We start from the raw sequence: 70,783 nt of genomic DNA on the forward strand, positions 1-70,783 counted from the left end.
TTTGCTGCTTTGCTAAGACTTGAAAAGAACTTTGGTTGAACTTTGAGAAGAGAAGTATTTAAAAAAAAAAAACGAAACGCAAAACTTTATCCAAAAATCTGATGATATTTCCTACTTATAGTATCTCCTATGTGAGGGGGGGAGGATTGGATTTGATTTGTGATTACTGTAGACAATAATAATTATGTATCTTGTGAAGTGGCAAATAAATTGATCTTTCTTTCTGTTTGTTCTGCTACGATTTTGGTTGTGATTAATTATGATCTGATCTTCTTCTTCGTTGAATGGAAACTTATATTTAATTAGCGCTCGACAAACTACAGTTTAGTATCACAGAACAGCGCGCGAATGCCGAACAGATAGATGAATGTCCATCGGCATTCCCGATCATCATTTCATCATTTTTTTTAATTCGCTTGAAATTATTTCAAAAACGTTTCCATCTATGGGATATCCTTTCCTTATTTTTTTGGTATGCATTTAAAAACCTTTTCATATTTCCGTCTTTACTCCTTACTGATGTGCCGCTCCCATCCTCTGGCCGTACATGGCATACGGAGAGTAGTACGGTCCCAGAGCTGCTGCTGCGGCTGCTGCTGCCGGATTGAAGGCTCCGCCAGCGCCAAAGGGCGATGGGGCGCCGCCCATGGATCCGGGTGGTGGCTTGGCGTAGGGATGATAGCGGGCGGCTGCCGCTGCTGCGGACATGGGGCTGAGCGGAGGCGTGGGATATCCACCCCTGAGGGCCGATGGCGGGAACAGGGTGCCGAGCAGGGACTGCGCCTGCGACTGGGCGAGAGCGGCGGCCGCGGCAGCCGGATCCGAGAGGTTGCCCGTGTGGGTGCGTAGGTGGGTGAAGAGTTCGTCGGAGGTCTGGAAACGCTTGCCGCAATAGGCATCGCCCACAACCCAACTGCAGACGTAGGGGGCGGAGCGTGCCGCCGCCGCATTGGCAGCTGCTGCGGCTGCTGCCTGTGAGTACGGATGGCCTGGCGGCAGACCGGCGCTGGCCATGGCCATGCCGTACTTCTGGTGCTCGCACTGGGTGCAACCGGCCGGGCAGGGAGCGCCCATCAGCATCTGTTGGGTGTGCGCCGAGTAGGGACAGCCGGGACAGTAGGGATCCTTGCACACTGGCACGATGGCCTCTCCCCCAGCCGGGGTCTTGATGCGCTGGTAGCTGATGTACGGATTGGGCTGTCCGGCGGGATTGCCACCTCCGGCGCCCGGATAGCCGCCATTGGCAGCCGCCGCCAGCATGGCGGCATGATGGTGCGAGAAGCCGCCGGCAAAGGGCGGACGGAAAGCAGGATTGGCGTGCTGCTCCATGCCGGGCGGACAGCAGAGGGCCGACAGTGGGTTGAGGCCATAGGGACCGGCTGCCTTGTAGGCCGCCGCTGCTGCAGCCGCTGCCGCCGCCATGCTGCTCATCTCCTTGGGATGCTGTGCTGTGCCGTTGGCATTGCTCAGGACTTCCATGCCCGAGCGTACGATGGGGCTGGCGCCACGCTGTGAGGAGCCCGAGGGCGACACTGTCTTCCGGCTGCCATTGTCATGCGGTGTGGTGGGTGTCGCATCATGTGTCCGGCTGTGTCCATCTGTGGGCGTGGCATTCGACTTGCTGCGCGAGGGCACACGCTCCTGGGCGGACGACGAGTTCTTGGAGCTGGGGCGCATCGGTTCCTCCACGGAGGAGCTGCTCTTGAAGGAGTTCTGGTTCTGGTGGCTCAACACATTCGTCTCGTACGGCTTGAAGGCCAGCTTAATCTCTCCGGTGGTTGTGAGGCTGGTATTGCCGGTGGCCGTGGCCGTAATGGGCGTTGTGGATTTTGGCGATTTGGCCTGGCTGCCAGGGGACTTGGCCGCCGACATATCGCCGTTGCTCGACGAGTTCGAGGATGTGGAGGACGAGGAGCAGGTGCCCGGCTTTGTCTTGTTCTTGTCCATAGCCAGCAGAGGCTTCACCGCCGACGAATCGGCGCCAATCTGTGAGCATGTCTGGGCGAGCAGAGCGAGCGGACTCTTTTTGGCATCCATCTATAAGGAATGGAAAGAAGGAAGGATGTTGGGATTTAGTTTATTGGTTTTTGCTGCTTCGGGAATTTTCTTTTATTTATTGAGCTCTATTTTTTTTTGTATTCCACTTTTAGATTTCTTTTAACAATTATTTTTGAAGTCACATTCAGATATTTCATGTTTTTCCATCAATTTGTTAAAGTTTTCATTTAAAATTATTTATATATTCTTTTATTTAATTTTTATTGCTTGAGTGTATTTTTCTTCATTGAAAATGAATTTGTTCCGAATTTCTGGTGTATTTATTTTAGAAAATACTTTGGAAAATGTTTCAAGTTCTTGAATACGAATTTCCTTTCAGCTGAATTTAATTTTGTAATTGAATTTAAATGTTTCATTGCTTAATTCTTTTTAACTTAATGAAGTTAAAATGTTCAATTTAATTAGTATCACTTGGAAGGAACTTTATATGAATTTTTTCATCATTCTTTTAATTTGAGTTTAATTTTTTTGTGTATTTCAGTTTTTAAAATATTTTTTGTTCTGCTTGGTTTTGGCTTGCTTTTTGCTTTTGCTTTTTTCTTTTTAAATAGTTTTCATTATTTCTTTTCAGTTTCATTCTGGTCATTGATTATATTTTTATAGAGCTCATTTTCTTGACTTTTTTTTAAAGTCTTTCATTTATTTATTTGTTTGGTTATAAAATACTAACCGTTGTTGGGAGTGGAGCCAAATAATCCGGTTGAAGGTATTGGTTATTGCCGATGGTAACGACACCACCGCCTCCTTCCAAGACAACCATTTTTGTTGCTTAGTGTAGTTTTGTTATTGAAGTGTAATCCACAAGGAAATGTTGAGGTCGCTACAGAAATGTGTAGCTTTTTCCTTTCTTTTTGTCGTCGATGAAGAGTAATCCACAGAAAATGCGACGGCAAAAATTTATGTGTGTTTTTGATAATAATCCAAATATTTCACTTTGTTATTTGTCGGTTCAGCGAAATATTATTCCTGAATTCCGTTTAAGATCACTTTGTGGTGTAAATTTCTTTCACCTTTATTATTATTTTTTTTTTTTGTATGTTGTCGTTCACTTTTTGACACTTGGGCTGATGCTGATGGGACAGCTGTTCTTGAACAGAATATTTCTATGGGTGTACAAAGGGGGAGTTTGTTTTCCGCTTTTTTTTTCCGAACAACGTCTGAACGATTCGAAGGCTGAACTCGAACTGTTTTCTCCGTCAGACGATGGGAACGTACCTAGCCGCAAAGTGAAGAACGGACACGGTCGTGCACGCTCATTCATGTACGCTCGCTACTCGCTCTCCTCTCTCTACTCGCTCGCGCTCTCCTCGCTCACTATCTGCTCGCTCAAAACTGGTTTCGCCGCTCTCTTTGTGCGTTAGAGCAGTTCGGACTGCTGTGTGCGAGCGAGTCGCAATGAGCGTAATTTTCAAATATGGCGTATTTTTTGTCCAATCACAATCGCATGCGCCATGCGATGGATGCCTTGCGGAACAGGTTTCTCGCTCTCTCTGTCGCATTTGCACCACGGCAACACTCGTTTCGAGAGCAACAGTTGTGGCACGGCGAGAGAGCGGCGCTCTCAATCGCGCTAGCTGTTGTTGCATTGCGCTCACACACATTAATTTTATCTTCACACATATGTCACGCGTTCGCTCTGCCGCTCTCCTTTTTTGTGGGGCTTTGATGGGGCTGTCAACAGCAGGAGTAATAGGAGGGGTGGGTGTAGATACGGATAAGTGGCAGGGCAGTGTGAGAGCAAGGAGCAGCAATGTGATTGTGGGAGAGGAAGTATCAGCCAGTGGCAGAGAGGCCATTGTCTTCCGCTCCTGAGATTTGTTCTCTGCTCACACTCCGGTTTTTTTTTTGTTCCAGACCATTTCCATCGCCTCGGTTCCGCTCGTTTTAATGTCATATAAAAATTAATTTGTTTGTCGCTCGCTCGCTCGCTCTCTCTCTCACACTCTTTCCACTCTCCCCTGCTCCATCTCCTGATCCACGACTCTCCACAATCTTTTGTTTAGCGTTTTTCGATTAACTTCTGCGGTGGGTTTTTATTTTGTGTTTTACTGTACCACTCTCTCCCCCACCCCACTGCACAAAACGATGCGGCTCCTGTTTTTCCGTTTAAGTGGAAATCGTTGTTTTGTTTGTCGCCTCACAAAAGTTTTTCCAAGCCATTTTCCACACTCTTTTTTTTCTGTTTCATGTTTTCTTGATTTACATGTAAAAGTGTGCGAGTGTATGTGAGGGGGGGTGGGTTAATTAATGGCGGTATGGGTATGGTGGCCGGAACATACCACAAAATTAGTGGCTAACCAGCATTTTAAATAGTTTAATGGTTTTTTCTCTTGCTTAATATTTAATCACACAAAAATTGGAATTGCATTTTCCATTCAACACTTTTTAAAAACTATTTTTATTTCCTACGGTAATGGAAGAAGCTTGTTACGTGACAGGCATAGGCAGAAAAGCAGTCTGCTGCCACCCGAGGGGCGCTGCTGCATAACCGAACTGAAATGATTAACAGCGAACGGATGGGATTAATCCTGGGAGCCTTCCTTTGATCTTCCACTCCCTTGTGCAGTCTCACAAAATAATTAAAGATGCATTTAAATGCCATAACAAAATTTCATCCGTAGCTTAATAAATCTAAGCACGTTTTCTTCCCTAATCATCTGGATCTCTTCTTTGATTCTCTGCACGTAAATCATGATCTATATTAAATGATTTATAAAATTCCTCAGAAATCTATACAGAATCTATTTAATCTAAGCCTAAACCAATTCTTAAGATTTGGCAGCATTTTTTGAGAATCTTTTGGTGGAGATCTCAATCTCTTTGCAATTTGAAAAATATTACCTAATCGCCAGACATTTTTAAATCCTCCGTCAAAGCCTCTGGCAAGCAAATTAAAATCTGTGTAAATATAAGCGTTAAGACTGCGAACAGCTAGGCGGCTTATGTCAGGATTAAGAGTATTTAGACATATTTGGGCAATGGGGATTTCGCTTTGTTTCTCTCGCCTTACGTGTCACAGGTAGAGTTCCCTCCTTCAGTACAAGATGGATTTATTAGGTAAGAGCGTGCTGTTGTACTTTACGATCCAGCTTAAACATAATTTGCGGTTACTGCGTGAAAAAAAAAAAAAACCAGCTCAAAGTGTTGCCAAAATAAATATTCACCTCGAGAGAGAGAGAGAAAGGTACAGGTACAGTCGTCAGAGGTCGCAGTGGTTAGTGGGTTTTCCCCGCTCGAGTGCGGGGAGAGAGTATTTTCCCTTATTATTTGTTATTTTTTATGGCCACTTTGTCAGCGTCATAAATTTGCTGCTCCTCTCCTGTATGTGAATTATTTACTAGCGAGAATGCGAGCGAGAGCGAGAGTGGGGGCGCTTCGCATAAATAATACAAAAATATTATAAATTACAACGAAAGCCAAAGCGATTGTGCCAGGGGGGGGCGGAAGTGTGGAACACCTTGATACCGTGACTAAAGCGATTTTCCTTTCCTTCTTAATGCTCATGCCCTGCAGCGGTTTGAAGGCGTTTGATATGTTAATTTTGTTATTTAGTGGAAAATATTTTCAGGTAGAATGTTCAGATTAAGGAGATATTTTGTTGAAGTTAGAAAGAATTTTTGGCGTATCTAAAATTCAAGATTCCTTAAGAAATTCCTTTAAAATCCTCAAAAGAATCCAAACTAAAGAAATCGTTTAAAAATATTCTCCATTTTGATCAGAGTTTTAACCTAAAATATGTTTTACTTAATTTAATTTTTAATCTTAAAAAATAAATTACCCTAAAACCAATATACCCCCCGGTACTCGTTTGGCCAGGCAGGCGGACAGGAAGGAAACAACATAAAACAAGAGACAGTAAGAGAAATTTGTAGCCGCGAAAACATTTATATGAGGAATATAAAAAGGAGGAAAAACTGATGCGGCAGCACCAAATGGCATGGTGGGGGATGGGGGGGTTGGGTAGCACATAAAATTAACCACATATTTCTTCATTTTTATGGCATTTATTATCACAGAAATGTTTGTGTGATAAAAGCGAAGCGACGCAAAAGGCGAACGACGATGAACGACGACTCCAACGACGACGATGGCGGCGCAGTCATAAAAATGCAGCCATTTACCTTTTGATTTATGCACCACAACAGCAGCAGCAACAGCAGTGGCAGTAGCAGAGGCAGTGGCAGCCGTAGAAGTGGGCTATCGAGGTGGTTGGGGTGGAGTTGTGGCTTGGCACAGGGAGGGGCACAGGGCGCACACGCATGAAACAACGCACTCCACAAATGAAGGAATGAGAGCAAAAGGAAAAGGAGCGAAAAATAATGCAATAAATTTGACATTATCTCCGGCAATATGAACGTATATATATCCGTAAAGTGGGTGCTGTGTGGCTGTGGCAAAAGGGAAAGTCGTTTAACTGTCTGCGGATTTTCAGTTGACTTACGCATGGGGCAAACGCAAAGAAGTCTCCGCTGCGCCACTGCTCCTGTACGATAATTGCTTTATTTTTGGCGTCTGAAGAACCTTTTCCTGCCAACTCGATGGCTATCTGGGCGGAAATTTGTTACTTCAGGGGTGGAATATTCTCGCTTTTATACAAGATGTTGGTACATCTACCAAGGGAAGATTTTATATTTATTACACACGGTTGTAAGGTTGTAAGAAATTTATCAATAATTTATGATGTTTTATAACATCTGAATGTTTCAATTAAATCTTAAGCGAAATTCATAGGTTATTTTCGCGTAATATTTACACTTAGAAATCTGTAAATAGACTTTACTAGACGACTAAATATTCTCTGCTATTACTTTAATCCATGCGCCATTGAAAACTCCACAGAATCGAATCGCTTATGCACCACCATAATTACTTCCGATTTGAATGTGTCTACGTGCCATGGCAGCCAAACAATAATTCACTTCCGAAGGTTCGGGGCGCTCCCCCCAATCTACGAATGACATTTAAAAAATTGAAAAACAAACTGCAATAAATTCAATATAGAAACCCAAAAACTAAGCAGACACCCGAGCAAACATATCCCTAAAAAAAAAAAAATACACAACACAACACAAAAAGGGGGATGCAGGAGAGTCCCCTGCTGTGACTGTGTTCCGGGTGCCAGGAGCAGCGCAGCTCCTCCCCGCCTGCCGCCTGTCGATAATTTATTGACAACAATTTATCTCGTAATAGTTGCCCAAACGAACGAAACAGCAAAAAAAAAAAAAAAAAAAAAAAAAGAATAATGGTGACATTGAAATTTTACGGTAATGCAACCCAAAAAAAAAAAAAAAAGGGATCTTTGCCATTTTTTGCGGGCCACCCCCCGCGTGTGTGTGCGTGTGTGGCTTCACTTTTGGGCGGATTAATAAAGCAAATTAATCGTTGTCTACCCCCCATCCTCTAACAAAAATATATAAAACATAAATGGTAGAAATACCTACACCGCTGACACGTGGAGGATTCTAAAATGATAAATGGATGGCATCAATTTTTATTGCCATTTCTGGTATTAAGTATTAATTGCCTACAATATTCTCTCTGATCTGTCTGGGGCGGCGGCTTTTGGAATGATATATGTCTGCCGGTTATTGCTGGGTGAAAAGGGTGTAAAAGGGATATGCATTAGAGAAAAATGTTTCTTTAAGCGATAAAACATGTTGGCGGGATTTATAGGGAATATAAATAAAAAATATATAAAAATAAAAAATGTATAGAAAATATGCAAGAAAAATAAAATATAAAAAATTTAAAAAAAAAAAAATTTAAATTAGCCCTTTAAAATTATATTCTATATATCATATATTTCCCTAGTTTAAAGCTTGTTAAAAATTTCCTCAACTGTTGAAGAAGATTGAATTTAATTTCTCAAGTCAAACCTCTAACCCCACAAATATTTCCCTAATTTGTGTTCAGGGGAAATTGCAATCAAGAGTGTGTGTGGAACTGTCACCGGCCAAAAACGAGGCAAATAAATGACGCGTGACTGTCAGAGACGGCGTATAGGGAAAGGGACGGGGCTCCGGATCAGGATCTCTCTCTCCCTATACAGCGAGGATTGTTCGCTGTCAGATGCACACAGCATGATGCAAAATGGGACAAAGGACAATGCCAAGGACGAGACCTCGAAATACTTTTGATAAATGCGTCATAAAATGAGCAATTATCACGTGCGGAGCGAACTCTGAGCACAATTAAAAGCCAAACAGAGACGCAGAGAGCATCAATAAAATTATTTGTCAAAATGTCACAGGATGCACACACACACACACACACACACACACACACACACAAACACACACACACAAACACACAGGACATCAGAGCCGCCCCTGCCAGGGGAGTGACCGACGACTGAGACTGACAGGGGACGGGACTCTGTGACTGCGGGATATACGCAGAAGTGTCAACTTTGGTGGCTGGCAATGAATGACGTACCATAAATCAAGGACAATGGGCCCAGCCTGCCTGCCTGTCTTTCAGTCTGCCTGCTGCTGCTGCTGCTGCTGCTGCTGTCCTTGATTGACCGCACTACCAGCCTTGAGCGATAGAGAGCGATAGAGAGAGAGAGAGAGTTGTCCTGCTGCTGTTCTTGGATCTGAGCTGAAAAATTAGCAAGTAAATCAATAAACATCGCCAGAGCCTCTCGACTCTCGAAGAAGGCTCGTTAAATTCGTTCTCCTGCTCCGGCGGCATGGCCATAAAAATGCAGCCCTGTCGATAGATTTTCCAATGATATATAGGGCCCATAATTTATGTTCTCTTTATCGAGGCGAGCGCGCACAGCGCACACCACACAACACACAGCACACAGCACACATGGGGGGCCAGAAGCACAGGGAAACACCTTATGGATGGCTATATCCTGTTGTATTCCTCGTACGCCAGGAAGCGCCATCGCAGTCGTTTGGGGGTACCCGACCCGACCCAACCCGACAGTTGCTCTGCTCTGCTCTGTTCTCTGTTTTCTCGTTCTGATTGAATCGGGAAGGTCGTAAAGATTTTTATGTTTGGCCATAAATATTTTGTGTTGTTTTGTGGTGCGAGCGGAGCGGAGCGAGTGAACCTTTGGGCAATGTGTTTTTTTTTTCTCTTCTGCTCGATTTGATTATGATATATGAAGAGGTGAACGTTTTGCACATTTTAACATGTGGCGGAAAATGTCTATGTAGAACACAAAGGGAAACCAAACAAAATATAAATTCAAGGCAATAATTCAAAGACAAATGCTGGCCAAATCAAGGAGAATTAAAAAAAAAAAAATAAGGGAACTACGTTGGAAATTCTATAAATGGAAATTAAAGAAGTAAGAAGAGTTAGACTTTCGGTCGCTTATTTATAGAAATTAAGCACCAAAGAATATTAACCACAGAGAATGCAAAAAACAAAAATATACCACAAAAATAGACAATAACTTTGGGGCCTACTGTAGACTGTGGCTTTATTTATCATATATATTTCGAATATCATAATCTGGGACCTCACGTAAACCTATCCTCATCCCATAAAAACCTTCTTTCATAGCTCTATCCATAAAATAGGCGAAACGCTGTAAGAAAAACCTTTATAAATTCTTATATAGACATCTACTAAATGCTCGAAAAACTCCAGCTGTGATTTATGTAGCACATCAAAGGCAAGGCGGCGACCAAAAGAATGGAGAGACAACACGTGACGTATAAGCGGGCAGGCAGGCAGGGCACATCAATAAATTAACACTAAAACGCAATGCGACTGAGTAGTTAACGTTAACCCAAAAGCAGTGCGAGACAGTCGGACTGTATTACGAGTACGTACGAATATGTACCACGCATTCGAGATGGCAACAAAAAGCGCCCGGAGAAGTCGTAAAGGACCCTTGTGAAAACAAACATCATGCCATGCATAGCTGATGAACAAGAACAAAATAAAATACGTGGCAGACACAGAGATGAGGCAAAACCGTGTGCAATAAAAACTAAATTATATCCTTTGTGGCTCAAGTGGCATGAAGCAACAAAAAAAAAACAAGAAGGAAGGAAAAAACAATAAGGGCGAAGAGCAACATGTTGCACAGACGGCGACGCAAAAGCGACAGATCCATCAGAGACGCCGCCGCCGATCCCTCTCGCTCGACCCACGCACTATTTAATTTAGTACAAAATTATTATGCGCAACATTAGCACTCGTCTTGGGTTTTTACTCCTCGGTTCGGTTGTGTTGCGGCATGGGTCAGGGCACTAACCATACAGTAGATGTGCCAGTTCATACATCGAAAGGGGCGCAAGCTGAGTGTCTGTCCCGCCCAGCGCTCGGCTGTGAGGCTGAACACCGGGTCGGGAGCCAGGCCATCGGGTGGGACTGGGCCGTGGCATGTATGACTCATGTCGAGAAGCGAAAGCAGGCTAGAATTGCAAATGTATGTGTGTAAACAGACACGACAAAATGTATCAATTCTTACCGAAACCGTTTTGAGTTTCGTTTCCAGGTTACGTAAATGTGGTGTGCCATGTATTCACACATCGGCGTTGTGGGCCTACATGTTGGCCGCTGAATTGGTTTGTCGTTTTGTTTTGAGGGCTGATGTGATGTAGCGACCATTAGGGCCGGATAACCCTGAACCGGGCTGGGCAACCATTATATTACTATTATATTATTATATTATATATAATATATATATATATATATATATATTATATTATATTATATATTATATTATATTGTATCAATATTGGAGTTTTGTCTTTCAACAAAATTTTTTTTTATTTCTAGGAGGGCCCCAGGCAACTGCTAATCCGGCCTGGACCTATTCCCGTCGTAAGACTTCATATTTTCTTGGTGTGTTCTGTCGCTCGACTCGACGCGGGTCGGGTCGAGGCATTGACGAAGCCGAAAGCAGAGGCAAGCCGAAAGGAGAATGGAAGAAATACCCTGCGCGCCCGTCGCAACAACAGCTTTTCAAAACAAAACGAAAAAATATTTTATGAACGGCTTCGTCAATGCCTCGACCCGACCCGCGTCGAGTCGAGCGACAGAACACACCGAGATGAAGTCTTACGACGGGAATAGGTCCAGGGCCGGATTAGCAGTTGCCTAGGGCCCTCCTAGAAAAAAAAAAATTTTGTTGAAAAGACAAAACTCCAAATATTGAATACAAAATATAATAATATAATATAATATATAATATAATATATATATATTATATATATATTATATATATAATATAATAATATAATAGTAATATAATGGTTGCCCAGGGCCCGGTTCAGGGTTGATCCGGCCCTAATAGGTCGCTACATCACATCAGCCCTCAAAACAAAACGACAAACCAATTCAAGCGGCCAACAATGTAGAGCCCACACACAAGCACAGATGTGTGAATACATGGCACACACACATTTACGTAACCTGGAAACGAAACTCAAAACGGTTTCGGAAATAAGAATTGATACAAAATTTTGTCGTGTCTGTTTACACACATACATTTGCAATTCTAGCTTGCTTTCGCTTCTCGACATGAGTCATACATGCCGAACGGCCCAGCTCCCGACCCGAATGGCCTGGCTCCCGACCCAGTGTCCAGCCTCACGAGCCGAAGCGCTGGGAGCCGCAGACCTCAGCTTGCGCCCCTTTCGTTGTATGAACTGGCACATCTATATACTGTATGGTTAGTGGTCAGGGGTACCCGGTTCTGCGGGAAGCGTGAGGTGCCTCAAATGAAGTGTGAATTTCGCTGTCAGGCCACGCCGTCATTCTCAGCGAAGCAAACAAAAAACAGAACCAGAACCAGCACCAGCACCAGAACACATAAAAAATGCCGACTCGGCTTTATTTGGGATTGTTCGTTTGATTGTGGAAACTCGTGTATGCCGAGGGCAGGATTTTATAGACTTTTCTTGAAGGTAAGAATATAATTCCTACCCACTAAAAATTAATCCTGCATTGCTCAGCTACTCTGTTAGAGAGACCAGAGTGTCAGACCACGGGAAATGGTTTTCTTCAGTTAAATTAATTGTGCTTATATTTATATTCCAGCTATAACCTTCCAATAAAATATTGGTACCTGGTTGAGACCATTGAAATATATTTTAATATTTTTCTCTCTTTTTTATACCCGTACTCAAAAAAGAGTTAAGGGGTATATTAGATTTGTGGTAAAAGTGGATGTGTGTAACGCAGAGAAGGAAAATTTTCCGACCCCATAAGGTATATATTCTTGATCAGCATCGATAGCCGAGTCGATATAGCCATGTCTGTCTGTCCGTCCGTCCGTCCGTCCGTCCGTCCGTCCGTCCGTCTGTCCGTCTGTCCGTCTCGATGAGCGCCTGGATCTCAGAGACTATAAGAGCTAGCGAAACCAAATTTGGTTTCCAGACTTATGTGATATCACACTGCTACAAGTGTATTTCAGAATTTCGCCCCGCCCCCTTCCGCCCCCACAAAGAACGAAAATCTGTGGCAGGCACAATTTTAAAGATACGATAAAACTAAAAACGCAGTATCGTAGAGAATGCCCATATCTACCAGATTGCCAAATCTGAACTAGATCGAATCATAATTATAGCCAGAATGAAGAAATTAATTTTCTGTTCCTTCCCCTGCCCCCTCCTGAACACAATAACACAACTCATTTTCCTTCTCGCTCGCACACTCTGCCGCGTTCAGTGCGCGAGCAACCCCTAGTGGAGGAGATGTAGATCTAAATGGTACATGTAGAATATACATGTTAGATGTATAATATAAATAGTATATGTAGATGTAGATAACAGATGTAGCAAAAAAATGTAAAATTTTTTTTTTTTTTAAGTTCTAAATAATTATATGCTTAAAAATGTATATGCTGACTGAGTACGGGTATAAGTAGAGTCGCGTCCCCAGAAGCGACTCACACGTTCCTTCTCGTTTAAGTTTAATTTTTTTAAATTTTTATATTTTATTTTAGGAATTTAGATAACAGAAATCTATTTTAATGTAATTTTACTTATATAAAATCCTTTCTTAGCGCGCCCATATATATAATATTAGTCTTATTTATATTGACGTAGTCACATAATCAGTTTTCTAACTATATCCAATTAAAATCAATTGAAATTCCAAGAAAATTTGCTATGCTAATGTTCAAGAAATTTAAATGAATGGCTGGCATTATAGGGGTATTATCGTATCATCGCATCATTCCAGTTGATCGATTTGAATCAACATCTAATGTTGATGTAAACCGCTACACCCCCCACCCACTCCTCCTAATCGCCTTTTAAGCCAGCCATCACATTAAACCCTTTTTACACACTCCTCCACAAGGGAGACAGGGGGGAGACATGGAGACCCTTCCCCAGAAGTTCATGTAGGTCGCTGACATTACTTCTGCTTACTTTGGCAATCTGGCAGTCGAGAGACACAATGTTGGGATGTGGTGTATGGGTGGGGGGGAGTGGCAGTGGCACTGGCAGTGGGAGCAGCAGAAGTCAACCAAGTGAGACATTTACCCGCCGCCAGAAGCGGTGTGCAAGGGCAGGGCAGGGCAGGGCAGGGCAAAGTGAAAGCATCTCGTTTTCATTTCATTTAAAATGCTGTCAGCACCTAACCCCAGACATGACTTCTCCTTCTCGCCTTTGCACCCTGTCTCTCTGTGTCCCCCACTTTTCTGTGTCCTGCTCCACCTCCTCCTAAAACGTTGTCTTGTCTTCTGTCTCTCTAGTGGCATCTCCTTCTCGTTGGCGCGCTCTGCTCTGAATGTCTTCATGTCCTTTTCTTTTTATATGGCACTTTCAACGCGTCATTGAGTAAGCCGCGGCGCGTACTCATCAGCATCAGTGGCATGGAATGAGGTGGAATGGAATGGACTGGGAAGTCCAAAAGTGCGGCAGGCATTCAAGCTGAAAATGAAGACGTTTTAGAAACAGCAAAACCGAAATAGAGTGTGGCAGAAAGAGAGTGGAGTGGAGAGTGGCGTGGAGTGGAGTGGAGTAGAGTGTGTGCCCGCAGAGGTGGAGAATGTGAGCGAGTGCGTTTATAATCAAATTAGAAACGAAGCGTAAGATCAAAGACGGGGCAAAAGGCGGAAAAAGTAGGCGCGACATAATGCCCGAAATGTCCAAAACACACACACACTGCCACAGAGAGTTGATAAGGGGAGCCGCCAACAGGCATGAAAGTCCATGGAGTTTCTCTTTGACAACTTCAAGTGGAAATGACTCGACGGCAAATGGGGCAAACAGAACAGAAGACGGAAGACAGAGAACAGACGACAGAAAACTGAAAGCAGAAAACAGAAAACCAAAACCGTAAACGAAGGACCCGCTGAACCCTGAAGAAGACGTCTCATTAATGACAACAAGGAGCCCGCGTAAAAAGGAAAAGGTGGTATTATCCACTCAACTTGAAACCTGGGCTGCCTTGGCTGTGCTTGTGCCTTGCCTCTCTGTCAATTTCCATTCAAGTATTCTTTTCTTTTAGCTGTGTGCACCGTGCTCCGTTCCGTTGCTCGAAAGGATCATAGCGAGAGACAGATACAGATACACACGGAATATAATTGAAAAAGTGCGATAACATAGACAGAAGGGATGGCTGATGGGTGCTCCGAGAGGACAGAGAGAATGATTTTCATGTTGTTCGAATCACTGAGCTGAGCTGAGCTGACGACGACAGGTTAAATGTTTTCATTATGAGCCGCCAACTGACGTCAGAGAGTTTCGTTCCATAATTGGAGCCTGCATTCAAGTGCTCTCCACCGCATCCACCATCCCAACCAACCATCCAATCCATTCCCAACCTCTTCATCGCCATCGCCAACGTCTTTCGCTTTAATGAAAAAAAATAAATTGAGTTCTCGGTAGTCGGGCCGGTCGGGCTGCTGCCGGTTCGGTTGCCGCTTCTTCTTTTTTTTTTTCAAGTGCTGAAATCTCATGAGACACGCTCAATTAGTTCTTCGAATTTCTAACAAAAAAAACACACACACACACAAACCACACATAAGAAGATTTAAATTATTCTCACAACTTCCGTCAACACTTGGCCGACAGACGGCATCGTAAATTATGCACTTGAGCCAATTGTCAATAGAAATATGAAGAGAAAGTTCTGTTCAAGTATTTTAAATATTAAAATTCGAACTAAAATATATTCTTAAATTTATTTTGCAATTTTCTTAGTATTTTTAGTGGAGTTTGACTGTTTGTTTGACTGTACTTGACACAAAAAAAGGACTCTAAAATTTTAAAAATAATAATTTTTGGTAGAGAAATTAGCTAAACTCGAAAAGTGCTAGAAATATTTGTTAAAAATCCCTTAACATATTTTTTTAACCGAATTCCAAGCCCTAATTAACATTTGTTACCAAGATATACTCCATTTAAACATTTAGACAGCTCTGAAATATTTTATATAATAATTTTTGGTAGAGAAATTAACTAAAAATCAAAAGAAATAGCACAATTCCAAGAAAATGTGCTAGAAATATTTGTTAAAAACTCTTAACATATTTAACATAGCCCTAATTAACACTTGTTACTAAGATATACTCCATTTAAACATTTATTTTGAATGTCTTGTCACATTCTCTGTCTGAGACGATAAATCTTCAGCCATTCAGGCAACCTTTTTGAATCCCACGGACTACTAGTATTTCCATTTCAAACTCAAAACGCCTGTGAAACGGCCATAAAACCAAATTAACATCATCCGAACACATCAGCCAAGCCAACGTCTCTCGTTTTCGTCGTCTCTGGGGCTAATTAGCTGATGTCATTTGAGTGTGTAACAAATGTTACAAATTTTGAAATATTAGAGGGCAAAACTGTCAGAGAAACTGCCAGCCATGAAAAGGGGTTACTTCCGGGGAAACTACAGCGTACAGCGAGCCAAGCGAGCCAACCACCACGCCCCGCAACTGAGAAAAGGAAAAAACGTTTTATTAATGTCTCAAATTACGTACAAATAAATGTTGGTAATTTTGTGGGTAATCAGTCAATTTCAGTCTGGCAAACAAAAGAATATCTACCCTTTTTTTTTTTTTTTGTGAGGTTTTACTTTCTATCCATAACCATAGTTTGTTGCGAGATATCAGAGATGGTGGCGCACCCCCCGCTGTAGTAGGTTGACAAGATTCATGGGTCTATGGGATTATGCAGGAAGTTTGTTTAACGCACGATTGCCCTTCAAAGAAAAGCCTTTTCCAGTGCATAGTTTAACCCCTTTTCCCAAACTTCCTTTCAGTTTTCATTTTTTTTTGGTGTTGCTTTGGGGGTTAGTTAGGCGTAAATGTTGTCAATAAATTACAATAATATTCATGAATATTCCTTCATCCAACATGTTGCTTGGGAAACCAGAAAAAAATAAAAACATATTTGTGTTTTAAGTCCTGAACTCTGACATATCCGACAAGTGCCCTACTTTAGGATTGCTCCCGCTTTTTGAATGAAACAATCTGTCAGGAAACAAGCGTTCAAGTTTCTAATTGATGGCACTGCTCTCGGGTCAAGTGGTTTTCGGTTTTCAGTCAAAGATCTTTAATCGCTTGCTGTCGTCAGCATCTTGATATATATTGAAAAACCATTTCCTGTGCCATCAAGTGGCATTTAGAATTCTGTTGAGATGGAGATCTATGAGGGGGGATTTGGTGTGTCGAAAAATATATAATTTTTTTCATTTTGTAATTTGATGACAATTGGAATTGAGTGGGAAAACAGGGAAACCGAAAATTTTCGTTTTACGTGTGGAATTTGAAACCTTATTATTTTAATAATTATATTTATTTTTATTTATATATTTTTTATGATTTTTTTGTTGGAATTAAGTATTATATATTTTATTTATTTATTTAATTAACTCAACTAATTTTATTTATTAAAAATTTTGTATAGCTGTCACATAAGCACTTTGATTTGTATTTAAACATCTCTCTCTCTCCCAGTTTGGCTTAGCAGACACGTCTTCAGTTGAACTCAAAAGGCACATCTGTTGTAAAAACTTAACAACTATTACTCTTGCAGTGAAAAGCCAACCAACCCTTGGATACATTACATTATAATTACCCCTAGATTCTTCCGTTTCAGCAAAAACCCTTTCCCCCGTACCCACCCCGCCACAAAAATGCATTATTTGTTTACTGTTCCTTATGGGCCCCGTTTTTGTGTTTTTGCAACATCATAAAGTTCATTTGTGCATCTTCCATTTCCCTTTCTGAAAGCGCCGAAAGGATCCCATAAATTTCGCTTTTAATAGCATCCGCCTGTCATGGCAATCTAAATAAATTGTTAAATTTATTTACGACAAAATGTCCACACAGATGGGCAGAGGGGCAGTGGCCAGAGGGGATGGGGTTTTTTTTGGGGGGGGGGGGTGTGGCGTTGGCGGTACGTGAGTGCGGCTAGAAAATATGAAAATTAACTGCCGACTAAAGCCAAAATCCAGCAGCAGCAGCAGCAGCCACAACAAACCTCCCAAACAGCCCATCCTCCGAATTCGGGGAAAAACAATTGCCATATGTGTGTGTGTGTGTGTGCATTTTCCCTTCTCTCTATGTGTGTGTGTGTGTGTAATTTTCACTTCATGTTTGGCCACAAAAACGCAGAAACTGCCATAAAATGCACACACATAGACACACACACACACACACTCCCATGGAATCATGGGAACCCTCTGGGGGGCACGAACAGAATCCTGCCTTCGACGACCCATGGACGACAATAAGGTGAAAGGGGCCACTAAATGCCACTAAATGAATTTATTTGCCAGAAAGAGACAGCACATGCAGGTTAGAAAGAGATAGAGATAGCAGGTTTAGAGTGAAAGAACCATCTGGAAAACGTGCAGCATTTTGTGAGAGAGTAAATAAAGCCCAAAATGAGATTTATGCAACATGACCGACAACAACAGCACCCTCCCCACCCCACCTTTCCCACAAAAGCGAATCGAGAGACCAAGTGCTGAAGTGCTGCTGCCACTGCCACTGCCACAAAACCCCCATATGCACCCTTCCATGGGATTTTCCATGCAGTGGGTTAGTTTTTAGTGGGCACCCACTTTGTGGGCTTTGCGGAATGGCAATCGCCGGAGCCAAATGCTGTCCGGCACCAGCATCCCATTTCTCCTTACCCATATCCATGGGTATCTTTTTGGTGTGCATGTGTGCCTTTTAACCCAACTAATTTCTATACGCTTTATAGAGGGCATAACAAATTGGCAAACCTGAAAAAAAAAATATTAAGAAACCCTTATAAATTTCTGTGGGTAAGATATAATAAGCGCGTCATGCAGCAGCGCTATCGGTCGGTTCGGCTGTGTAATAAGCTTCTGCTTATAGCTCGTGCTTCTGGTAGTGCAACAAATCTAAACACTCAAGAGGCACAGTATTGCCTCTTCAATTGTTTTACCCTCACAGAGTGTATCAAGTAAGGTAATATACCCCAAAAAGATACACTCACCATAAACCTGAATGTGCCACCGTTCACGCACACACACATATGGGGCATCCTCTTGGTCCTGCAGCAGTCATTTATTCTGAACAAAATTGTCACATAAATTCTAGAGTGTCCGAGTCATGTCGGGCGTACTTCATTTTGTATTTTATGATATTTTTTTGCTTGCCCCCCTGCTCCTCCTCGCTGTGTCCACAGACAGACTAAACTGGTTAAAAGGAAATTTATGATCAGAGAGCCAGCGGAAACAAACAATGCCAAAATCCTAGGTAAGTGAGAAACTGATGCACATATCGTAGATTGAACCAGAGATATACCCAAAGAGTGGGGGAGAGAGAGAAAGAGATTTAGCACATTAGTGAAGCTTCCAACAAAATACGAGTACGAGTACGAGTACGACAACTGCGAGAGTATATAAAAAATATGACAAAAATCTTGGGTAACAGTAACAGCGACAGACAGAGCACAACGAAGGGAATATGAAAAATATGGCAAAGAAATATGAAATAAAGGAAGCAAACAACACAACAGCAGTTGACAACTGTCAGTGTCAGAGTGGCAGAGTGGGAGTAGCAGCAGAGTGGAAGTGGCAGACTGAGGCAGAGTAGAAGGAAGGGCCCTGGGACCTGGAACCTGGAACCTGCCTGTCTGCCAGTGCCACTGTCAGTGCCACTGTTGCTTCTTGCTCGGCTTTTGTTTTACTCTGTCTTGTTGCTCGACCCTCCTTCAGCAGCACTCCCACAAAACAATTTTATATTCAAAAATGCTCTACACAAAACGAGGTATAATGAACGGTTTCTTACAGCTAAAATCTATACTACTTGGAATGTTTCCATTCAAGCACAGACTATAAAATTATAAATAAAAAAATCCATACAGGCATAGGGAATTTCTTTCTCTGATAAAACATATTTTATAGAGCACTAACCTGGTCGCTTTATTTTCCACACATTTCAATCCCACATTTATCTTTTTGTTTGTCTTTTGGTTGTTGTTTTTGCACAATTTTGAACTGTTTGCTGTTGACATTAGCAGAAGCTTAGTCCTCGCTGTCTCTGGGCTGTCAAAAGTGTCCTGTCAGTGTTGCCACGTCACAGCCAGGCAGGCGAACAAGAACTGACAACAGCAATGATTTCTAGATTTCCAGAGACAAAAAAAAAAAGGAAACAAAAGAAGAAAAGAAAAAGAAAAGAGAAAAAAATGAGTAGGAAAAATGTGAAATATTATTCTGTAATTGTATTCCGTGTGAACGGTTTTTCAGTCGTAAATGACGCAAGGAGCTTGGCCCATAAATAAAATTAACCCAAATTAAACACAGACAATTAATTACAGGCAATGGCCGCATCAACTGGTAAACTGGTCCACACGGTGTACACACGGTCCTGGTCCGATCCGGTCCACCGGTCAGTCAACATTTCACAGCAAATTAACACCACAAATCTGTGCTGTGATGATGTCCAATGCCATTCATCCACCGAAAAATTGTTAGATGACCGACCGACCGACCGACCCCACAGAGGCCAGAGTACGATCTAGAGTCCGAATGGAAGAGAACCCGAGACTGACAGCTTAACCGACCATTAATTTACATTTAAATGTAGAAAATGTGGAAAATGGGAAATGGTCAAGGAATCGCAGTAGTAGCCAGCGACAAATTTTCATCCACAAAACACACACGCACACACACACACACACAGATTTTTCATCTCGAAAAACTTTTCTCACTCACACACACAAGAGCCGTAAAATATTCTTTGGACTAAAGGAAATTTGCATATTTCCAACATATTTTCGTACAGATTGTGTAACAAATTTTAACTTTATGACCAGATGTGGTGGGGGGTGGGGCCTTAGGAAAAAATGTTCACAGTTGATTTATTTTGTGTGTCTGTTCGTCCGTAGTCGAATATAAAAATTGAGTTTAAATTTCCCACAAATATCATCATTGGAGGAGGCATTGTATGGGCTCACAAAAAATATTCCCTTTCAAGTTTTTATCGTTTATGGCACAATTCTGTTCATTCAAATTTACTTCGATGCTCATAAAATTCCATACAGCACATGAGTTTTGTACTGAGTGGCATCGTAATGGTAAAATGCATAATGAATCAGATTCTCGTCGGATTTCTCGATATGAGAAAATCGAAACACACAAAATCATAAAGACATTCTTCAACTAAAGGAACACGTTGCGGTCGGATCAATATTATTATTAACAAGGAACAACAACAAAATGTTGCACACTATATATATATTTTTTTTTTAATATTTATTATATTTTATTTATATATATATATATATTTTTTTTATTTTTAATATTTATTATATTTTATTTATATTTGTTATTTATAATAAGAGATTTATTTCAGCTTTCATTTAAGACAACCAATTTAATAGATTAGCTTGTTTAATGAACTCACAATCATGTGAATGAATTTATATATATTTAAAGCTGATACGAATTTAAATATTTCCTAGTATTTATGTACACAAATAAATCGTAGGTCTCATTAAGCCTCAGTGTTGAAAACCAATGGGATTTTATATGGCATGCTCATCCCACAGATAACAAAATATACATTTATTTGCATTACACTAACCGACACCATTTTTCCGCTATCACCACGAATGAAAAAACTTGTAAAAACTGGTGTAATTTCTTGTCAACCTATTATTCTTTTTTATATCTGCGCTGCAGGTTCTGAGTAAAAAGGGCCCAAAATATTGGGCCAGCAACGTTTCAAGTGGTAAAATGTGATTTTCGGAGTTTTGGTCAACCAATTTTAGCTCAGACGTTTCTTCATAGATTTTAATGAACACAAAAAATATAAGAACACAGGATATAATTTTTGTTCGATTTTTCCTTAATTCTTAAAGTGAAAATTAAAAAAAAGCATAAATTTGGCATTTGAATGATTAATATTTTCCAGACGGTATGCTGAAGCTACAAAGTGTTTAGGTTCACTATATAGCTGCATTTATCAGCTATATAGAATGACAAAGATCATTAAAATCAGCTGAACGATACCTAAGCTGCAAACATATGTAAAAAACAAAATTCTGAAAAAAAAAATTTTCTACAAAAAATTAAAAGGCTCGAAGCGGTTCGAAGTTCAATTTTGTCGAGCAGTGTTATCAGAGAAAGTAAGACCTCAGTATAATTTTCGTTATAAATACAATTCCTGAGCAAAGACAAAATCAGTTGTGTTTCAGTTGTTGACGTGGAGGAGTATCAAGGATTATAATGAGAATGAATTACTCGAATCATTTGTTCAACATTATGCTTGGCCTTATCTATTTGGCTGCCGTTGATTCCCTGGCGGATACTGAGCAACAGGTTATAGCATTCAATGATTAAAGATTAATGTTTGTTAAATCTCTGAAATACAATTTGTAGTCGTGTGTCACTTCAAGCGATCTGGAAGATCAGTGCGGTTTCGTTTGCTATCCCATTGTTAAGCCCCTGCTTCAGTACTTGGAAAGGTGTCAGGAAAACGATTTGAAAATTTACAAACTTGAGGAAAAGGTACGAAAGCAAAGCGATGAGACCATAGAGTGTAAAAGTGAAGCAAAGAGGCTTAGTCAGCAGTTTGAAAACAACTTTTGTGACCTGAATAGTGTACTTGATGGTGTCCAAAATGTGCAATCTAAACTTAATTCCGAGCTAAAATATTTCCACGAAGATGTGCACGAAGAAATCGAGAAATTGAAGAAACAACTGGCGAGCAAGGATGAACTATTAAAACAACAGGAAATAAACATTAACGAAAAGTATAGGAAACTAAAATAGCAGGAGGAAAATATTGCGCAGATTCTGGAGCATAGAGGGTCAAAACCCCCTGCCAGGCATTAGTTTTAACTATTTTTAAAACTATAAACATAAACAAAACTAGTATAAATACACCGGAAAAAAATAAAAGATCTAAGATCTAAATCTATTAAAATATAGTGAAATTCTAGAAATACTATTATAATATTATTATTAAACAATTAAATAAAAATAAATGGTCTTGTATCTGGTAGTTTGTATCAACATTTTTTTTTAATTATACCATTGGTATTCTATGGTAACTGTTAATTATTCCGTTCTTTTTTATATTTATTTTCACTTTTCACTTCCAAGGCGATGGAACCCTCACTGACTGCTCATCCCATAACCTGATAACCTTTAGCTGCTATGAGCCAGTGAAAAACCCATAGTATATAATCCAGCTCTGAGCAATCCAGATAAGAGCTCCATTCTGAGAGGTCCAGACTTCATCGAGCTTTTAATCGAAATCATAAATCAGTTGGTATTCCGTTGTACTCGTGACACATCACGCCATAGTCTTAGAATATGTTGAATATTTTCATTATCGTGTTGGTTTTTATTAATTTTTCGGAGAATTTGACGGCAGTTTCCGCTTACTATGAAGACCAGGAGGTGAGAGCAAATATTCTTAAATTTCAAAAAGGAAAACTTCTCAAATGTGAAAGTTAAATCGAAAAAAATATTAAGACATCGCAACATATCTCAAAGCTTTTTTCTATAATTTATTCGCAGTCGTGTTTTGTGTCAAGGGAGCTGGAAGAAGAATGCGCTGCCGTTTGCTATCCCACTGTCAAGCCATTGCTTAAATACATGGGAATATGCCAGCAGAAGGATCTGAAAATGCAAGACATGCAGAACCAACTTCAAGGCAAAAATTACGAGGTTGCCAAATGGAAGAGTCAAGTAGAAACACTGCATAAACAGTTGGGAGATGAGCGAAGTTCTACTGGACTAAGGCTAGACATAAAAGAAACCCTCGATAGGGTGCAGAACCTCAGGGTGGAACTGAGTGGGGAATTGGAAAAGCTATGCAGACAGAAAGACAATACCATCAATGACCTGCACGATGATATTGAGAAAATGAAGAAGCAACTGGAGAGCAAAAATGAATTATTGGAACAAAAGGAGAAAAACAGGAAGGACAATGATGATATCCTAAGCCAGAAGAAGAAATATATTACGCAGAATCTGGATAATGTCGGGCCAAAATGCTGTCCGATCCAAGTACCTGGAAAAGAGCCATCTGGTTGGACAGTCATTTTGCAAGAAAATGAGGGATTGGCGAGGCTAAACCAAAAGCTTGAGCAATATACAGAACAAGGTTTCAACGACACAAATGGTTCCTTTTTTATCGGCCGGAAGAATATGTATCTGATGACAAATGCAACGCCACACGAAATTCTTATCAAAGTGAAACTTGCGAACGATTCAATCGCATCTGTTCAAGGCATTAGCTTCAACATGGTAGAAGAATCCTACGAAATCAAGTCGATTAATAATTATTTAGAAAACAGAAAATACTCAATGTTGGAACTGGAGGCGATTCTGTCGACGAAGCTATTAATGAAACGTAATTTGTATACGTATTTTGTGTATGTATTTTTTTACTTAAAAAAACTCGATCTTCCTAAATGGAAGGAACTGACCATTATGCTCAGACGTTGCAACTAATGATTTAATATTGAATGATTCTGCTATACTCTACCTTCAATCTAAGTCTAATAGGAGTTCATTTACCCTGGGAATTCTGTCACAAATTATGATTAGTGAGACGCCCCGAAAAAACTAAAAATAATATAACATTTTATTTGAATAAATAGTGAATTAATAAAAAGGCTCTTCGATGATGGGAAATGTGGATGTTTTTTTTCCGCACACTATATTTTTTATACTTATTACATTTAATTCATATTTTTTATTTATATTCATAGATTTCTTTCAGCTTTCATTTAAACCAGCCAATTAGATAGATTAGCTTGGTTAATTAACTCACAATCTCGTGAGTGTATACACCAGTACTTATACATTTTCACAAATACATATTCCAAGGTCCCATCAAGCCTCACTGTTGATAACATGAAAGTCAATGGGATTTCATACACCATACTCATCCCACACATAACAATATATAATTCTATTTGCATTATCAGAGAAAGAAAGACCTCTGCATAATTTTCGTTATAAATACAATTCCTGAGCAAATACAAAATCAGTTGCGTTTTAGTTGTTGACGGTGTAAGGTGGAAAGGTGTCTGGAAAACGATTGGAAAATTTACAAACTTTCACTTTTCACTTCCAAGGCGATGGAACCCTCACTGACTGCTCATCCCAAAATCTGATAACCTTCAGCTGCTATGGACCAGTGAAAAACCCATGGTATATAATCCAGCTCTGAGCAATCCAGATAAGAGCTCCATTCTGAGAGGTCCAGACTTCATCGAGCTTTTAATCGAAATCATAAATCAGTTGGTATTCCGTTGTACTCGTGACACATCACGCCATAGTCTTAGAATATGTTGAATATTTTCATTATCGTGTTGGTTTTTATTAATTTTTCGGAGAATTTGACGGCAGTTTCCGATTACTACGAAGACCAGGAGGTGAGAACAAATATTCTTTCATTTGAAAAACATTTCAACTTCCTCAAATGTGAAACTTAAATCAAAGAAAATATTAAGATATCGCAACATATCTGAAAGCTTTTTCTATAATTTATTCGCAGTCGTGTTTTGTGTCAAGGGAGCTGGAAGAAGAATGCGCTGCCGTTTGCTATCCCACTGTCAAGCCATTGCTTAAATACGTGGGAATATGCCAGCAGAAGGATCTGAAAATGCAAGACATGCAGAACCAACTTCAAGCCAAAAATTTCGATGTTACCAAATGCAAAAGTCAAGTAGAAATACTGCATAAACAGTTGGGAGATGAGCGAAGTTCTACTGGACTAAGGCTAGACATAAAAGAAACCCTCGATAGGGTGCAGAACCTCAGGGTGGAACTGAGTGGGGAATTGGAAAAGCTATGCAGACAGAAAGACAATACCATCAATGACCTGCACGATGATATTGAGAAAATGAAGAAGCAACTGGAGAGCAAAAATGAATTACTGGAACAAAAGGAGAAAACCATTAAGGAAAAGGATGAGATCCTAAAACAGAAGGTGGAATACTATATTAGGCAGAAGCTGGATAATGTCGGGCCAAAAGGCTGTCGGACATCCAGCCGCGAGACTCATGCGATACATTTACCTGGGGAAGAGGCATCTGGTTGGACAGTCATTTTGCAAGAAAATGAGGGATTGGCGAGGCTAAACCAAAAGCTTGAGCAATATAAAGAGCAAGGTTTCAACGACACAAATGGTTCCTTTTTTATCGGCCGGAAGAATATGTATCTGATGACAAATGCAACGCCACACGAAATTCTTATCAAAGTGAAACTTGCGAACGGTTCAATCGCACCTGTTCAAGGCATTAGCTTCAACATGGAAGAAGAATCCTACAAAATCAAGTCGATTAATAATTATTTAGGATACAGAAAATACTCAATCGTAGAAATGGTAGCGATTATGTCGATGAATACTTTTATGAAGCGCCAAATGTAAATATATATGTATTTTACAAAATTTGTAATTTATTATATGAATTTTTAGTTACGTATTTATTTTGTATCTTCAGAAAGTTCTATTCCCCTAACTGGGAGCAACTGACCATTATGATTAGATGTCGCACAGAGGGGCCGCCTTCGACCTTCTCAGCTTGCAAAATTAATAAATATTAAACGAATCAAGATATTTTAATAAAATAAAAAGCATATAAAAAATCCTTTTAAATTTTGTCTGCATGAGTTTAGAAAATTGGCGCAACAATGTGTGGAAGCTTTACAATAAATAGTCAAAGTTTAACTTTGATTGCGGTGCATATTTTTCTGTTTGCGGTGCATAAATGCAAAACTTTGGATTCTGGATCGATTAAAAAAAGTTTAATGGTCATTTTCACTCCAAAACTTAGTGAACATTTTTATTTTAAATCTAATATAATTTTAAAAAATAACCAACATAAAATATTATTTTTTATTATAAAACATATTTAACATTTTACAACTCAGGTAAAGGAATTTTCAAAGAGAATGTAAAAAAAAATCTCGCCAAAATTCAGATGTATGGTTTGGAAAATAGGTATTTTTTTTCAGAACTGTCTAAGCGACGGACCAGTTTTTCATCAAGTCCGAGTATTGATAAAAACAGAAGCATACGTGACACAGTTTACTTGATTTTTATAGTACACAAATTTCGCCTGAGCGAAAGGACTTTTGGGCTAAATTTTGATCTTCCACCAAACAGTAAAATATTCGTGGCATTGTTAATGGTACGAGTATTCCCTGCATTTCTTTCCCCTCATTCCTGTCGCTCTTGAATACATTTTCTGACAATGGGCAGCATGAAATATGTCTTCCTTTTGGGACAGCCGTGGAGTATGCAAATTTCGAGCGCTACAAATGGCAATAATTGTTATTTCAAAATTTATGACAGCAAAATAAATTCCAAAATCGAAATCCTTGTGACACACGAGAAAAAAAAAAGGGTTACAATCGCGAGGCGAAGCTACAAAAATTTCATAGTTCATTATCGAAATTTGTTATGCACACTTTTTCAAGTACTTGCAACCCCCGGTTGTGTGGAGGGTTTTTCTGTGTATGTATGTATTTCCATTCGGTTCCCATGATGTTGATAAGTAGGTTTTCCCCTCATTTGTTGCCTTTTGTTTGCTGTCTTCGGGCCGAGTTCTGGGGGTTCTACTTCTCTCCTCTTCTCTCGTCTCCGGGCCCTTTTGTTTGCCACAAGACCACATTTAACTCTTCTTTTTTTTTTTTTTGTTTCTTATGTTCTTCTGTGGCGCATAATTTATGCTGTCATCTTGTGCATATTTAACTCAATTACTTCCGCGCGTTCGAGAGACTACCACGTTGATAGGGGCAGCAGCACTTCCACTGCTCTACCACCATCATCACCATCACCATCATCATCATCATAATCATCATCATCATCATGTCGGGGCCTAATTCATTTTGTTACTTTATGCGATACTTAATGTCTCTCCTCGTTCTCCCATATCTTCTTTGCTTCTTTGGCCTCTCTCTGGTTCTGTGGCGATGCCCGCGGCTCATTAAAAGAAATTACTTTATTGGCAAAATTTACATACAAAGTATTATGGTGGCCATGTCTGCAGATGTCAAGTCGTTAAGTTGCTTCTCGGCTCTTCGGCTCTTTCACTCCTTCATTCATTATGCAAAAGAGTCACTTAGGTGTACACCCATATCCATATAAAACCAAAAAAAAAAAAAAAATACTTATCGTTATCGGAAGCACACTTAAGTGATGATGGAAACACTGTTATAGTTCTGCTTTGCGTTGAACTTTAAATTGGATGCAACTATAAATTATATTTTAGTGGTAGCCAAAATCCATTTCAAATATTCTTCAATTCAACTAATTCCAGTTCTTGTTTTAAAATATTTTACCATTCCACTAATTCCATCACCCTTGTAAATCCCAAGTTGTGTGAATCAGGAAACTTGCCCCCCTTCGCTATACAAAAACTCAATTTATCAACATAAACGCGGCCATTTATTTGATTTAAGCAATTTGTAAAATTTTAATGTGCTTCAGAATGAAATAAATCTTCCAACTGTGGGATTCGTTCTGGGTTTTCTCGTTCGGTTCGTTTCGGTTCGGGTTCGTTTGATTCGAGTCGATGGGCTGGCCAAAACGGGGGCACGTCCAATGAAATAAATTAGGCACAGCTGCTAGCTGCTAGCTGCTGGCTGCTGGCTGCTGCCTTGCTGTTGCTGCTGCTGCTGCTGCTGCTAAGAGAAGAAGTTCGTGTGGGTAGGCCCCACATCCGCAGTCCCCACCATTCTCCATCCAATCCTCCATCCCCGGAACGGACGTGCGCCTAATTTAGCAAACGCCCCAGAGCAGCGTGTGGATGAAACGCACATAAACATAAATAAGTAAGACAAATAAAGTCTCCTGACACGAGCATTTAGCAGCAGTCGAATTGGAGGGGGGCAAGGCGTCGCCCGCCCAATGCAAGTTCAATTGCCGGGTGTGCCCGCGGTGGGCGCCGCCACCGTTTACGGTACAGTGAAACGTCTACGTTTAAGTACAGAGAATAATCACCAAACTAAATACGCTTTCGGTGTCTCTCCACTGTTGCTCTACCACCACCCAACGCGACTGTCTGCTTATTCACATTTCACTTGTGGGCTGTCAATTGTCGTCTATTTGTTGTGATTTCTCTGAGGTTGGGGTCTCTCTATACAACCCCCCAAGTGACAGCATATCAAATACAAATTGACAGTTGACACGTCACACGTCCCCCCATACAACCTCCATTTACCAGTGGGAATGACGGTTCAGTTGCTTTTCCACTAGGGTTTACTCCGCCGTTTCTTCGACTGATGGAGTGAGTGAGTTGGAGTGACGTTTGGCCCTTCAAGTTTTGTGAATCGAGCAGGTGTTGAGGTTGTTTCCTGATTTGCATTGGCCTCCCCTCCCCTTAATGATTTTTAGCCCATTTTATACAACTTTTATGTAGTCGTCGTCGCATCAACATTCCCTGTCCGCAAGTAGTTCCTTCCGCAACACGGACACTGCCACTGCCACCGCCGTCATGGAAACCAATTAATTTCTATGAATTGTAAGAGTTCAAACTTCTGACAGCCTTCGGAGGCATGTGGCATGAACCTATTCTTTTGAAATCCTTGCGTGCCGTTACGTGTTGAAAGGGAAACGCCAAAATGGATATACGAGTAAGAAGCAGAAAAAGGAAGGTTTACGAGGCTTTAAGAGAAACAACATGAACATAAATTAAAAAAATTCAATAAATACATATATGGTAAATACTCGGAAATACACTTAAAGAACTTTTTTTTTGTATTTATGTAACATTTTTGAAAATGTAGAAAATAAATTTGAATTACATAAAAATATTTCTCACTGTGATACAGCTACCTTTGCGTTCTTTGGAGGCTCATGCTAAGCCACACTGGAAGAGAGCGCGTGCAACCCTTTTTTTTTACCCGGCCTAAGGCCAACTGCAAAGCATTCTATATGTTTAATCCGCCATCTATTATTTTCTGGAACTTTGCAACATTAATAACCACTTCGCTATGCCTTCCACTTTGTTCGTTTTTTTTTTTTTTTGTAAGGGCAAAAAACTGACAACCGCATGAAAAATTATGACTGACCATTTTTGCATATGTCTGCGTATAATTTCACAATTAATTATGAAATATGCCATAGATGGCAACACAACAACAACAACAACAACAAAAAGAGTCCAAAGCGAGGAAAAACCATAGAAAAAAAAACACACAGAAAAGTAAACCAGTTAACTGAAGCGAGGAAACAAGAGTACAAGAGTACAGGAGGAGAAGACGGGGCGGCACACACATACACAGTGACTATGACTAAACAAAACGATATGAAAATGACACGCTGTCAACGTGGCAGGCAGGCAGGCAGGCATTCAGAGACCTGGGGGCATGCCCATGGGGCCCCCTCTTGTGGCCGGAGCTGGCAAATTACAATAATACGAGTGTAGTAACAAAACAGTAGCCGTCATGTGGGCAGGCGGACAAACGACGACAATGCGACAAAAGAGTGCCGTGCCCGGGTAGTGCTCGCATACCCCCCGCACCGTACCGAGCATACCATTGAGAACGGAACCCGACCCGCTCTCTATCACTCTGTCTCTGTGGTGGACTGGACTTGTTTTCAAAGTTATGCCCATTGTTGGTTGGGCCTACGAAAAACGAAACGAAACGAAAAAACGAGTCAAACGACGATTAACGCTTGGCTGAATTGACTCGAAAAGTGCTGGCTCATAAATTATCCAACAACAAAATGAAAAGGCTTCTAATTTGGTTTAGTTTCGGCTCGTATTTAGGGTGGCTCTCGCCGTAACACCACCTCCCTACCTACCTCCCTCCCTACCCACAATGCATGCATGTCATGCAATGCGTCACGTCATACAGGTTGCCACTCTTTTTGTTGTTATTGTTGTTGTTGTTGTCCAAAGGCATTATTATTAACTAGTTAGCGACATGCAACTTGTTGGCAGCGAGACGCCCAATTTTCAAATACCTGGCGACTGAGCTTTCAACTAACGAGAGAGATAGAGAGAGAGAGAGACAAAAAAGAGACCTAAGCTTTAGTTACCCTTTAATGACATTTAATTGGACATGGAAGCTATGTATTTAGGTCTCTCTCACAGAGTAGCTAAGCAGCAAAAAGTTCATTTTCAATAATTTTAATTTTAAATGGTATTCCAAAAAAATAATAATACCAAAAATAAAATAAAAAAAATAATAGTAATTAAAAAGAGAGATCACAATTAAAAATTAAAATATGACTTAATAGAAAATATATAAAATTGGTTATAATATTGTTCCTATTATTGTTATTATTTTTCCTATTATAACCAATTTTATATATTTTCCGTTACGTAATATTTTCAATTTTAAGTTTGATCTCTATTTTTTCAGTTATTTTTTTTCTTATTGCAAAAACCATAATACTCCCATGGAAAGGGTATGCAAAACGGGTTGGCAGTACGCTCCATACATCAATTGTGGCACAGGATGAAGCGGGGGGGATGGGGAGGGCCTTTGCATGTCGCCAGGCATTTATGATTAAGTGAGGTACATATTAATATTATCGTGCGACTCACCTGGTTCGAGTCGGTTCCCTCTCTCAATGGGTGGATTTTCTGCCCAGACAGTTTGTATGCTAATTTCCAGGCCTAGTGAGGAGGCACTGAGAGACCCTCACAATGGCCACACACCACAGCCCGCACAGCACTCCTGGCAATCCACACAATGGGTTTATTATACCCTTCGTAAAGGGCATTATTATTTGGCGAGGAAAGCGTGTTGAAAACACATACAGTGTCCTGGAATGCGCAGCATGACCTGTTCTTCGATCCTTTGCAGCAGCTGAAAGAGTAAAGATCGGATTACAATATGTCATAGGAACTATCTGTCGAAAAGCCAAGGGATTTACAATATTTTGTTTACCAAATAAGAACAAAATCATCTGATTATATGATAAATTAACCATAGAAGCGACCCGCTTGTCTAGGGTATCCCTTGCTTCGGTTCAACTGTACCTTTCTTGTTTTACAGTTATTTTAATTTATGAGCATTTTATGCGAGTGCACAGCACAGCACACAGTGGGGTAGAAGGAGGTTGCAAACGAACACATAATGCGAGAGTAACAAAAGCGGAAACTATTGTATTAAGTGTTTGATTTATGTTTTCACTCAATTGTTTTATTTATGAGCCATTTCATGGCGTACGGGTATCGGGTTGGGTTGGGTTGGGTTCGTGTTCACTTCATTTCAGTTATTTCGCATTGTTCGGTTAACTCTCTTTGGCGCCTCTAATAAAGTTCTCCTATGGCCCCCAGGGTCAATAGTTTCCGACTTAGAGTTGATTTTATTCTGTTTTTGTTTGAGTAACACTCTTATACATAAAATCACTCAATTAATGCGCAGCTCAAACGGTTTGGCTAGAAACACACACACACATACACGTGAACATTTACCATTGGAATGCTGTGAAAAATGTTGCTGTTCGCAATTAAAACACACATTTTATGCATATTTAACGCCGACTTTGCACAAAACTAATAACACTATGCGGCCAGACAGACATTTGGCCACATTTTCACACAAATTGCATTGCAATTGGTTTGGTTTTAAGTACTTTAATCAATTTATTAATTGCAGCAGCAGGAGCAGCAGCAGAGACCGCGCGTGGTCAACGCCGCAAGTAGTGAGAGGGAGAGCGCGAGATGAGCAGTGACAGTGCGTGGGTGTGGGTGTGGGTGTGAGTGTGTGATCTGATAAAGAGTGCGCTTAGACAAGGGAGAGCGATATGAGGATGGTTCTCTCGCCATAGTCTTACTCTTTGTGTCACGGCATGCAGATTTGAAGGCGAAGAGAGAACTGCACAATACAAGAAAAAAAAAATGAAAGTGAGAGTGAGAGTGAGCGAGCTTTCGAGTGCTTGTCAAACTACAACACACAGAGACAAAGCTTCTCAAACAGCAAGAATGAAAGTAAAAGTGAGCAAGTTTGCAAGTGCTTGTCAAAGTAGGAAACCGACTCTGTGCTTCTCAAACCAAACTGTGCATTTAAATTTAAAAACATAAGAAACAGGAATATATGCATATATTTTATGGGCTGATATCCATTCAATTATGGCGCAAATTTTTGTTATTAAACTTTTAAAGGCCTCTGTTCCTGCCTATAACTCAATTATTTGTATATTTTGGAAATATTTCCGTGAAAAATGATGAATGCACACATCATTGAACCGCACTAATTACTTTTTCTTCTTTTCATTATCATCATCCATCCATCCATCCATCCAACCATCCAACCATCCATCCATCCACGCATCCATCATCCCCAGCAATTTTCTCACACTTTAAATTGACACATCGCCACTGATAGATTAGATCCTGATGACTTTGCACATATCACATGGATTCTGTCTTAACTTTTTCTTGTGTTGGTTGGGTTGGTCTTTTCTCTTCTAGGCATATATTCTGTAAATGGATGGAACATACCCGGCCAAGGGGGCAGCGGAGCAGCGTGCTGACGCGTTTAGTTATTGGCCAAATGGAAAGCAATTATTCAATGTCAGGACGACACACGCACCAAAAACATTTCATCAATTAATTAATCAACATTATTTGGCCAAGCTCAACATATAATCGAAAATAATATATATTAATTTTTGTTGGTAAAGAAATAATTTATTTATACGCTGCTAAATAAATTACGCATACAAATCAGAAAAAATTATCCCATTTTGCATCGATATTTTATCATATTTCACGCCCAGTAATTTATATTCTAAATACACAGATGCCTCTCTAACTCTGAGTTCGAATTATCTATAGATATAACCCTAAACAATTTCCAATAGTCAGAGTCTGGATAGATGATCATGCCATAAAGTGCTCTGTAAATATCAAATATCCAGTGCCCTATACCCATCTCTTTTTACGTTTCATTATTCTCTTCTCGAAGGTTTTTAAACAATATATGATAATCAAGCATTGAGCTCCTACAGGAACAGGAAACCCCATTCAAAGAATGTCAACAGAGGAATGGGTATGAGTAATTGTGAAACAGACATTTAAGATCAATAGGAAATATTATCGCTCCCCAGAGTGCTGCCTAAATAAATAATACCAAATAGTTTTACCTAAATAAATAATACGAACAGAATTATTCAACTTCCCTTATGCCAAGAGCAAAAAAGGAAAAAAAAAAAAAAAAACAAATTCCTTCGATTTCAGGCCCTAAGTGAGAGTGCACAAAATATTATGAATTTCATTCCTGTGAGCCTGCCATACGAGTACGACGTACATATATAACAAATATGTGGCAACGTCATCAAAGTAATCAGGCGACGACTGAGCCAACGACTGTCTCTGTCAGAGGCCAGAGGCGATATGGGGAGCCTTACCCCAAATGATTGCCTCCATGACGTGGCAAGAGCCAAGTACCGGGTGCCGGAGGGACCCAACATCAGCGACATCATTTATCATCAACCTGCCCGTCACTCAACGTGTCTTTCTCCCCATCACAAAAAGATGAGGGGTAGGGCCAAAAAAAAAAATATATATATCTACTACCACCGCATGCAAAGGACTCTGATGGGTTGCAGCTCGTCTGTCTGTGTGTCCGTACGGGTGTGCGTACGTTATCCTTGGGTGTGCTGTCAAAAAATTATTATGCCTATTAATTTTACCCATGCGGGCGTCATCCATCCATCCATCCCATCCCCTCCTCATCATCCACTCTGCTGTTTGGTGGTAAATTACGCAACAACAGCAACAAAGTAGAAAATATATAATGGATATTTCGACTATAAGATACCCGTTAATGTGTATGGAAATATCTGAAGGAGGCCAACAATGATTAAAAATAAATAGAAAATATATTATACAAGAACTTTTATTATTTTTAATTAAAAATATGTCACATCGGTATATAATATATATAGATAATTGTATAAGAGAGTAAAAAAAAAACATTTTAATTGCTAGAATCCTTTGATGTCATACCCTTAAAGCCACACCAAAGGTTTCTCTAGTTTTATATGGACATTAAAAGCTTTAAAGATATTCAAAGTGTAGTATAGAAATACTCAATCTGAGTCTATATCGATTATCTTTCGGTGCTGATCTGGAATAAGCCTCAAAGACTGCGCAATAAATTCTTCTACTCATTACATAACTCTACACATGGCCAATATACCCACTTATTCAGTTCGTATAACAGGTATAGACCGAGAGAAAAATAATGTTTGATGTTTGGCTTTTGCCAGCGCCAAGTGGGCGTGGCTGTCTGACTGAGTGAGTGAGTGTGTATGTGTGTGTGTGGCTATATCTGTGTGTCGCTTAAGACATATTTTGCCTCATTCATTTGGCAGTAATTTATCCTGTCATTCTGTCATTATGCCAACAACAACAAAATAATAAGGGATGAGAAAAACCGAAAACCGAGTGGAAGTTTTGGGGGGGGGAGCGAATGGGGATGGGTGGGGGGTTTGGCAGCAAAAATTATTTATTGAAAATGATTATGCACAGGGAATCGAGAAGCGCTCCATAATCAGCCACACAGAGACCGGGAATGGAAGGGGTTTCAGTTCTTTTTTTTGTTAATGATTCGCTGACGTCTTCCGACTTGGGCGCATCGATCAAAAATCATTATGACTTATTTGGAGGCGAGCTGCCACAAAAGTGATTACACTGAGCGAAACTTTGGAGTGTCTCTTGCTAATTTTAAGTTATTGAAATTATTTGTCTAAATGTTCCAACGTTCCAGAATTTATTCAACTAACACAGAGAAAAAATAGAGAATAAGCTGTAGCAAAACTCCCATTAAATGGCTAAAAATAAATTCAACAAATATTTGTCTAAATTTGTATTCCTCGCAGGCAATGGCCAACTACAGGGTATCAGCAGGCTGAGCTGTATCTTTGGAGTTGCGCAAGTCCCTCCAGCTGATGTCTTTTCAATAACTAATCAATCTTGGCTTTGACTTGATGTCTACACTGCACGCGATGACTTATTTCGTTGAGTGTTGTGCTGGTGGGTTGTCCATAGCCAAGGGCAATTTTTTGCTGCTTTTTTTTTTGGGTTCTGGGGATTCTCTGGCACAACACACACACACACACACAGAGCCAAAGCAAGTGCCAACTTTTTTGCTGTCGCCCATCAATCAGCCTTGAATGAAGGTGGGGTAGGCGTGGGGTGGGTGGTGGGTTGTGGGTGGTTGGGGCGCTAAAAACGTAAGCTCATGTCAGTCACTCATTGAGGAGCAAAAACCAAAAAGAAGTAAAGCCCAAATAACGTAGAAAGCAGCACAGAGAGAGAAAGAGAGAGAGAGAGAAGGGGTTTTTTTTTTGTTGTTGGATGGGGGGTTGTGGTGGGGGCGGCGTTGCTGATCATTTTGAACTTTTGGCGTTGACAGCCGGAATACAAAATGCGGACGAAATATGTCGATACGAATCAAACGAAAAAGAAGCAGCCATTCAAGGGGTGCAACAAAAAGTAGTAGGGAATTGTTGTGGTTGGTGGGGGGAGGACAGAAATATTAGAGATTAGAATCGTTCCTGTCATGGGTATATGAGGAAATTCCTAAGGCATATCTATGGGATATCGTGATGCGATTATTCTTATCCTTTTTTTCAGGTACTCTGTCATAAAATCCCAAAGTATAGTTAAGAGTAGGGCTATAGGGTTCGGGAAGTAATTCCCAGAAATACAAGTCCTTACGGACTCTTCTATGGATACAAACAAATAAGATATATATATATATATATACTTTAAAGGGTATTAAATAAATAAATAAACAACAAAATAAATATATAATAAATAACAAATAAAAGTTAAATTCGAATACCCTCTAAAAAGGGTATATAGAAAATATGACAAGAAAACAGAGCAGCGGCCAGAGTCCTTCTCTCGCTCTCTTTCTCTCCGCTTTGGGCACACTATAAATGCCAGACAATAAATAACCGCAACTTAAGCATATTGCGGTTAAAAGCAAACTCTCACCATCTCGTTCGCTCTCCCACTCTCTCTCTCTATCTTTAGCTCTTTCTTTCGCACAGCTTGAGCTACTTCCCAACGGGCAGACATATTTCATTTTCATGCTCCCAATTGTTTTGCCCTTGACAAATGAGTGAGTGAGTGACTGAGTGTAGGAGTGGGGTGGTGGCTTGGTGGCTTGGTGGCTTGCTGGAAAGCAAAGAGTGTGGCCAACAAGGCAAGTCATCAAAATAACAAATAACGACGACTACCAGAATTGATTGCATGTCATTAATTTTCATTTCAAATTACTTTGCCACTATATCATGGGTCTGGAAGCCAACCGCCAACCTCCAACCACCACACGGCCCGGCCCGGGCCCCAAAGTCAACGTAAATGTGGCAAAGTCGTGCCAAAGTCAGAGCCATGGTCTAAATAAATATGAATAAATGTCGGTTGGTTGGTGTGTGTGCTTGAGACAAGTGCGAAAAGTTTCACATTTTCATATTTCGGTATAATAAACTGTATATTAAAACAGAAGACACACTGAAGGGCTGACAGTAGTTGATGGCTTTATGTGGAATAGTGTATAGGGGGTAACCCAAGTAATACCTCTATTTTAACCAGGTATTGTAGGAATTTTAATTAAAAAAAAAAAATGTGTCTGATTTTTCTTTACTTTTTAAATTAAATTGAATTTTGTTTGTATTTTAATTTTTAAAATACAATTATTTTAAAATTTGTTTTTTTATAATTCATTTATTTTTTATTTTTACATTCTTTATTTATTTTATATTTTATTTTTATATTTTTTATTATTACATAAATATAAAAAATAAAGATATTTAAGATTCAGAGACTGTATATCCTGGCCAACTTATTGAAGCTTTACTGTATTTAGAACCTACTCATATTCACAAAGTTATTTCAAGCCTGGTCAAAAAGGAGAAAATAAATTTCCAGTAATTAAAAATTAATTCCTTTTCGAACATACAACACATATGTACATACATATATGTACATACATATTTCTTTACCGAAATATTTTTTTTGTTTTTCGTTTCGTCACAGAACCCCACAGAAAAATATGAGTGCACCTGTTAGCCATAATACTTGTTGTTTCTCCTCCATATGGAGCCACTTGCTGGGGAGGGGATGGCAATCTTTTGGGCCTCCGACTGGAGTACTGGAGGCAATAAATTACCCAGATGCTGATGGATGTCACTTGGCGACATAATCACTGTCAGGCCAAAGCCAGAGAGAGCCAGAATTGTCCGAATATACAAATATAGTTTTGCAGCTAACGAGCAGTTGGGGGAATGGCAATGGGGAATGGAAATGGAAATGGGCATGGGGACCCCGCTCATCGGAGGAGTTGTCTGTGTCAGTGCCTGTGTGTGTTTGTGTGTGCATTCGCATTCGCATTTGTGGATGGTCTCTGGTCATTGTTTATAATTCATAAAGCAATTTTGCATGGGCTCCGGGAGTCTGGAGTCTGGTGTTCGAGTCCGAGTCCGAGACGGGGGCCTGTGCCAGAGCCAGAAACAAATGCGAGCCATATGCAAATGTTGCAGCCTGATGGACAGTTGCAGTTCAGTTGGCCAGCGACCAGCCAAGGCAACTTATCACGCCCCAGCCCCTTCCCGGCCCAGAAACCAAACCAAACTGCCTGCCCACCATGTGTACTCGTACCTCGTACCTTCCACAAATAGTATCTGTATCTGCATTCATCATTGAGGGGGAAAGAGTAGGGAAGAGTGGGAAGGTGAGGAGGTGGGTGGGGAGTTTCGAGTCTCAATCCCAAGCGAGGATTCCGGAATCATCCGGACGGGCACATGCTGGCCATGTCCCAGGCTCCTCTCTCTCGTTCTCTTTGTCTGCCTTTCAGCCATCCATCAGACCCGATGCCCTGATGCTGATGCTTCTGCTCGCCAGTTGGCAGTACCGTCACTCAGTCCGTCAGTCAGTCATTCACTTAACACACTGAGAGAAACGTATGCGTGAGAAGTGCTAAATAAATTATATTCTGCAGAAGGAATTTATCGATTGCGTAGTGTACCTATTGCTGCTTGTTGGAGACACATTTTCTATAAGCTTCGATTTGTACATTTTCTTGCAGTGTACAGTGCAGTTGCATCATTGGTCTTTCTGGTAGTTCCTGATGTTGCTTCTGTTGCATGCTGCCGCCCCGTTGGAGGTTACTTCTCTCTCCTCCCTTCGATGCAAAAACAAAAGCTTGATTACAATATATCCCAAGCGACGACCAGTGCGTACCTTGACTGACTCTGACTCCGACTCTGCCTCCGCCTCTGCCTCCGCCTCTGCCCATTCACCATCCCACTCTATCTCTCCCTGTGTCTCTCTCTCTCTCTTTACTCCTCTCTTTGTTGTTTTGAAATGCACGCGAGATTAACTCTTGCCTCTGACATTAACGAATGAGAGCCAACAGCATCTGACAGTCAAATGTCAGTTAGCTGCAGCTCTTTCGGCACTTTTTCTCCATCTTCCTCTCTATCTCTCTCTCTCTCTCTCACTCTCTCTCTCTCTCTCTCTCTCTCTCTATATCTCTCACTTTCTTTCAAACTATCTCCCACTCTCTATTTAAATCGAATTCCTTTTCTTTATGTACTTTGATGTAGTCCTGTATTTGGCATTGCTTTTCTATCGTTTCATAATTTTCACCCTGAAGTTTTACTAAATTTCAAGTTTCCAAGTTTTCAGGAATTATCTAAATTGTTTTGGGATAGGGCAGAAAGACCATAAACACCAGCGAACGTTTTTGTGACGGCACACAGGAATCATATAATATTTGAGGAAAATGTATTGTTTTTTTTTTTTTTACATATATTTCCTAAAACTTGTAAACATTCTCCTAAGTTTTTTTTTTCTTGATTCTGTTTTAAAACAAATTTAAATTTTATAGAATTATATTAATATCAAAGATATAATAAATAAATAAAACGAGAAGGAACGTGTGAGTCGCTTCTGGGGACGCGACTCTACTTTTATACCCGTACTCAGTCAGTATAAAAATTTGGGATTATGAATTATTTTGTATAGTTTAAATCATCTACATACGTTTTCCTTTAAATATTAGACATTCCTAATATAGAAGTAAAAATAAAGGATTATAAACTGTAATTTATATATCCAAACTGAATAAACAATAAAAATCATATGCAATTTGAAATAAGACAAATTCTTGCGTAAAATATATAAATCTAATTAAATATTTATTTATTACTATTGAAAAAAAAAACCCTTGACATTTTCCTACACCGGCAATCCTAACCACTAGACAATATGGGTGATAAATGTGTCTCGATAGAAATTCCTTTTGAGACACACTGCACGAGGCAGAGTGTGTGTGTAAGAGAGAGAGAGAGAAAGAGTGGCGAATTTTGTATGCCAAAGATTTTCGTCTTTTGTGGAAGCGGAAGGCGACAGCCGCAAATTTTAATCACAAAAAACAAAAATTTTAAAATTCCAACGCTGCCGCCGGCAGCACACCCACGGGCCACAGCCCCCCCTGAGACAAACCTGGATCGAGCATGGCCATGGCACTTGTTGGGTTTTTCCTATTTATATTTTTTTGGGTTGGTTTTTCTGTGATATTTTTTTTATTGCAATTTCTGATCACTTATGTTTTCTGTGTTTATAAAAGAAGCCTGGAGTAGTATTCTCAGTGTATACTCTTCTGCAGGCCGCGGTTACTCTATGCTTTTGTAGCTTCTCACCCCTTACATTGCTGTCCGTTATTCTTAGCATTCTCCTATTCTATTGTTTTACTCATGAGAAGAGAAACGAATGGATGCAATGTACATAAATGAGAATCATATAGAGTAAAATTCGTAAATATTTTATTCAATACAATGGTTAAGATAAGAATAAAAAATTAGCAGGAAAGCTTAAGATATTTTCAAGCATTGCGATTGCCTAGAGCTGAAAGCTCTATTGCCTCTGGATCAGGCTGTGGTCGCACATTAACATGGGGCATTGAATATATTAGTTTGTTCCAGAAATTGGGGTCATCTCGCTTGAGATACGTGTTCATCACCATGTAAGTGCGCAGTTCGCTGTCGAGGTCATCAAAGTTCTCCACCTCGGGATAGAGGACCACAATGAGGCGCTTGCATCGATCCTGGGAGGTGGCATGCAGCGCGAGACGGAATTCCAGTCGCCCCCAAGTCGACTTTAGGAAGTTGTTCGTCATCAGGATGATGATGCGCTTCGAGTCCTTCACAGATTGGCTGATGCACTCGGGAATGGACTCGCCAACCAGCCAGTCGCGCAGATAGAAGCAGAGCCGGAATTTGTTCGAGCCACTCTCCAGTCTCTCCACGAACTCCTCAAGCAGTTCCTCGTCCTTGTGGGTGAATGATAGAAATGCATCGAACTTCTTCTGTTTTTCGCATTCCCTTCGGGCGGCGATGCTCATGCATACATTGTGCTCGTATAACCAGATCAGTAGGGGCTGTTTGAAGTGGATCATAATGTTTATAGTTAGTATGATTAGCATGAACGAAATGGTGAGAGTCACAAAGTACACGGTGCCTGAAGGGCATAAATCACTCTCTTCCATCTCGATCAGCAGCGTTGCAGTGCCACCATCGCAGTAGAGGTCTAAAACATTTTCAATATTCCGCGAGCGACTCTTCACAAAGTGAAGGAAATCTTTGTGCTCGCAAGTGCAAGTCCAGCGATTTCCAGACAGCAATAACTTCAGCTGTGTGGAGGCGGCTATTCTCTTGTCTATGAAGTCTCGCAACTGCCGGTTCAGCACCGAAATGCTATTGTTTCGTATGTCCAGAGTTGTTATATTCTCAGGCAATTGGTCGATTGCCGTCAGTCGGTTGTTGGCCAGGTAAAGATGTCCTACATTTGCATATCCGCGCAGTGAACTGGAGTGCAAAGCCTCGAGATAATTCCCTTCAAAATGAAGAGTGGATTGTCCAGATATCGGTGTGGGTAATGGTGATATTTCTGTGAGTCCTTTAGATCTACAATCGATAATTAACGAAGGCAACGTAGAATTATCTAGACAGCAAATGCAGGCCTCCGGACATCTTCCTGCAGAGAAAATATTACAACGATCCAGGGCGGCGGTATATTCCAGCGGTTCCCTTTGCTTCAGAAATGAAAGAAAGTTCTTTGCCCTGCAGTCACATGTCCAGGGATTTCCAGATAGTTGGACCTCGCGATCTCTCAATAAATCGACCACCTGATCATCGAGAGCCTCCAGCATGTTTTTTCGTAGATCCAAATGTGTAATGTTCTTGGGAATCAGGTGGAATGGCAAGTCCTTTATTTTGTTATCAGACAAATAAAGTTCTCTCAGGGAAGCATGACCCAATGAGTCTTTAATGCTGGTAATTTCATTCCCGTCCAGCTGCAGGATGGCATTGTAGGGTATTGAATACGGAAGATCAGGATAGATTTGATTATTAGAATGCCTACAGTCGATCATAAAGTGATCCGTGCTGCGGTTAAAGCAACAATGGCATCCAATTGGACACGATACGTTTAAATGATGAAAAAAAACAGGTTCGATCGGGTTAAAGGAAACATTATGCAGAAAATCCAGCATAAGATTGTCATCACAATTGACGCTCCATAGGTTTCCCGCCTGCTGAAAATAATACATTTTTGAGGTGTATTCCATAACATCTTTATCGAGTCTTTTGATTCGATTATTTTGGATGTCCAAACTGTGCAGATTTTTTGGTAGCCGATCAATCGCAAGACTAGTTAATCTATTATTGGATACAGTTAACTATTTTATGTCATTATATCCACTTAATGTATTCTTTGGCAGTTCTTCTATATCATTTGAATCCAGAAACAGTGCCGTATTGCCAGTAATCGCAATTGGTAATGGTGGAATTGTTGTAAGTTTACAATATTGACAAACTAATTCTAAATCCTTAGTAGACAACTTATATTCGCAACTAAATTTATCTGGACACTTTATACCGTTGATACCAACAGAGAATTTGCAGGTATTTCCATCAAATTTACAAATCATGGCTGTCAGATTCTCATAGGGTTCGTATTCATCCACATAGATAGACTGTAATTTGGTGTAACCTTTGAAATATTTCATATCCACCTTTCGATTGACGCGTAGATTTGCATTCACTAGGCTCGTCTGAAGAGTCTCAGATCTAAATGAAAAAAAAGCAAAAATTCCAAATGACTTTATGAATAGAAAAACAAGACTTGGAATCGAATATACAGAATGTTCTTATAGATAAATAGCCCCAAATATATCAGAAAGAGGAAGTTTTATTTCATGATAACTATCAGTAGCCCCGAACATATTAATTAATGTATTTGAATTAATCTCTGATACAAGATTTTAAAAGTTATCATGTACTTTTTTTCTATATATGTTTTGATATGTTAGGCTGGGCCAACATTGTAGCATTTTGAGCACCCTGCAGATTCCAATTCATGGCGCAATAATTTTGTTTGAAGTTTACTTAGTAAATAGTTTTTTAAATTCGGTATGAACCTCTGGTTAAAAAAACATTAATAAAACTATCTAACACAAGATAACAAAACTAGGGGCTTCCGTTTATTATAAAGAAAACAGTTTTGTTTTGGCTCAACCTAATATATATATTTGCTTATTATGTTGAACAATTTTCACAACTATCCCAATACGAACCTTAAGAACGAGAGATCCTCTACACGGACACTGTTGAAATCTAATGTCTGTAAATTTGGCAAGCTGTTGAATACTTTTTCGGAAAGATTTGTAAAATCCATTCTCGTAAAGCGAAGAACTTTTAAATTTGTTGTGCCCACAAAAGTATCGTCGTTCATCCAGATTTCGAAGTATTCCTGATCTGGAGCAACAATTTCAATCTCTTCCAGATAATTCAGGCTGCTCATCTGAATGTATTCAATCGAATTATCTGTTAACGTAACGGTAGAAATTGCAAGAGATTTTGAGCCATTTAAATAATTGACATCCGTCTCGTGTGCTCTAACAAATGGTCCACTAATATAGTAATCCGTTACTTCTTGTACACCAAAATGTCTGAGATAATAAACTGCAGGACGAAGTGTGGAGTCATAAAAAACAAATAAGGAATTCAGTTTGACATTAGTTTCATTGGAAATTGGGGTAATGTCCCACTCTTTGATGTCGCTATTGATCCGTGTGAGTTTCAAGTTTCCATCTTCAAAATTCATATTAAAACCATTTGAGATGATAGATGATCCATTTTGCATGCACGTTTTATCACTAACATTGGTCTTGCATAAATCTTTACAGTATATTTCACAGTAGTCCTCTCTGATATTTTGCAAAAACTTTTCAGCACTAAACGAATTTATTGCCAAGTGTATAAAAAATATCCAAAATATATTCCACGACATTTTTTCGATGCGAACTGTGTCCGAGTTTGATTTGTACTAAACGGACCATAGAAATATTTTAGAGTTAAAATGCCAAAAATCGGTTATCCGTAAGGCATCCACACAAATAAAAAACAAAATAAAAACAATTTAAAATGAATTTTTTTTTATTGCTCCCAAGAGAGCTGTTAAAAATCCACTCGAATTAAAAGCTGCAGAAAAGAGAGAAAAATATAGAAATTTAAAGCAAATATCTTGATTAAAAACGCGAGGGAACGTTGTGAGTCGCTGCAGTGGCCGCGAATTTGTTTTTAATACCCGTACTCAGTCATTCAGATTTAAGAAACGGACGGACGGACAGGCAGACATGACTGAATCGACTCTGCTATTAATGCTGATCCAGAATATATGAATATACTTTTTGGGATTGAGTACCAGGTATAAAAAGATAACTACTCCGAATAATTAGAGCCTATTACAATCTTTCTCTGAACGAAATCGGAAATAAATACTTCCTTGTGGGCTTCCTTTTTGTTTGCCTATAGAAACATCAAATGTTGTACACCGCCCTCTGGTTTTTGTTTGACCAAAAAAGAAAAAAACACCTTTTACATTTTACACCAATTCAATTGAAATGAAAAGTAAGCGTTGAACATTTCTCTGGAAGAAGCTGAGCTAATGGCCTGAGAAAATCCCATGTGATATGCCATTTGGCACGCACAGTGGTCATTATCCATTGTTTCAGTAATAGTGTCCCGCTGTTGTTAAACAAATAAAAGACGGGAAAAAAGTGCCGCAAAAATTATGAAGAAATTCGTTGGAGTGCAAAATATTTGCACATTTCTGTTTGAATTATATGTATGAATGAGAGTTTTTGGGCACAAAGTCGTCATCGGCTTCTCCTTTGGGACCCTATATCGGTGCCGTTTGAAGTTGTATTTGTCCTCTTATTCGTTTCGCTGGAACCCTGCCGCTGCTGCTGTTGCTGCTGCTGGTTTGGGTCGTGGGTTTCAAGGTCTTTGCCTAATTTATTGATTTTGGCATCTCTTAGAACGTTTAGCTGTTGGATATTTCTAGGAAGTTCAAATCGCTCGACTCGGAAGTGGGTGATTTTAAATCACATTTTAGTCATGGGAACTGCATACAGCTGTGAGAGAGTGCGACTCCCCCCTCCGACTGGATTTAATCAAAATTAAATAGCTAAAAGATTAGATAGGATAAGTGAGGATATCATCATCAACCCTTACAGCCAGCTTACTGTGCTACCCATCTTTTGGGCACTATGCTCGTATCTACCGGTTGACACTTGAAATGCCTTCGAGGGGTACGTACGGACCAGCAGTCAGTCAACTGAGGCATTAAGCCATTGTTAAGGGATTTATTACATCACTATAGAGCACACTGGGAGTGGCTGGAGGGTTACGTTTTTATCCCTTTTTGTCCAAGCAAGAGAAAGAGGGTTGGGGGGCAAATATTTTCATGTCTAGAGTTTAATTGTTTTCACAGTTGCAATTCAGAATAAAGAAGAAAGGTTGTCAGTCGGTTGAAGACTCAAGGCTCGGCTCGGCTCAAGTGCTCGAGTACTCCGGATACGTTTCTTTTTTATTTTTTACCCTTATCAAACCCCACATGCGGAGTGCTCGCAGAGAGTGTTTGCATTATCCTCCCCGTCCCCCGTCCACCGTCACCCGTCAAGGGGTGTGCAGCGGTAACCATATCGGGGTTCTGGATTCCATACTCAATGGCTTTGCTTTCTTAGCAATTTTTGAAAAACTTGACACAGTGTTGCCTCAAACCAAATATAAAATCAACCGAACTAAAAAAAGGGGTGAGTGGTGAGACGTAACCCTCTTCAGAAGCCCAGATAATGCCCAGACCCAGCCCCAGCCCCTCCTCTCACCCCTTTCGTAGACTTCCCTTTTGAAGTGAGTGTATATCATTAACTCGAGGGCTGCAGGCAGGCACTTGCACATTTTTTGATTGCATTTGTTGTTGCCAACAGGAAAAAGAAAAAGGAGCGATGCATTAGTCGAAGGTTTTGATACTCTTATGGATCTGGTATATCAATGAAAAGCCATGGAAAACCATCAATAAATATGGAAATCTAAAGCATCTATTGATTAAATTCGAATAGTACAAAAACTAATCAAAATCTCGTTTTTGTCAACTAATTTATAGTAGCAAAAACCAATTTTTAAACTAATTGTTTTTATGTTGTGTAGTTACATAATATATTAATACTTTTTACATTTTTATTAATATTTTTTGTGCTGCAAAACATTTAGCAAAAAAAAAAAATCACAATACCCTTACAATATCAGGGTATTCGAAAGTGAGGAAAGAAAATCCCATTTTGAGGCGAACATTTCTCAAGTGTCGTTCAATGTGCGAGTGCGGAAATTGCTTAAAAGCAAAAATGCGTTTCACTTTTTATTTTTTTATTTATTCCTTTATTCCTTTGAGTTGGACATTCATCGCCATGCCATCATCTGTAAGTGGGTTTCCTTAGCAACAACAACAACATAAAACAAATCCAAACGGATATTGTAAAATTTTCAAAGGAGTTATTACTTCAAGAGGGGTTTGTGCTGTGGCCTTGATCGGATCATAGAAGAATATATTATTATTATTTTAAAACTTGCGCTAAAAATCACTTGAAAAGTTAAAAGTTTTCTGTTTATTTTCTGCAGATATTTAACATCAAAAATTCCACAAAAATTCTCAATAAATTGCTGCATAATCTGGAGTAGGTGGAGTGGCTCTTCATTCACGCACTTGAACACACAATTAGATGGTTCGACTAGTCGAGTGCGAGACTCCAATTAGCAAATAATTCAACAATACACTCGCACATGCTCGTATATGGGACTGTTTTATAAAGCCCATAACAACCACCAATTTGGGGTTTGGTGAAATGGTCTGTGATGTGGAAATGATGTGATTGACGTGACATCAAAATGGCAGCTCAAAACAACACAGCAAAACGATGACGATGATGACGATGATGATGATGCGGTGACTATCGAATTGAATCTTTTAAGTCTGACTCTGAGTTTCAGTTTTCCACAAAACAAGTTTTCATTTTATGGTCGAGACAGAAAGAGAGAGAGGGAGAGAGATGGATAGAGGCAGGGCAAATTTAATTGATTGGTCGGTAACGAGCCGCTCGATTCACAGGTGATAAATTCAATGATTATCAACACTTTACTTTGGACTTCTGTCGGTGTGTAGACCCTAATTAAAAATGCATTGGAAAAACCTCGACTGAAAAACCCCCAAAACGCCGCACCAGTGCAGTTGCGTCGGAGCAGTTCAAAGAGTTTTGGGGGAAAAACAGTTTACTAATCGCAGCCCATTGGCATTTGTTTCGTGTTCGTTTGAGGGCTGACTGACCTGCAATAATCGTAAACTATTTAAAACACTATGAAAACGTTGAGACTCTTTATGGGGGTCGGGTCTCGTCCCGTTCCCGAGGCTTATGCCGCATGCATAGAAATGAATGAGTTACCCAGCAGATTCGTCTAATGATAGGGGTATGCACTCTTATTTGGAGTTACAAAAATCTATTTCAGAGGAGCAAAAGATTTTGTATACAATAACGTAAGAAACTAAGGTATTTTCCAACATTATCAACACTGTTTTTGGGTCTATGCAACACTGATATCTGACCTAGATCGGATAATCCAGGGAAGTTCACATAGTACCCAACAAAAAAAGATTTTAAGGTACATAATTTGATGCATTGACTTCAAAACGTAAGCGGCATATATCTTTACTAACTCTGCTTTTCACATTATACAATACTGATGTGTAGAAAATATCTCTGTTGAATTGGGAGAAAAAACGAGAAATCTAAGTGCTTTCAAATCAAGAGCCAACAAACGTTTTCTATCATTACCAACACTGTTTTTCGCCTTATAAAAAGCAACAAGGAAAACCCTTGAAAACCTTTACAGCACTGATAAATATCTATGGAGTAATTTACAATAATAGCCTCTTTTTATACAAATTCTCGAGTTTTATTCAACCATAGGGTAGGGTATTGCTGCTGTCTGAACACTCAGCGAGTGGCCAATCGCTGTTAACGAGACCCGTTTCGTTTTTTATGGTATTTTGAATATATAAAAATGATCAGACATCGAGGGCCATTCCACTACTTTGTCGGCACCAATTTACCTTTCCTCGTGCGTCGTTGCTTTTCAGTACTTTCCTTTTGGATTTTTGTTGCCTTAACATTTTTTTTATATAAAATAAAATATAAATAAATGTTTGCTTTGTTTTCGCTTGTTTATTTTATTTTTTTTTTTTGTGGTTTATACGCGTTCAAAATTATTATCCATAATTTTGTTTTAATATTTTGTAATTGTATAATTTGATGATGAGAATTTGCATTTCTTCAAGCATTTGGTTCCTCTTTGGCTTTTGTCTTTTAAATTGGATGAATTATTCATGTGGCGTATGAGTGATATTTGATTGCCCCCGCCGAAAATACTATTGTATATAAATGTATATAGCTTTCTGTGTGTTATTTATTGGGGTGTGGAGAGCAAAACCCGCAAAGGCGTTAAAAAATTTAAAAATTGGGTTGGGTCGAAGGTTGATTGAAGAGCTGAGCTAAGCTTTTTACGCGCAAAAACGACGACCGAGGGGCGTTGCCGCATAACGCGCGACACCTGTGCAGTGGCAGATCTTCAAAAATCAATCAAAAATTCAAAAATTAATTATTTAAGAAATCTCCCAGAGAAATATCTTTATGATTTCCCAACTACTCACAGGCTACTTTTGAATGTTTTTCACATTTCCGCATCTTTTGGTGCAGCTTCTACGATCCTTTAAAACGGCAAAAAAGATCATTAGCCGATGACAATAAATATTGTCTAAGGCTGAGGCTGAGCAGCAGCATTTGATTCCAGGAATATCAACAGAACGCCTCAAGGCCAGTGGCGATACTTTGCCTATAGGCATTGTTTCGTTTGGTTTTTGTGAATTGGCATAGAGGACGACTAAAGCATTTCTTTCGGTGACTTTTGTTCTCGCTTTTTGCTCGTTTTTTTTTTTTTTTTTTTTTTTGTTTGAGCAAAGCCGCACCAGACGCACACACACACACGCCTGACCAAAAATAAAATACAACAACAACAACAGAAGAAGAAAAAGACAGTCGGTTAGCGAGTATCCTTTGAAGTATTGCCGTATTATGCAGAAGGAATGTGTGTCACACATCGAAAGTAACCAAAAAGGAAATGACTCGAGCCGAGAGTTGAGTTGAGTTGAGCTGAGGCCTGAAGATTTCAAGCCGAGTTCCGAGACATGACATGACAAAAGCAGCAACTGCTGACAAAAACAAAAACAAAACAAAAAAAAGACAACCAAAGACGAAATGATGGGCAAGTCAAGTCAAGTCAACCAGACTTCAAAGTCGGTGAGGTGACTCGACTCTGTGCTGCCGCTGCCGCTGCCGCTGCCGTCCCACTCGATCCTCTCGCACAGTAGCTGTCAAAGATATTTGTATTTCATTTTGACTGACTGTCTGAATGTCTCACTGTCTGAATGAATGTCTGAATGACGGACTTGAGCAGGGGAGGTTGGGGTGGGGGGGCATTCAAACGAACGAAAATTGGGTAGCCAAAAAACAAACACAGTAGCTGCTGCCTAAATAAACGCCAAGGCGGCGACGGCGACGGCGACCAACCAACCAATCATACACACACATACACACAGATAAAACCCAAATCCCCATACCCACTCCTGGCTGAATGGCTGGTTGGATGCGTATTCCTCAGAGTTGGTGATTTAAAATAAATATTGGTAGCTGTCACATTGACAGCCGCAGCAGCACACAGGCAAAATGTGATTGTTCACCCGCTCTGGCTTACTCTTACCCCTCTCTCTCTCTCACTGATTGCTGACATTGTGTGTGTGTGTGTGTGTGTGTGTGCTACCGTTTGCCGCATTCACCGCGTTGCAAGCCCCAGCCAGCAATCGGTATAAGCTCAAAGGGATCCCAAAGATATTAAATTGTCTGCGATGCTGAGATGCTGTGAGATGTGCGGCCTGGCATCGTTCTTGTCGCATTAATAAGTCTTCGAATCTTTGAGGTTGATTTTTTTCATTTCAATTTCCAAAAAAAAAAAACATTGAGAGAGAGAGAAAAAAACACGAGGGGAGCAGCAGCGCAGCCAACAACTCAACAATGAAAAATTTCAAGCTGTTTTTAAATGTTTTATTGGCTTTTTAATAATGTTTGCACATCAAACGAGGCCGCCGCCTCCAAAAGAAACGACTTCGACTTGGACCCGGCAAGACACGAGGGGGTTTACGAGGCGGTTTCGACTGGCGAGGGCTTCTGTTCAATGTTACGCTGCGCGCTTCAGCTGAGATACAAAAAGGAAGATATAAATCCTCATGTGACATGGAGTCAAGCTCTCTCTCTTTCTCTCACTCACTCGCCTTTGTGTGTGTGCTGCGTTGTGCCGTTCAAAAAGGATTATTCGCGGCTTGATTTATGTGACAAACGCCCGTTATAAATTATTTTAAATTAGTTGAGAATTATGAGCGCCAGTTCTATGTTAAGTTCAATCGTTCAGATGAGTTAAGTGTCCATAAAACAGCTTCACATTCTCTCTCAGACATTCACTAATTGATGAGGGATAGTCATTGGTATAGATGGATATAGAATCAGGCTATAACGTTTCGCTTGCTAATTGTAGCTAATATTTTGAGCAACATTTCAACTCTTAGTCTTAGAGAGAGAGAGAGAGAGACAACCAGCCATAAAAGCCAAAACTTACATGTTATTAAAAACCATAAAAATACTTAGTCGTTGCTTTGGCATAGAAATTGTCGCATAAAAATCTTTTAGTATGCGACAAGGCAGTCCCTTATAGGTAGCATATGGTATGTTACAGCGCATATATGCTAGCAAAGAAATTTGCTAATAAATATGAAAGGATTAGGGATTTTACTGCCTAAAGGTTGAGTATAAAACGGACAAATATATGTGAAAATAGAAATTGAAATATTTGTAAAAATAACAAGACTTTTAATAGTGTTTAATGCAAATCTTTAAATAAAAATAATAATATTAAATAATAATAAATAATAAATAAAAAAAAAAAATGAAAAAAAAATTAAAAAAAATAAAAAAAAATAAAAATAATAATAATAAATAATCCCAATTTCGTGCTTTCTTTTGCAGTAGCTCGCAAGCTGAAACAACTCTCTGATACTCACCTAATGTTCTGATTTTCAAGGCATCCTTATGCCCATGGGACAGACCACAGAGATAAGTGGACATCGTTTGGCAGGACTCTAGTATTTTTACCCCCCTACACCGTCGGCGTGCGCAGAGTGCCAAGTGTAATAGAAATAGTTATTAAGAGCCCAGTAGTCGACGACAGCTGGCTTGCTGACTATCGGGGAGTCGGTTTCGTTTAGAGTTTATGGCCAAGGCGCACACACACACACACATACTTCTAATGGCAGAGATAGCCGGCAAAAGCTGGGCTACAATTTATGGCCAGAGTCACATATGATCCATGAAATGTCATAAAACTGCAATTGCGGCCAAAAATTATCGAACATTTAGCAAAAGCGTTGAGGCTTATCCCATGCGGTGGTTAGTTTTTACGATCACAGGGAACATGAACCTTTTGTTTTTTACGACCACCATCAGGCGACAGGCGGCACAGGAGAACACACACACACACACAGTCTCTCTCTCCTTGAGGCAATTTACACGTTCCACACTTAAAGGCACTGATACACATACGCGAACAAGTAAGTATATCCAGAGGGGAAAACGGTATGAGGATTGGACAGGGGTCACGTTGTGAGGATGGTAATAAATTCAGTCAGAGACTCGGTTTTATTTCATTTTGGTAACGAGTATTTCTTTCCCTGGTTTATTAGTTGACAAAAATGTCCCCTGCCCTGCCACTCTTAAGTACATAGAAGTTGAATAAACAGGAAGCGAATTATGACAGAGCGTTAAATGACCACCAAGTAGGGTAGAGGGCTGGAGTCTAGAGGGTAGATGAGTAGCTGAGTAGGGTACTGCGCATGGTTCTTGAACCGGAATTCCTTGAACCGGAAAAACAATGCAAGTAGTATGAACAATGACCCAACACTTCCGCTCCGCACTTGAATGGGCGACAAAGACAATTGATTACAAGGAACCCATAGATCGAATCGATATGTGGCATGAAAGTCATTTAAAGAGACATTTTTTGCTATTTGAATTTCTCAGGGATAGAATACCTTTGTGTGTGCTACTCAATTAATTTCTAATAATTGGCTTGATTGATTGTTGGAAAACTATCATTGAAATATTTTATTTCATACAATTTTATTTGTGCATGGAAAAACACTAGATAGGGGCAGACCGTGACTGCAGAAATATTTATATAAAGATCTCATCTACTATATCAAATTATATTTTGCGAATCGATCAAAATTGTAGCCAGAATTCACCAAAAATATTCCCACGCCTCTCACTCGCCTCGTGCACACTCTCTCCCAGTGCGGATGAGCAGTAAAAGCAGTTTTCAGTTATTTAAAAACAGTCAGATATTTATTTTCGATCCTTAGGCTCCATAAATTCTTAATCGTTATTTGCTCTGATCATCATTTTCACGGCTCCAAAATCCAATAAACTTTGAAAGAAGAAAGAAAACATTTATGTTAATGGGAACTATAGAAAATTAGCAATAATTTTAATGGTTTTATACCTCTTGGGAACTTTTTTGTACCACCAGCCATCGCCATGGATTTTCGCCCAATTAGATGAACAATCTCCGTCGTGATCCCGATCGTATGTTGAGAATCTCATGCCCACCTGATCGAATAGCATATCCACTATGTCCATTGCATCATGCCAGTAGGCGGCACCAATTGATTTGAGTCTGTAGCCATTCAACTCGCTGCGAATTCTAAAGTGGTCAAATTTAACATGCTTCTGCCCGTTTTGGATGTAAAGCTGCTGCGGGCTTGACTTCGTCAAGCGATAGATCTTCTCCAGGCCTAAAAAGAAATCCCCCCGGAGACTGCCGAATCCGTTCTTATACTCTTTCCATGAGCGGTCGAAGCTAACGTCCATTTTGACCCGTCTCTGAATGACTATCCAGTCAGATCCCGCACTATTCGATTCGTAGGGCGCTTCGAATGGATCAATGCCGGACACACGGATGGTACGGATGTCGTTGGAGTTATCTTCTTTTTTTTTCTGGTTTAATGAGTTTTCTTTCTGCTGTAGGGATACTTCTTTCAGTTTTAACGATTCTTCTCTCTGTTTCAATGATAATTCATCATTCTTCAGTGTGTTTTCTTTCTGTTGCAAACTTTCAGCTATTTTAATGCGATCGAGTTTTTCCTGTAGAAGCGCTGCCAGGACTTCTTCCGTTTCTTCTACCGTCTCTTGCAGTTTGGTTAGCTCTGAATTAAATTCAGTTTTTAACAGCAGCACCTGTTGGATAGCCTCCTCCACGATAATATGTGGCGCACAGTTATTTTCATCTAACAATTTCTCTTTTTGTGTGTGAAGGCTTTCCGCTTGGGCCTTTAAATTGATAATTTTCAGATCCTGGGCTTCGACTCTATCCTGAAGTTCCATCAGCGTCTTATCATTTTCTTGGCAGGTTCCCACATAATTGAACAGCGGCTTGATGGAGGGATAGCAGGCGGCTGAGCACATTTCTTCCATCTCATCGGTTATTAAATAGCCCTAAAAATACGTTTATTGTTACCATTCTATGTGCCGCGAGAGACTTCTCACGTTTTGATCGAACAATGCCTCCGTAACACCCACGAAAAGCGCCGTTGAATGTAGTATAATGCACAAGAGAAGCGAATAAATCAACATGTTCACAGCTAGAAATTATATTGCAACTGCATCAATGTTTCACTTGGAGGTTCATTGAAACCTATTTTCGGGTATTTTGGTTCTTATCAATGGTAATGTCAGCACAGAGGTGAATCTCTTATCAAGCTTGGCGGCAGCATATTCCTTTATGGAGAATTCCATAAACAAATAGCAAAAAAACCGTCATGGGAGTGCTCATTATGTAACAAAAAACATGCTCCAAAGAAATATATACATATGTACATATGTATGTATAATATTGGTGGCCAAGCTGGAAGGGTTCTCTCTTCTATTTTATATAGAGAAGACAAAGATAAATAGGTGTTATGACTGTTCTCAAAAATATCATGAGATGTGATGTAAATTATGTTTTTTTTTGTAGAATTTTTTAGTATTTGTTGCGCATTAAAAATACCCTTTAATTAGATATTAAATATTATTATGAACTAAAAAAAATACAATTTTTTTTTAAACTTTTTAATTCTAATTCTAGTTGTAAAAGTTATTTGGATTTGTTTATATTTTAGAAACTATTTAAAGCGACAACAAAAAGAAGCTTCATATCGAAAAAAAAAGTTTGTTCTAGCTCTTATAAAAAAAAAAAACAAAAACTCCTATAAGGCTTTATCCATGGCACCTACATTTTTTCATAGTGCTCTCAGAAAACTCTTTCTTCTGCCTCTCACAACAACAAATATACCCTTTCTTTTCGTTGAGTGCGTGGTATACGCGCTAACCTATGCTAACTATCAGTTAACTAAGTGGAAGCTTCGGTTAACGAGCTGCCAGTCAAAGTCATTCAGTCAGTCAGTTAGTCAGTGATGTGTGAAAAGTCAGTTGTTGGCACCCACCACCACATGCTAAAGAGAGGAAAGACTGGAGGTGGCCTGGGGTGGTAGACTGGTGGTGTGGGGGGTGTGGGGGGTGTGGGGGGTGTGGGGGTGTGGGGGGTTCTACGTGGAGTACAAAACCGTTTCGAGGTTGGCGCCTTTTGCATTGAAATTAATTTAGCTAGCTTTCAATTATGTGCCACAAACATTCATGCGTGAGTGAGTGAGTGAGTGAATGAGTGAGGGGAAATGTGGATGGATAGGTGGTTGGGTGTGGGGTGGGGTGGTGGTGGCATGGCTCTGAAACTAAGATACGTTTCGTGGGTGCCACAGTGCCACTGCTGCATGACATGACAGCCCTGACAGCCCCGTACAGCATATTGACATTTTTGCCATACATTCCCCAAAAACAGCAGGGCAGCAGCGTGCGCCTCCACCAGAGCCTCGATTCTCGACTCTCGCTTCTCGCATCTCGACTAGCCACGACGACAACATGTGCGAGTGTTTATGTCGGCGTGTCAATTTTCGTTGTTGACGTGTTGCCTGCCTGACTGCCTGCCGCCTTGTAGAGGCAGGAGCAGAAGTAAGGTCTTCCCCTCTCTCTCTCTCTCTCACTCCAATTTTACCATCCACCACATAACGTCTCGTATAACGCCCTCTCCTGTGCCAACTTTGACTTGGCCGCTGCTGTCGTTGTCGTATTATTATTAAATTTTACTTTCGCCACTCAATATGGGAAATGTCATCTGTTTATGATGGCTTTTTGACATCTCTCGTTATTGAATATGTTCGGTTGGGTTGGGTTCGATTCGGTTCTATAGAGCAGCCCAGCCATATAGCGGCGTATCGTTTCGTTTCGATTTGTGTTCCTTGTGTTTTTATTTTTCCTTCGCTTGGTTTTTTTTTTTTTTATGCCGCAGACAACTTTTGATGTATTTTCAATTTTGCGGCTTACATTTTCTTGACTTTTTTTTTTGCCACCACCACAACAGCCACAACAACCACAACAACCACAAAAATATTGTTCAGCTTTAGCTGTCGTTGGGTTGTAGCTTTCATCCCATATGTCGAAGTTGATTTGGAGGCGCTTCACTTGTTCAACTTTTGACATGCTTCACACAATTATTGATTGGATTGGCTTTTGGCTTGGGCTTAAAGGTGGATTTTTTATGGAGTTCGTTTGAAGCAATAAAATCCCAAGAAAGGCAACTGCAATATTTTTGCTTAATAGACAGTCAACAAAAATTACCATTGAAATTATATTTATTTATTAATATTTATTAATAATAAAAAAATACTCTAATTCCACTTTGATTCATTTCATACAGAAATCTACTAAAATCTTCTTGCATTCATTGCCCCGCACTCAATACACTTTCTTCACTATTTTCTCAACCTGAAAACCATTCGAGCTGAATCCAATCCAACTATCAATCATGTGGTGGGGATAAACAAGTTATATCTTTGCAGCCATTCACCCTCGCCACAAGAGATCACATCATAAGTGGACGCTTAGCCCCGAGATGTACAACGGAATCCAATAAAAAGAGAATGAACAAAAAAAAAAAGGTCAAGTGACTGACAGCAGCAGCAGCAGCGGCGGCGGCTACTTACTGTCAAGATGTGTCATAAACACATCAAGTTTACTGTCGAAACAAATAAAAATATAAACTTTGACACAGACACACAAGAGAGAGAATAAACGATATGGAATCAAAGCAAAAGCAAAAGATAAAAGCAAACGAAAAGCGAACGACTCAACGAGTGTTTTCTCTAAGGTCTCTCAGGAGCACATTTTATTCTCACAAAATTGCATTAAAATAGTCATAAAAAAAAAGGAGGGCACATCCCATCGCCCAAATCAAATCTAGAAGCTGACAATTACGGAAGACAGGCGTCGATGCATTCCCTCGTAAAATAATAAAAAAAAAATGTAAGAAAGCCAAGGAAGTCGCGTCTTGAAATTCGTTATTAAGTCATTAAGGTGAAACCTTGTGACGCCCCACAACGCCACAACTTCGGAAAGTCCCTTAAGTACCTGGGGGCCATAAAAATTATTTTACTATAAAACTTAAATGACTTAAATGGTGTCCCATTTCCACACCACACTACTTAGCAGACAGACGAGCAGCCGAGACACACCCCGCCGATAATACATAAATAAATGAAAAAAAAAACCTCAAGACAAGAAAATAAAAACCTTAAAACTTTTTATGTATCTGAGATTATTTTCGACATTTTTAGTGGCATTGAAATCAATTTTCGAATCGTTAATCTTGTAAATTATGCATGACGACTGTCGACTGTCGCCTGTCGCGGATGCCGTCATTTCAGATGCCCCTTCAGACCTGCCATATCTCAGGTGTCTCTGTGTCTCGGTGTCTCTGTCTCTGTTCCTCGATAGATAGTTGTCTGAGAGTTTGAATGTATCGCTGTCTGTCTTTGGATTTGTGTTTTTACATTTAACAAGCGCGCTCGTTAAGATATTTAGATGGCTGTACGGATGGATGGATGTACCGAGTATATGCTACCAGTTGTGTGCCATAATTAATGCCGATCAACTGCAGCAACTGGAAACAGGTGCCAGTAGTCGGGGAGTTTAGGGGCAGTGGGGCAGCTGCAGAGGCGCATAAAAAAACTTACAAATTATTTATATTTATATTATTTAGTTCTACACACAATACAAAACTAATTTTATACATATTGCAATTTAAATCAATTCCAAGACTGTTTATCCTGCCCCCGAGAGCATTCTGTTTAGATCAAAGGCGCACACAAATACACATTGCAGCTACCAATTACATTTTAAATATATTAAGCTCTTCCTTTTCCTATGTGCAAAAACAAATTCGAACCAAAACCCATGTCAAACTGTGACACAAAATGTCACATTCATAATTCATGCACAAGATTCATTCCCGAACAGAAAATGCCAAACAAATAAAAGAAAAAGATGTTGGAAAAACAGAATAAATACTTTTGGGGCATAAACATATGAGAATGACAAACGACAAGTTCAATTAGGGCTGGGAAAAACTCTTTTTGGCACAAAAATGCACACAAATTTTTGACAGAAACCACAAAATTCGTCACCCCATTTGGATGGCCAGAAATCCTCCCTAGACACACACACACAGCACAGCACAGGACGTAGGACAGACGGGGGACAGAGGTCTCTCGTGTGACACATGTAAATGCGTGCTGACAGGCAAACGAAGGATCTGGGGGAAAAATAAGTACAAAAGCAGAATGAAATAAAAGAAAACTGTCAACAAAAATTAATGTCATGCGTGTGCGATGCAATGAAAAATTATGGCCCAGGGCTTTATGTCAATACACAAAAGGCAAAATCCAAGTGTGCGAAAAAAAAAAGGAAAGGTAGAGAGAACCATAACCAGAGAGCCAGCGAACCAGCGAACCAGCGAACCAGAGACAATGATTGATTTGACAGGACAACAATGAAGCACGAGGGAGAGAGACAGCATCGAGGGGCAACAACAAGTGCGAAATGGTTCGGGTTACATGGCCCACTAATGAAGGCAAATAATATTATTATTCGCCAGAGTGGGAGAGAAGAGTTGCGTTCTTATGATATATTATTTTCCAACCATTTGTCAACATTTGTCAAATTTGACAGCCACACACGCCCGCTACACACACAGTCCGTCTCCGTCCGTCCCCTTTGGCTATGGGTTTAGCAGCAGCAGCAGCAGCAGCTTCCCCCTTTCCGATATTCATTCATCCATCCATCTATCCCATTTTTTTTTCTTCATCCATCCCAGCCACCCTTAGTGACATTGACAGCTCTCTGGGTCCCTTTTTTTTCGCCCTCTTTTACGCGAAATTAATAACATGTACAAAGAAAAACAACTGCCACCCAAAGGTACTTATCATCACCAAACCAGCGGAAGCAAAAAAAAGGCAAACTGGTGTTCAAGGGGTTAACAGGGAGTTGACCGTAGGCCAACCGAGACCCGAGGGCGTACATATGTGCGCAGGGGATAAGAGCAGAGGATAACACCTGAGCAGGGGTATTTTCTTGGGGTTAAATATAAAATTAAAATAAATAAAAAATAAAATAGTATTCTCAAAACTCTGAAGATGTATACAAAAAATTGCTAAAACTGCCAAAAGATTTATTTTAAATTATTATTAAGCAAATAAACGCCCGATTAAATATTGTTAGAGGGTTGCTTTAAGTTATTATTACATTTTTTTCTTTGCTTTTGTAGTTTCCTTGAACCATCACCCATCGCTGCGCAACTTCTTCGCTTACCCTGCGGAACAGCTTCACTTTAATTTGTTGCAAAAGCCCTCTGGAAAACTACGAGTATCAACACCTTTTTTGGGGTTATTGAATGACCCGGCCCGCGTGCCGCGAGGGTGTGTCTCGAGTGCTAACCAAACCTCTAATAAAGGCAAGCGAACAAACTTCCTGCGCGAGCCCACACACACACACATCATATACACAGCTACCCTGTGTGCCGTGATTGAGGAGTGCGTGAGGAGTGCCATGCACAGGATATCGAATTTCAAACAGATTTCAATTTGATTTTATATGCCGCCGGTTGTGGGGGCAGACCCATGGGCAGGCCTTCCTTCCTCCCAATCTATATCGAACTCGCCCCAGTTCAGGAAAATCGGAAAACAAAGACGATGGGCCAAAAGGGTGTATGTGCGTGTGTATGGGTGTGTGTGTGTGCCAGAAAGGGGGTGGGGGGGCTGATATGTTTTTGCGGCGGCCGTGAATAAAGCGATTTGTCTTCTTTGTTGTTTGCGTTTGGTGTTATAAATTCTCGTTCCGGGTCTTTGCCATATCCCGTGTCGTGTCTCGGGCATTGCGTACGTGCTACGACCAAACCAAACCAGACCAGACCCAGACCCCAGACCGTATATGAAATTGCCTAAAAATTATATGTGCATAACAGGGGATAATCATAAATCTGGCTAATTGCACTTTATTGGGGTCGCTCCTTGTCGACCATAGCCCAGAGCCCAGTGCCCAGACCCCTGCCTGCTGGCGTTTGGTAATGCTTGGTCTCTGGTGGTGGTTCTCTCTCTCGCCTTTTAGGGGTTTCAAATTGAATTTGACATGCCGTTCACAAGCATTAAATCTGCACAAATTCTCTCTCTCTCTCTCTGTCTCTCCGTAGTCTCGCCGGAAATGGGCAACATATAAATTTAGAGATTTCTGACGATGCTCTGACATTTGATATGGCTAATGGTGTTATGACACTCCACTATTCCCCCCCTTGTGTGTTTTTTTCTTTTTCATTTTTGGATTTTTAGGATTTTTGAGTTTAGAGATTTTTTTCAGCAGGGGGTTGCTTGAAACTAGTTTAATTCGTTTGATTTGCTACGATTTATGGTTGTTAATCGGAAAAGTTTATGCAAGTTTTAACTCTGAGAATCATTATTATGGGATTTAATCAGGCTTTCTTTAAATAGAGTTCTCGTAATATCATGAATGAATATATATATATATATCTATTTTTTTTTTTTCCGAATTAAATTAAAAATAGTTCAGTAAATAGATCTTCATATTTTAAGCTATAATATTATTTCCTAATATGTCATTTTTGGTTATTGTATATGTGTGGTATTTATTTTCTACTTATTTACTCATATTTAAATTTTAATTAATGTTTAATATTTAATATTCATTTTTTCTTCTTTCCTGTTTGATAAATTCCGTTTAATATTTCATTCCAAAATAAATCTTTCAAAACATTCACCTCTAAAACGAATTCAATCGTTGCCTCATTTATTAGCGCCATCTCCCCTCCCCGTATTTCCCCCTATGAATATGAATATATGTATATGAATTCCCAGTCCACCCACACGAAACCCATCATCATAATCATCGTTAGCATCTGTATTATTATCATTATGATGATCTGCCAAGCGGCAAGAAGCAATACTCCTCTCCTACATATACTCGTTCGTTTGGTTTCTCCCACACACGCACACGCACAATGAAACAGAAATCAGAAATGAGAAATGAGAAATGGGTATTATAGCTCCCCCCACAACTCGCTCGTCGCGGCACATAATTAGGTGAGAGCATGCGTATAGTAAGAGTAAGAGATCTGTTGGAGGAGTGATCAAAATGTGGGAGCAAAAGAGATTCGAAATTTGTGCAGCATTTCCCTGTCGTTCCTCTCTTTCTCGCGGGTTGCAGCAGGCTGGTCGGTCTGCTGAAAGGCGACTGAACCACAGCAACCACCAGATCTTTTAATGAATTTGAAGCAAGGAACAAAAATTAAAAGTAGAAGCATTAGATACCCTCAACAATACAGCCTTTTAATGGGTGCTATACATACATTTTTGAGTCATACGTTTGGGATTATATTTAGAGATAGTTTTTAAGGTTCGGATACAGAAGAAGGATTAATAAATAAATGGCTAGAAATACCTGAAATACCTTGAATAAAAATATAACTAAAAAAAAAATATATATATATTAAGTTTAGAGAAACGACTTGTAACCAAGAAAAGAAATATATATAATATTTATATATATAGAATAGTATAGTAGTATATAGTAAATATATAAAAATATATAAATATATAAAATATATTAAATTATATAAATATATATAAATATTTATATAAATATAGTAAATAATAAAAATAAATATAGTAAAAATATATTTATATCTTCATTCTCACAGCCACTAGAAATAAAGACATTTTTCTTCTCTATTTTCTTGCGATTTAAACATCTAATTAATATCACAATACTCTATCCTCTCAAAAGGGTACACACACCTAACAAGAAAAAAGAAAGAAAATCAAAACGAGGCAGGGGCTGAGGCAGAGGCTGAGGCAAAGGCATCGGCATCGGCACAGATTCTGTGTGTCTGTGTCTGTGTGTGGAGGTAACATGGCTTTTGATCTTTGTTGCGTTTGTTTGTATACAATTTGATGGCTCGTGTTGATGGATCGTAAACGTGGAATGATGTTCGCGCTATGTTGCCGCTGTTGCCGCTGTTTCCCCTCCTGTTGCCTGTGTGTGTTTTTCCCTCTCTGTATGCCCCCCGCCCGATGAAGATGAAGATGACGATGACGATGATCAACGGAACGATGACGGCACAGTGTGGCACAGGTCTTTGATCATTTGCCGCGCCAGTTGGCAGTCAAAATGTTAATTTATATGTTCTGCTACCGCCTACAATCAACCAAAAAAAGGCACTGGCCCAGGCCCAGGCCCAGGCCAGGCAGCAGCACTAACAACTTTACAAACATGTTTGAGATTTTTATTACTGTGTGAAAATGTTCGATTCTTCCGTAAAACACACACACACACAGCAAAGAAGGATCAAACAAAATTTATGGGTGGGCGCGAACCGATCTGAAATGCCAGATCACTGATCGGGCCAGGGGGGAGGGGCCAAAAAACTTTTCATTGTGATTGATGCCCACAGAACCACAAAAACAGCAGCAACTAGAGCAGAGAGAGAGAGGGAAAGGGAGATTTTGATTATAGACAAGTTGTCGGTGGATTTTTATTATTGTGTAAATCGATCAAAACCACTTGACGGCTGATCAAAGACATTCAAACACACAGAAAAATGTAGGTACATGCGATATGTATTTGTTTTTTGCATTTTAATGTGCATATTTTTTATACGATTTAATTATCGTTTATTTTTGGTATTTTAAGGAAACTGAAATTTTAACTGAGTTACATTTCAGATTTGTAGATTGATAAGGCAATAAATTGTGTAATTTTAATGCAGGTAAAAGGCGAACAAGGAAAGGAATTTGAACAGAAACGGAGGAAGCCTAAAATTTTTGGGATGTGCTTTCATTATGGAAAATATATCATAAATATATTTTATGGCATAACAAATAATATTCCATCAAATAAACTTAAAGAAAATTCTACAAAATAATTCTAGAAAATAAAATAAAAATTGATTTAATGTAGCTCGCTTTAAAACCTTTTTCATTTTAATGTGAATATTTTGTATACGATTTAATTATCGTTTATTTTTGGTATTTTAAGGAATCGGAAATTGTAAGGCTGAGTTACATTTCAGATTTGTAGATTGATAAGGCAATAAATTGTGTAATTTTAATGCAAGTAAAAGGCGAACAAGGAAAGGAATTTGAACAGAAACAGAGGAAGCCTAAAAATAACTTTTTGGGATGTGCTTTAAAGATTTATTTATGCAAAATATATCATAAATAAATTATACAAATAATATTCCATCAAATAAACTTCAAGAAAATTCTACAAAATAATTCTAGAAAATACAATAAAAATTGATTTAATGATAACTCTGCTTTAAGCCCCATAAACATATACATATATCATACAATTTTCTACCATAACTTGTTTCTTCTGGTAATAAAGCAAAACTTTACCGCAGATAAATCCATATGAAGATGGCAGACCAGCGCTGTGTCCTCCAATAACGAGGCCAGCAGATGTGTGTGATGTGAGGTGGAGCAGTAGAAGGAGAAGGAGCTGGCCTGGAACCTGCAACCGCAGGGACTGGGGACCAGCTCTGAGGTCTGATTGTCTGGCGGTTGCCTTGGGCCACATACTGGAGTCCGTGGAGCCAGAATGGAACATTTGTCTCGCTTAATTTAAACAGATTTGCGAGATTATTGTCATGCCGACGTTAAGGCAACAATTTCAATTCCGCGCGCGCAAAACAGAGCGAACCCCAAGAGAACCCCGACGACTGACAGATAAAGACAGCGACAGAGAGTAGAGACAGAGAGTAGAGAGAGAGAGGAGAGCGAATTAAGAGCGGGAATCGGCAAGTCCAACCAACCGCAACGTTTTGGGGGTATGGCATGGAATGGTCTGGAATGGAATGAAGTGGAATGAATGCAAGGCAAATCTCCCACTGACAGCCGGCACTTTGAATGTGGAGTAGCCCAAGCTCACAGCTACAGCCACAGTCGATTTCCGAGTGGGATGTTTGGATAGCAGAACAAATTTTGCAGCAAAAAAAAAAACAAAAAAGAAACCCCCAGTGACAAGGGGATCTTCTGAAGAATGTCCGCTGCTGCTGCTGCTGCTGATGATGATTCTCTCTGCACAAGCCATATTTAAAATGCTTTGAAGTTGAACCGATGCACCGATGCACGAAGCACGTCGAGGCGGTACGAGAGTAGGTGTCTGGGGCGCGAAATCAACTCATGTTTGAATGACACGATCAGAGCAGAGCAGAGCAGAGAGAGAGAGAGTGAGCGAGAGAGATCTGTGCGCAGACTCTGGCTTTTAATTGCTAATGAAAGGAGAGAGAGCAAGCAGCCGAGGACGGGGGTAACCCGAGACCCGCTGCCACACACTTGACAGCAGCAGCAGGCCCCGAAGACTTGACTTGACTCTAACTGCCACAGACAGGCTACTCGTTTCCGGAAGTTTATCTCTATCGCAGCTGCTGTTGCTGCTCCTGCTCCTGTTGCTGCTGTTGCTGCTGCTTCAAAGTCATTAGACTCTGTCACTCTTGTCAGTCAGTCAGTCAGTCAGAGAGTCGAGTCTGGTTTGGCACTGCTTCAACGGCTTTTGGAAGTGCCCATTCGAGTTGGGTTTGGGTTTCCTCTCCCTCCCTACCCCATCCTACCGCTAAAGACAGACATTTGATCTGCGCGCTGTCAGAGCCCAGAGCCATGTCAAATTGTGTTTGGACACGAGATGTTTGTATACTGTACATATACTGGCATACTCGTATCGTGTCAGTGGATCCACTCAACTGGATCTAATGCATTGTGAAATGAGACAGGTATTAGGAAGGATCTTTACACATTTGATATACCCCTTTGGGAGCGATCTCTTTCAAATGGGCTGGTCATTAGTTTCGCAGTAAAGTGTACTAATTGGCATTTAAATTGCTGGTAGTAATTATAATTGCATTTATTTTATTTCTTGTACAAATGAAATCTGTCTGGACTTACCCCAATGATCACTGATCTTTTTATTGCTTGGCATATAATTTGTAATTGTTGTTTTCCATTGCGAAAACTGGGAAAGATTTAAAAGAAAAATAATATTATTTTAAAATTATTTTTTTTTTTAATTTTTGATAAATATTTTTTTTTTGTATGCCCATTGAGAACTGTGGAAAACTAAGATTTAAATAATATTAATAAAAAAAATTGGAAAGAATTTTGATAAATATTTTTTAATTTTGTATGCCCATTGAGAACTGTGTCGGAGCAGTCCATCGAGGGTAGAATCCTTTTTGGATTACCTTTTCGGTGCATTTTAATTTTCTTTCTTACAATTTTTTTTTTTTTAGTAAATTTAATGTTTTAAATTTATTCACATCAAGATATCATTGCAAATTAATTTCTGTCAAAAAACCCTTAACCCAACAACAATTCGGTTGTCTTTCAGAAAAATTCCAAAAATATTTCTGTTAAAAAATCAAGGAAACTAAATTACAGAATGCTACGCTTAGGCCGTGCTCTTTACGCTCAACTCTTGAGTCGACGTCGCTTGAGTGTCACTTCCCAAAGCGAAACCAAGAACGAGGCGGCCAAGGAGCTGAAGGCAGCAGCCAGTGGAGAGATGGAGCCGTTAGAAGCAGTCAAGGAAGAGGCGCTGCAACGACCAATTCTCAACGAAAAGGATCTGCAGCAATCACTCAACGCAGTCGAGAAAGAGGAGCCCAAACTGGAGGAGACCCACCTGAGCGAACGCTATCAAAAGTTCCGGGAAAAGCTACGTTCGGAGGCGCCCGTGACGTGCCTGCCCAAAGGTGCACCACATCCGGCACATGAAAAAGATCCCCTGGTGCCGTGGCCCAACAATACCAATCCGCATACTGGTGAGATCGGTGGACCGGCGGGACCAGAGCCCACACGCTATGGCGACTGGGAGCGCAAGGGACGCGTCACAGATTTCTAGAGAAAAAAAAAACAAAAAAAAAAAATAAAAAAATTTAAATGTTCACCTCTCGACACCTCCACCTCTCACTCACTCTGCGACTCGCCTGTTTGGACAATTGTGTGATTTATTAACCGTGTTAACAACAGAAGCACTTAAAAATTTGTTACACTTGAGCATTGGATTTCTACGGGTCTGTCTACGGAGTAGACAGTAGCCAACACAGGGTGATCAGTGGATCAAGATGAGAATGCTTGGAGATCCCTTCACGATCTGTCACTACACACTGCGACGCTGCTTCTGCGAAGGCATTACATAAATTTCCATTGTGTGATTATTTCTTTGTGGTTTCTGTTTTATGTGTGCCCCTCTCAAACATGAATTGATAGGCCCTTTCTTTCAATCCATCGAAAGGGTTCTCAGAATAGACTGCTGCTGCTGATGTTGCTGTTGCTGTTGTTGGGGGGGCCTACCTCCATTATTTATGGTTCAGAGGCGCACAGAATCGTGCCTAAGTTGAAATTATTTAGAGTGGAGTGTGGAATCGGTGTGGAATCGTTTCGATTCGTTTGAAATTAAGGCGACAGTTTACGTGATTTTTATTAGAAAAACTTCTGTTCGTCTTCTTCGTCTGCTGCTGTTCTGCCATCTAATTTTGTAGCCCGAGTGCGTCGGAGAAAGGGGTTTTTAAATGCCATAAATTTCAGCGTTAAGGCCCCTCTCTACCCGATAAACGTTTTTGTGGTTTACACAAATTTCTGTTGAACATTTTTCGACCAAAGATTTTGCAGCTGTTTTGTTTTGTTTGTCTGCGTGACATTTTTGTGGTCTTTAGACTGGATACAAATAGAAATTATTATTGAAATGCCAACAAACCAAAAAGCTGCTGGTAAATATTGAGTGGACTGCAGCAGAAAGCGGTAGGATATAAATACTGTATATTTTATTTATTTTTGTCTAAAATCAAAGTTCTTCTTGCAATTCCAACGAGGGAACGAACGAGTGAACGAATGCGCAAATTTCATGTAGAGAACCAAAAGCAATCGCCAGGAAAATCAATGACCAGCTGGACCCAAGTGGCGCTGATCAGTCAGTCCATCCAAATGAAGGGGCCAACATGCTGCTGCTGCCACGCGGACCATACGATAGCGTTTGTATGCCCCTGGACGAGTATCCTGTATCTGCATTTACAGCATTTAAATATTGCTGGAAGTGCTGGATGGTAGCACGCCTTTGGCGATCGTTGTTCTGCTGCCTGCACCTGAGAGCAAAGGACAGGCTTAGGGGCTGGCTATCCTCCGAGAACTTAGACGATAGCTTACCATTTACAGCAACGGATGCATCTTACGCGTTAGAATCCTGTTAGCTGCATCCAATTAGAGGGGACTCCTATTCTTCACTTGAGCCAGAGTTGGAAGCAGACTCCGCAAAGGTTTACAGCTGGGAGGTGTACCCAGAGGCGTTGATTAGACAGGTTTAGGTATTGCCTTTGGGCCTTGGCCATACGTACCACTAACATCGGTATGTAGTGCCCAATTGGTCACCAGATACCCCACAGAGTAGTCATCGGCATAAGAGAGTCCTTCGCATCCTGGTGAGCGTAGCCTGCTGCTGCTGCTAGCTGCATGTTGATCCATCAGTCACGGATGTGCGACATTTGGGTTCATTTGGTTCATCGTTTTCCTGATTATTGCTTCTGGATCTCTTCCCAAAATTTGAGCACTGTTCAGTCGTTCAAGCGATCATTGGCCTGGCAACGCCTTCGATTTTAGCCACAGAACAAGCACAGAATGCAGCTCTTACTGCAGAATATTCCTGGATTTCCTCAGAGCTTGGTTCTTCAAAATCTATGAGAAATTCGTGGTACCTGATTGTCCCATACTATAGGAAATAATCTTATGTTTCGATGGCGGCAGCTGCATCTGGAGGGCAGAGGTATTGGGTATTGCCTTTGCACCGCCAAGAACTTCAGCGATGGGAACGTACCGTTACTAGATTTCAGTTCAAAACTAAAACTCGTGCTTAAAACATTTCTATCTCTCTCGTAAAAAAAAAATAATTTTCTCAATTGATGGCAATTTTTAGTTTTAGTTGCACTTTGTTTAGTTTGTTGGTAACTCTACATTTTAATTTTTAAGCTATAAAATAATATTTTTTTTTTTACTTGACACTTTTGTTTCACTTTTTAATATAATTGAAATGTGTCCGAATAAAATTTAGATGTTGCCTTGAGCAGCTCGTAGCGAAGACTGATTTTAGTTACCAAATTTCGAGTATATCAAATAGTACATACTCGGCCTACTTGTTTTAAAATATTTATTTAAAAATAGTTTGTAGAAATTTGATTAGTTTTGCATGGGTAAATTGATTAACATATTCAAGCTGATTTATGGAGTGTCTCCTATCATAAATATAGCTACAACATCTGACCTGTCTGTCTAGTTTCAATGAAAACTTGTCTTTAGCTTATCTTTTTATCTAATAATTATTTATATTATATTATTAATTTTAATTAATAATAATAATGAGTAAAAATGAATTCTATTCTAACCACCATTTTTTCTGGATCTCCTCAGCTATTCAGATAATTCAATAAGCCATGAGTAAGACACGTTTCAGTACGTTTCCAGTCAATCACTTTAGACTTTCCCCCTGCACTGCAGCTCATTACAATCTATTTACACCTTAAATCAAATGCCGATGTCGGCAAATCGCCGACAGTCAAAGATCAATCACAATCGAACAAATTAGGCAGCAACGATGAAAACCTACGGCAAGGAAAAGAAATAGAAAAAAACTAAGCCCCAGAGAGCAACAAAAGATAAATTCCGCATAAATTCCAGGAAATCCACAAAATGCTTTAATGTACAACAAATTCCAAATAACAAACGAAATTACACCAGCAAAGAGCAAAAGCAAAAGCCAAAAAACAAAAAACAAAACCATCCAACAACTTGCTCAATAGACGCGCGAAGAGACGACTTCCTCTCCCCCAAAGTCATCCATCAAATGCAATTTTTCACCCCCATCAAGCGGATCGATGGATGGGATGTGATGGGGAAGGAGGAGCGGCAGCAGCAATTATTTCGTCTATTTTATTTTTAAACGAAATTAACGTATTGCTGTTGTTGCTGTTGTTGTTAATGTGTTTTTATTACGTGAAAAGTAAGAAAAACACACGCATACCCCGGCATACCCATGGCACATCTTCCCAAGATCATTTTATAACCACAAAAAGTACGGATCGCAGCCGACCCCCCGACCCACGATCCGAACCGATCCGATCGGATCCTCCATGCTGAGCGGGCTGCGTCGCAAAGTAGTAGGCGCTGATTGATAGAACAAAGTGAAAATCAAATAAAAAACAAAACATAAAATCCTACGGCAACCCGAATAACCGATTCCGATTCCGTTTCCCATTCCCTGCACGAACTGTCTGTAGTATGCCACATTGCGGTGCAAGATCAAAGACCGCCCCTCGATCTGTAATGACAGCTTTGATCATTGTTTTGCCTTTGATTTTTTCCGGTTGGGTTGCCTTTTCTCTCGCACTCTCGCACTCTTTTTTCTTTCTTTTCGGGATCTTTTCGGCCCAATCTGGCCCAATGCATATACATCTATAATCAACGCAGATCAGTCTTGTTGCCTCGCCTGTTGGCCGCGGCATTTCGATCATATCGAGAGTACTTGGAAATTGTTTGGGAATGGGTGGGAATGAGCACTGTTTACGATCAATTTCGCGCCTACTTGAGAGATTTTGCGTTGGGTAAATTGCCGCTAGAGCCCCTGAAGATCAACGAAGATCGTTTGCTCAAAAAAAAAAAAAAATAAAAGGGGAACTACAAAAATCGGAGAGAGAAATTTAACAAAACTATTACACGAATTGAAAGCAAATTTGGATAAATTATTCTTTACAACACATAAAATCTTTCGTTATATATTTATATTTTGTTTGGGAGAAACAAATTTATGAAGAACTAAATAATTACAGCGTATTTTTTAGGGAAAATTAAGCCTGCTTTCAACAAGTTATCTGCAAGATATATTATCTAATTACCAGAGTACAATAAATACAAATCAAAGCCTTCACTCTGCCAGACATATTCCATTAAACACTCGATCAAAAAAAGCTTCTCGAAATGCCCCCAAAAGAGCATGATTCATACCTTAAAATATACTTGAAATTTCGATTGATAAATATTTCAATATATTTCGTAATTTATGCTCCGAACTGCAGACACCTGACTCTGATTGATATCGCTTAAGTGATTACAAAATGCTAAGAACCCAAAACATTCCATCATTAATTGATTAACAAATCGATTCTCATACAAAAAAAAAACGAAAGGAAAAAACAAAATAAATTTATGAAGCAAATTAAAAGTGAATAAGTTAATCAATCGGCTGTATAAAAATTCTCTGCATTTAGCAAATTAAAAGAGAAGGAATAAAACAGGTGCCGCAGTGGATTTATTGTCTACCTAAAATGTATTTAAAATTCAGACTAAGATTTATTATAATCTTGCGGTTTGTTTCTTTTTAGAAGGCGCTTTAAAATTGTCTAGATTATTCTTTAAATTCCAATAAAAGCTGTTACCAAAATATATTTGTAGGTGTATGGGGAAAGCAATGTTGAGATTATGTCATGTCATGGGCAAATAATATTTCACACAGGCAAGAAAATGTAAGAAAAATTACCACTGCCACTGCCAGCTGGGGGTGTGAGAGTTTCGGAAGTGGAAAATCAACAATATATATGACCAACTATTATGTTATTGTGTGAACGTGCACTGATTCCAGCAGCCAGGCTTTTGTGTTCACGTGCAACATATTTTGTCGAGAGCCGCCACCTCCACCTCCACCTCCACCTCCATGGATATACATACCTTTCCAGGCATCACCACGCAGCACCAACGTCTGTCTACAGAGCGGTTGAATGGGTGGTTGGGTGGCTGGATGGGTGGCTGGATGGGTGGGTGGCGGCGTTTGGGCGTCTTATCGAAGCGTATAACATATATCATTGACACTTTGACATTGCCAGGGTGGCGTCGAGGTGAGGTGGAGGTCCAGAGAGGCCATGACCAACAGGATTTTAGTACTTTTCAAAATGGCACTTAATCATGGCAGCCTGCCTGGCGCAGGAAAATGCGGAAACTGGCAACAAGGACACAGACACACAAACACACACACCAACACAACCAAGACGTAATCGCATGTGTTCACGCTTGAAAGGATAACGACGACATGGTCGGGAATTGGTATTGGGAACTTCTGCTGACTTACACACTCCCTCTCTCTCTCTCTCTCTCTCTCTCTCTCTCTCTCTCTCTCTCGCTCTCTCCGTCTCTCTATCGACCAAAGCGAAACAAGATTAATGACTTGGCAAAAGGAACTCTTCTCTGTAGGAGAGAGTGTAGCTTGGGTGGCTGCTAGCTGGCTGGCTGGCTGCTCCTTTTCTGGCATTCGATAAATTGTTTGCTACTTGGACTGTCATTAGTCGAAA

The 70,783-nt window shown here is 40.0% G+C and overlaps 7 protein-coding genes and 2 long non-coding RNA genes across 10 annotated transcripts in view; 4 read left to right on the forward strand and 5 right to left on the reverse strand.

Moving 5' to 3' along the window:
- Window positions 1-3,250, reverse strand: part of LOC111064707 (zinc finger protein Noc) — a 3,303-nt gene extending 53 nt beyond the window's left edge. The window contains exons 1-2 of the mRNA XM_022352460.2: window positions 2,729-3,250; window positions 1-2,037 (exon numbers count right to left, since the gene is read on the reverse strand). The exon at window positions 1-2,037 is cut by the window's left edge and continues 53 nt beyond it. Coding sequence (XP_022208152.2) covers window positions 514-2,037; window positions 2,729-2,818 — 1,614 coding nt within the window. The 5' untranslated portion in view covers window positions 2,819-3,250 and the 3' untranslated portion in view covers window positions 1-513. The remainder of the gene's footprint in view (window positions 2,038-2,728) is intronic.
- Window positions 3,251-19,389: 16,139 nt separating this feature from the next.
- Window positions 19,390-31,972, reverse strand: LOC121403949. Its single transcript, XR_005967578.1, has 3 exons — window positions 31,869-31,972; window positions 30,993-31,257; window positions 19,390-19,587 (listed from the first exon to the last, which is right to left on the reverse strand). It is a non-coding gene; the product is annotated as an uncharacterized LOC121403949 (long non-coding RNA).
- Window positions 21,660-22,411, forward strand: LOC111064717. Of its 2 annotated transcripts, XM_022352478.2 has the most exons (3): window positions 21,660-21,789; window positions 21,850-21,978; window positions 22,071-22,411. In XM_022352478.2, exons 1-3 carry the CDS (start codon window positions 21,697-21,699, stop codon window positions 22,077-22,079), a joined length of 231 nt encoding a protein of 76 aa, XP_022208170.2. In that variant the 5' UTR covers window positions 21,660-21,696; the 3' UTR covers window positions 22,080-22,411. The 2 variants fall into 2 exon arrangements, with proteins under 2 accessions (XP_022208170.2, XP_022208168.2); XM_022352476.2 differs by having other exon boundaries at window positions 21,850-22,404.
- On the forward strand, window positions 22,658-24,088 carry LOC121403948. Its single transcript, XM_041592370.1, has 2 exons — window positions 22,658-22,875; window positions 22,996-24,088. Exons 1-2 carry the CDS (start codon window positions 22,789-22,791, stop codon window positions 23,932-23,934), a joined length of 1,026 nt encoding a protein of 341 aa, XP_041448304.1. The 5' UTR covers window positions 22,658-22,788; the 3' UTR covers window positions 23,935-24,088.
- LOC111064715 lies at window positions 24,503-26,076 on the forward strand. Its single transcript, XM_022352472.2, has 3 exons — window positions 24,503-24,863; window positions 24,986-25,857; window positions 25,935-26,076. The coding sequence occupies exons 1-3, from the start codon at window positions 24,777-24,779 to the stop codon at window positions 26,035-26,037; spliced, it is 1,062 nt and encodes a 353-aa protein (XP_022208164.2). The 5' UTR covers window positions 24,503-24,776; the 3' UTR covers window positions 26,038-26,076.
- An 8,310-nt stretch (window positions 31,973-40,282) lies between the features above and the next one.
- On the reverse strand, window positions 40,283-43,851 carry LOC111064695 (protein toll-like). The gene is made up of 2 exons (XM_041592369.1): window positions 43,048-43,851; window positions 40,283-42,541 (listed from the first exon to the last, which is right to left on the reverse strand). The coding sequence occupies exon 2, from the start codon at window positions 42,037-42,039 to the stop codon at window positions 40,297-40,299; it is 1,743 nt and encodes a 580-aa protein (XP_041448303.1). The 5' UTR covers window positions 42,040-42,541; window positions 43,048-43,851; the 3' UTR covers window positions 40,283-40,296.
- Window positions 43,852-52,304: 8,453 nt separating this feature from the next.
- On the reverse strand, window positions 52,305-53,612 carry LOC111064712 (angiopoietin-related protein 7-like). Its single transcript, XM_022352470.2, has 3 exons — window positions 53,512-53,612; window positions 52,469-53,460; window positions 52,305-52,393 (listed from the first exon to the last, which is right to left on the reverse strand). Exons 1-3 carry the CDS (start codon window positions 53,596-53,598, stop codon window positions 52,342-52,344), a joined length of 1,131 nt encoding a protein of 376 aa, XP_022208162.2. The 5' UTR covers window positions 53,599-53,612; the 3' UTR covers window positions 52,305-52,341.
- An 11,133-nt stretch (window positions 53,613-64,745) lies between these two features.
- LOC111064718 (succinate dehydrogenase assembly factor 4, mitochondrial) lies at window positions 64,746-65,334 on the forward strand. Its single transcript, XM_022352479.2, has one exon. It carries the CDS (start codon window positions 64,840-64,842, stop codon window positions 65,299-65,301), a length of 462 nt encoding a protein of 153 aa, XP_022208171.2. The 5' UTR covers window positions 64,746-64,839; the 3' UTR covers window positions 65,302-65,334.
- Window positions 65,335-66,407: 1,073 nt separating this feature from the next.
- LOC111064726 lies at window positions 66,408-67,281 on the reverse strand. Its single transcript, XR_002606894.2, has 3 exons — window positions 66,791-67,281; window positions 66,603-66,720; window positions 66,408-66,541 (listed from the first exon to the last, which is right to left on the reverse strand). It is a non-coding gene; the product is annotated as an uncharacterized LOC111064726 (long non-coding RNA).
- Between the last annotated feature and the right edge of the window lie 3,502 nt (window positions 67,282-70,783).

Source organism: Drosophila obscura, unplaced genomic scaffold, assembly GCF_018151105.1.
Source record: "Drosophila obscura isolate BZ-5 IFL unplaced genomic scaffold, ASM1815110v1 contig_179, whole genome shotgun sequence".
In the NCBI taxonomy this organism is placed as follows: Eukaryota; Metazoa; Arthropoda; class Insecta; order Diptera; family Drosophilidae; genus Drosophila; species Drosophila obscura.

Bases quoted from the DNA above. Each gene is read 5' to 3' on its own strand.
- LOC111064717 (XM_022352476.2), top strand. From the start codon at position 21,697: ATGAGAATGAATTACTCGAATCATTTGTTCAACATTATGCTTGGCCTT. The intron at 21,790-21,849 runs GTTATAGCATTC...TACAATTTGTAG, and splicing joins TGGCGGATACTGAGCAACAG to TCGTGTGTCACTTCAAGCGA.
- LOC121403948 (XM_041592370.1), top strand. From the start codon at position 22,789: ATGTTGAATATTTTCATTATCGTGTTGGTTTTTATTAATTTTTCGGAG. The intron at 22,876-22,995 runs GTGAGAGCAAAT...ATTTATTCGCAG, and splicing joins CTTACTATGAAGACCAGGAG to TCGTGTTTTGTGTCAAGGGA.
- LOC111064715 (XM_022352472.2), top strand. From the start codon at position 24,777: ATGTTGAATATTTTCATTATCGTGTTGGTTTTTATTAATTTTTCGGAG. The intron at 24,864-24,985 runs GTGAGAACAAAT...ATTTATTCGCAG, and splicing joins ATTACTACGAAGACCAGGAG to TCGTGTTTTGTGTCAAGGGA. The intron at 25,858-25,934 runs GTAAATATATAT...TTGTATCTTCAG, and splicing joins ACTTTTATGAAGCGCCAAAT to AAAGTTCTATTCCCCTAACT.
- LOC111064695 (XM_041592369.1), bottom strand. From the start codon at position 42,039: ATGGAATACACCTCAAAAATGTATTATTTTCAGCAGGCGGGAAACCTA.
- LOC111064712 (XM_022352470.2), bottom strand. From the start codon at position 53,598: ATGTTGATTTATTCGCTTCTCTTGTGCATTATACTACATTCAACGGCG. The intron at 53,461-53,511 runs GTGAGAAGTCTC...ACGTATTTTTAG, and splicing joins AGGCATTGTTCGATCAAAAC to GGCTATTTAATAACCGATGA. The intron at 52,394-52,468 runs GTATAAAACCAT...CTTCTTTCAAAG, and splicing joins TACAAAAAAGTTCCCAAGAG to TTTATTGGATTTTGGAGCCG.
- LOC111064718 (XM_022352479.2), top strand. From the start codon at position 64,840: ATGCTACGCTTAGGCCGTGCTCTTTACGCTCAACTCTTGAGTCGACGT.